At 45.9% G+C, this 67,047-nt stretch overlaps 2 protein-coding genes across 3 annotated transcripts; one reads left to right on the top strand and one right to left on the bottom strand.

The window, feature by feature from the left end:
• The first annotated feature begins 6,360 nt into the window (after positions 1–6,360).
• Positions 6,361–17,517, top strand: APH1A (aph-1 homolog A, gamma-secretase subunit). 2 transcript variants are annotated; one of them, XM_069950984.1, is made up of 7 exons: positions 6,361–6,514; positions 8,537–8,707; positions 11,341–11,414; positions 11,498–11,620; positions 11,757–11,884; positions 11,980–12,103; positions 14,829–17,517. In XM_069950984.1, exons 1-7 carry the CDS (start codon positions 6,402–6,404, stop codon positions 14,837–14,839), a joined length of 744 nt encoding a protein of 247 aa, XP_069807085.1. In that variant the 5' UTR covers positions 6,361–6,401; the 3' UTR covers positions 14,840–17,517. The 2 variants fall into 2 exon arrangements, with proteins under 2 accessions (XP_069807085.1, XP_069807084.1); XM_069950983.1 differs by having other exon boundaries at positions 14,782–17,517.
• A 1,976-nt stretch (positions 17,518–19,493) lies between these two features.
• CA14 (carbonic anhydrase 14) lies at positions 19,494–50,975 on the bottom strand. Its single transcript, XM_069949257.1, has 11 exons — positions 50,747–50,975; positions 40,888–40,908; positions 34,848–35,027; positions 30,131–30,273; positions 26,341–26,436; positions 24,867–24,933; positions 22,337–22,494; positions 22,133–22,256; positions 21,897–21,914; positions 21,718–21,802; positions 19,494–19,978 (listed from the first exon to the last, which is right to left on the bottom strand). Exons 1-11 carry the CDS (start codon positions 50,823–50,825, stop codon positions 19,918–19,920), a joined length of 1,032 nt encoding a protein of 343 aa, XP_069805358.1. The 5' UTR covers positions 50,826–50,975; the 3' UTR covers positions 19,494–19,917.
• Positions 50,976–67,047: the final 16,072 nt, after the last annotated feature.

Genomic DNA, 67,047 nt, shown 5'->3' with positions numbered 1-67,047 from the left:
TGAGATATTAGAGGTGATACAGTGTGTGCGATTCTGATGATCAAATGGGAAGCCCCAACCATATGTCCATATGTGATCTCCTGGCTCGGCACTCTCCGATTGTGTATAGTAAGGGGCACTATACTGGCAAAATATTTGGATGGAATAATCTCCCAGTTGTACAAATTCATTATCGCTGTAATGGTCCGAGCATGAGGAGGTGGATCCCCAGATCACCAAGGAGTGCTGGTGTTTCTTCCTGAGAAGCTGTGTGAGGAGCCGCCCGTTTTTACCAGCTCGCACTACAAGGCCGGTTGGACTTTGCAGCAGGAAAATCCCAGGCCGCTACCCTCAGAGACGGACCTCGGTGACCAAAGAACTGAAGGAGTGCTGGAGTCCGGGACTAGGTGCTCCTCCTCTGTGGTACAAGTGCAAGATGCAACGTTAGGACGACGTTCAGACTGAAGCTGAGCTGGAACTGGGAATGGAATGAAATCCAAATAGCCAGAAGATCACTAGGAAGTGGCAGATAGCCAGGGAGCACAGACGTGGCTGCTGACTGACAACAACAACCAAGCAAAGAGGAGAGGAGGTGGAGACAATGTATACCCTCAGGAGAACCAGCCAGAAGACCCCAGAACCTGTGGGCTGAGCTTATAAATACTGGTGGACAGGGCCATGCCTAACACTAGAGGGTAAAGAGGTCAAGCAGGCTGAGAGAGAGGGGTAGCACAGTGTGACCCAGAGCAGGTAGGGGGTAACGGACACGGCCGGTGCTGTTACAATCACTAGCCGTCGACATGACTCTAGACTCAAGTCTTACAAAAAATTTTTGTTAAATGGCTTCACCAACACATCATGGGGTAGGCTATAATTATGGGGACCCAGATCTTGGATTTCATGAGGCCGCGTATCCAGACATTGACTATTATTTAGCTAGCAACTTCCAGCTGTGGTCAGTGATCGGAAATGTTATCGGTTTTCTGGTTATTCTTCACAACGGTTAATCCAGTTTAGTAATCAACATATTTTCAAGCACATCAACGGACTGTGAGAAACCGGCCAGATAACAACCAGCGCAAATGTACATATAGACTGCTGCTTGTGATCTTTAAACTGACAGCACATATATATACATATCCTATATACATTTATACATATCCCATATACATATACGCACATCCCATATACATATATAAACATCCCATATACATATATACACATCCCATATACATATATAAACATCCCATATACACATCCCATATACATATATACACATCTCATATACATTTCTACATATCCCATATACTGTACATATCCTATATACATATATACATATCCTATATACTGTACATATCCCATATACATATATACATATCCTATATACATTTATACATATCCCATATACATTTATACATATCCTATATACATATATACATATCCCATATACTGTACATATCCTATATACATATATACATATCCTACATACTGTACATATCCCATATACATTTATACATATCCCATATACATTTATACATATCCCATATACATATATACATATCCCATATACATATATACATATCTTATATACATATATACACATCCTATATACATATATACACATCTTATATACATATATACATATCCTATATACATATATTAATATCCCATATACATTTATACATATCCTACATACATATATACATATCCCATATACTGTACATATCCCATATACATATATACATATCCTACATACATATATACATATCCCATATACTGTACATATCCCATATACATATACACATATCCTATATACATATCCGTGGTGACAAGTTTCTTTTATCGTTGCCGGCCGTACATAACCCAGTCTACACAGGAAGATGTGTGGCCGTCAGCGATAAATTTAAAAGCAGGCTGTGAAGACCCGATCAGCCGTGTAAGGGCCCTATTCCACAGTAACGATAATCGACCAGATCGGCCCCATTTGGCCCGGTTCGGCCGATTATCGTTTGGTGAAATAGAGAGAACGATCAGCCGATGATCGTGTCATCAGCTGATCGTTCATTTAGGGCCAGACCTAAAATCATCGTTCCCCCACCCTACGGTTGAATAGCGGTGCGTGGCGGGCGAGCAGCAGCAGCATCATACATTACCTGTCCAGGCTTCTTCTCCGCGCTGTCTTCATCCCCGGGTCCCGCACGCTCTATCTTCAGAATGGCCGGTCAGCTGACGGAGTGCTCAGGTAGAGCTGAAGATAGAGTGACCCGGGGATGAAGACAACGCGGAGAAGAAGCCTGGACAGGTAATGTATGGTGCAAGGGCTGCAAGGACATCGGTAACGATGTCCCTGCAGCCCTCGCTCAACGATCATCGGGCCGTGGAATAGGCCCAGTAAACGAGCGGCAATCTAGCAGATCGCCGCTCGTTTACATAGTTGATCGGGCCCTCCTCGCCCCGTGGAATAGGACCCTAAGTCTTACACAAGCCTATTATCGGCTGCAGGAACGTTTCTGGAAACAGCGTAAATACCACCCGATGTCTAATATACATGTATAACCTATATTGTTCCCTTTCCCTGTTATTTTTCTCATACTTACCTGCTCTGGACGTCTAAAATAATCTTTTCTGTGTCCTCTCTGACAACACGCTGCTCCCTCTTCCCCCTCCCTTTGTAGACACCGGACATGTGATCTCCTCTCTGGGGGCCGGGTTAGCTATCTATTGACTTGGTAACCTGGCCCCCAGGAGACATTATGTGCATCATCTCCATGCACCTGTACTGCTTCCATAGACTAACATGTGTCCCTGAGCCTAGGTTTCTATAATATGAAAACTTATAGTTCTAAGTTCTATCTCTGCTTGCTGTCAGTAAATGCAGCATATGTACTTGTCTTTGTGTCTAGGCTCTGTATATTGTAAGTGTTATGGATGTTCTTAGAGTCTGGATGGAACTATAATATTTTCAGAGATCTAAACCTACACTACACCCCCCTGGTATACACATATCGTTATGCAGCACATAGCTAAATCTTGCGCGCGTCAGCTCTGCTACATGATCAGCTAGTATGGAATATATATTGGGGTGATGTGATGCAAAAGCAGTGATAAAAACAGTCCTGTGGTTACTGTACAATAGTAATAACAGCAGTGGGCAGGAGAGAAAGCTAAAGGGGCGAGTACACAAATGAACCAATCAGGGAGATGCATGATGGGAAATGTAGTTTCCTATCTTGGATATAGATCAGCTTTTAGAAAAACTTGTAACTCAGGAACGGCAGCAGCTAGAAAGACAGGAGACGGCACAAAATACTCAGGGGGACTTGGTGGGTAAGAGCAGCTAGGATTTCATTTTTTAGCTTTTAGGTAGATGACCCCTTTAACTCCTACTGGAGTAGTTGAGTAAAGGATGTTACCAGGGTGAGGTCCTGCAACCAGATGTATGTACTGTAGAGGGTGTAATGACATCCCAGCATAGAATTGCAAAATTCCATAACTCCACAAGGTGGCAGCAGATAACTGTATAACTGGCCTCAGTATAAAGCTCCGTCCATAGAAAGTATGATGGGAATCCAAACAGTGAGCAACAAAGCGTTCTGCATTATAGTCTTATACATAGGAGGCAGCATTATAGTAGTTATATTCCTGTATATAGGAGCAGTATTATAGTAGTTATATTCTTGTATATAGGAGCAGTATTATAGTAGTTATATTCCTGTATATAGGAGCAGTATTATAGTAGTTATATTCCTGTATATAGGAGCAGTATTATAGTAGTATATTCTTGTATATAGGAGCAGTATTATACTATTATATTCTTGTATATAGGAGCAGTATTATAGTAGTTATATTCCTGTATATAGGAGCAGTATTATAGTAGTTATATTCTTGTATATAGGAGCAGTATTATAGTAGTTATATTCTTGTATATAGGAGCAGTATTATAGTATTATATTCTTGTATATAGGAGCAGTATTATAGTAGTTATATTCCTGTATATAGGAGCAGTATTATAGTAGTTATATTCTTGTATATAGGAGGCAGCATTATAGTAGTTATATTCTTGTATATATGAGCAGTATTATAGTAGTTATATTCTTGTATATAGGAGCAGTATTATAGTAGTTATATTCTTGTATATAGGAGCAGTATTATAGTAGTTATATTCTTGTATATAGGAGCAGTATTATAGTAGTTATATTCTTGTATATAGGAGGCAGCATTATAGTAGTTATATTCTTGTATATAGGAGCAGTATTATAGTAGTTATATTCTTGTATATAGGAGGCAGCATTATAGTAGTTATATTCTTGTATATAGGAGCAGTATTATAGTAGTTATATTCCTGTATATAGGAGCAGTATTATAGTAGTTATATTCTTGTATATAGGAGCAGTATTATAGTAGTTATATTCTTGTACATAGGAGCAGTATTATAGTAGTTATATCCCTGTATATAGGAGGCAGTATTATAGCAGTTATATTCTTGTATATAGGGGCAGTATTATAGTAGTTATATTCCTGTATATAGGAGCAGTATTATAGTAGTTATATTCCTGTATATAGGAGCAGTATTATAGTAGTTATATTCCTGTATATAGGGGGCAGTATTATAGTAGTTATATTCCTGTATATAGGAGCAGTATTATAGTAGTTATATTCTTGTATATAGGAGCAGTATTATAGTAGTTATATCCTTGTATATAGGAGCAGTATTATAGTAGTTATATTCTTGTATATAGGGGGCAGTATTATAGTAGTTATATTCTTGTATATAGGAGCAGTATTATAGTAGTTATATTCTTGTATATAGGAGCAGTATTATAGTAGTTATCTTCTTGTATATAGAAGCAGTATTATAGTAGTTATATTCTTGTATATAGGAGCAGTATTATATTAGTTATATCCCTGTATATAGGAGCAGTATTATAGCAGTTATATTCCTGTATATAGGGGCAGTATTATAGTAGTTATATTCCTGTATATAGGAGCAGTATTATAGTAGTTATATTCCTGTATATAGGGGCAGTATTATAGTAGTTATATTCTTGTATATAGGGGGCAGTATTATAGTAGTTATATTCCTGTATATGGGAGCAGTATTATAGTAGTTATATTCCTGTATATAGGAGCAGTATTATAGTAGTTATATTCCTGTATATAGGAGCAGTATTATAGTAGTTATATTCTTGTATATAGGAGCAGTATTATAGTAGTTATATTCTTGTATATAGGAGCAGTATTATAGTAGTTATATTCCTGTATATAGGAGCAGTATTATAGTAGTTATATTCTTGTATATAGGAGCAGTATTATAGTCGTTATATTCTTGTATATAGGAGCAGTATTATAGTAGTTATATTCCTGTATATAGGAGCAGTATTATAGTAGTTATATTCCTGTATATAGGGAGCAGTATTATAGTAGTTATATTCCTGTATATAGGAGCAGTATTATAGTAGTTATATTCCTGTATACGGGGGCAGTATTATAGTAGTTATATTCTTGTATATAGGAGCAGTATTATAGTAGTTATATTCCTGTATGTAGGGAGCAGTATTATAGTAGTTATATTCCTGTATATAGGAGCAGTATTATAGTAGTTATATTCCTGTATATAGGAGCAGTATTATAGTACATATGGGCTATAGTCACACAATAAAGTAAGGCAAAAATACAATATAATAATTTGCTTCATTAAAGTCGATGTGAAATAAATGGGCAGTGCACACACCATATAGAATAGCAGCCATTTAAAAAGTGAACCCGCTCATTATATATTATCTGCTTTAGCAAAAAAATGTTCATACATTATTTTAGTTTTACTCAGAATTACGGTCGTATTTAGCTTTTATTTTACCGTGTGTGACCCAGGCCACACATACATAGGTGACAGTCATTAGCTGTCTATACGTCGGCCCCTCATTTCCATGTTTCTGCCGTATCCTTAGCATAGAGGGCACATGTGACATGGATACACCGCCACGATACGACGATCCAGGGGGCGCATGGTCAACGTCTCACCTCAATGGCGTTTAGACAGTGGAAAGTGCAGATAGGATAACACATAATTCACACACAACTGCAATGTTTGAGGTTCCTCATGGCCCAGGACCCCATTATGAGGAGACCCCACAGACACAGGCAATGGGTGATGTGAGGAATTCATGAGATCCTTGCTATATACATAATTCTTCTCTAGATACATATGTTATATGGCAGACAGTGATGGGTGATGTATAGTGGTGCCCTCACCTGCCTGCAGCCAGCAGCACATCCCCTCTGTAGCCGCCCACAGTTCAGGACTACATCTCCCGGCATGCCTCAGAGGACGCTCGTTACGTCACCCCGCAGGGACGCGCTCTGTGGTAGGATGTCCTAGCCGGGCCACCGTACAGGGGAGGCGGAAGTGGCGCTCCGGGAAGATGGGGCTGGCCGTCTTTTTCGGGTGCACATTTGTGGCCTTCGGGCCGGCGCTGTCGCTGTTTATCCTGACGATCGCCGGGGACCCGCTGCGAGTCATCATCTTGGTGGCCGGGTAGGCAGTCCCGGCTGTGTGTAGTCCCGCTGGGGGCGCTGTTCCCGGCTCGGGGCCAAGACTTCCCGGATTCTTTGTGCTCGGGATAGGGTATAGCGGTGTCAGGGGTAAGACGTGAGGAGGGCAGGCAGTGGGCGGAGCTCTGCTCACAGCAGCACAGAGGACTTCAGCAAATGGTAAAGGTGTATGTGCACAGCAGCACAGAGCATGTCAGGATAAAAGGTTTACTGTGGTGGTGATAATGATGGTGTCATGTGACGAGTTCTCAGCAGCACAGAGGATGTCAGGATAGGCACATACACTAGTTAGAGTGACAGATCTAGTCATGTGATGATATATGGGGGAGACCCCCTGCCCTGTATAGTACCTCTGCTTGCTGTTAGTGATGGAGACACCCCCCCCCTGCCCTGTATAGTACCTCTGCTTGCTGTTAGTGATGGAGACACCCCCCCCCCCCCCTGCCCTGTATAATGCCTCTGCTTGCTGTTAGGGAGAACCCCGCTGACGTTGTTGGGGAGACCCTCTGCCCTGTATAGTACCTCTGCTTGCTGTCAGTAATGAAGATCCCCTGCCCTGTATAATACGTCTGCTTGGTGTTAGTGAGAACCCCGCTGATGTTGTGGGGGAGACCCCTGCCCTTTATGATATCTCTGCTTGCTGTTAGTGATGGAGAACCCTGCTTATGTTGTGGGGGAGAACCCCTGCTCTGTATAATACCTCTGCTTGCTGTTAGTGAGAACCCTGCTGACATTGTGGGGGAGACCCCCTGCCCTGTATGATATCTCCACTTGCTGTCAGTGATGGAGAATCCCACTGACTTTGTGGGGGAGACCCCTGCCCTGTATAATACCTCTGCTTGCTGTCATGGTGATGGTGACCTGCAGATCTCGGTCACTGACAGTAAGCGGAGGTATCACACAGGGGGTTCTCCATCACTGACAGTAAGTGGAGGTATCATACAGGGGTTCTCCATCACTGACAGTAAGCGGAGGTATCATACAGGGGGTTCTCCATTGCTGACAGTAAGCGGAGGTATCATACAGGGGGTTCTCCATCGCTGACAGTAAGCGGAGGTATCATACAGGGGGTTCTCCATCACTGACAGTAAGCGGAGGTATATAGGGGGTTCTCCATCACTGACAGTAAGCGGAGGTATCATATAGGGGGTTCTCCATCACTGACAGTAAGCGGAGGTATATAGGGGGTTCTCCATCACTGACAGTAAGCGGAGGTATATAGGGGGTTCTCCATCACTGACAGTAAGCGGAGGTATCATACAGGGGTTCTCCATCACTGACAGTAAGCGGAGGTATCATACAGGGGTTCTCCATCACTGACAGTAAGCGGAGGTATCATACAGGGGGTTCTCCATCACTGACAGTAAGCGGAGGTATATAGGGGGTTCTCCATCGCTGACAGTAAGCAGAGGTATCATACAGGGGTTCTCCATCGCTGACAGTAAGCGGAGGTATATAGGGGGTTCTCCATCGCTGACAGTAAGCGGAGGTATATAGGGGGTTCTCCATCACTGACAGTAAGCGGAGGTATCATACAGGGGTTCTCCATCACTGACAGTAAGCGGAGGTATCATACAGGGGGTTCTCCATCGCTGACAGTAAGCGGAGGTATATAGGGGGTTCTCCATCACTGACCGTAAGCGGAGGTATCATACAGGGGTTCTCCATCACTGACAGTAAGCGGAGGTATCATACAGGGGTTCTCCATCACTGACAGTAAGCGGAGGTATATAGGGGGTTCTCCATCGCTGACAGTAAGCGGAGGTATATAGGGGGTTCTCCATCACTGACAGTAAGCGGAGGTATATAGGGGGTTCTCCATCACTGACAGTAAGCGGAGGTATCATACAGGGGGTTCTCCATCACTGACAGTAAGCGGAGGTATCATACAGGGGTTCTCCATCACTGACAGTAAGCGGAGGTATCACACAGGGGGTTCTCCATCACTGACAGTAAGCGGAGGTGATGTCTGTGTCATGTGATATCACCTCTCTCTCCCCCGCAGCTCCTTCTTCTGGTTGGTGTCCGTCCTCTTCTCCTCGCTCATCTGGTTCATCTCGGTGCAGGTCAGTAATAAGGAGGACTCCAGCCTGCAGTATGGGCTGCTGATATTCGGGGCCGCCATCTCCGTGCTGCTGCAGGAAGCCTTCAGATACGGCTACTACAGGCTGCTCAAGTAAGTGACCACCGCTGTATACCAGACTGCTGCTGCCTGCCTCACCAGAGAGACCCCTGTACAGTGCCCCTATTACCCCCACACACCCACTCTACTCCTCCCCACCCACGGCACTATTACCCACCCCTCCCCACCCACGGCACTATTACCCACCCCTCCCCACCCACGGCACTATTACCCACCCCTCCCCACCCACGGCACTATTACCCACCCCTCCCCACCCACGGCACTATTACCCACCCCTCCCCACCCACGGCACTATTACCCACCCCTCCCCACTATAGTCCTCCGGAATATCATGCAAATTCTTTATTGTTGGCAGAATAACAAATAAATGTAACCCCATGTGCTGTACAGGTTACATGGCAGGCACAGGTGTATTCCTCTAAAGCGACAGCCGTTTCGCGGTCATCAGCATCAACAGACTTAGTGGATGCGGATGCAGTATTCCCCCCCATCCCTACCCACAGTACTATATTCCTCCCTTCACCCCCACATAAAATACTATTGCCCCCCCCCTTCCCAACAGCCAGCACTTTTATCCCCCTCCATCTCTTCTCCACCACCAGTACTATTGTCCCCCCTTCCCACTGATGGTATGGCAGCCCTGACTGCAGCTCTGACTGCAGCTTTCCCACCTCTCACTTTCTGGCAGCAGCATTATCCCCCCGCTCACTGTCAGTGACCTAGGGGAAAGTTTATCATTTCCACATTTGGTCTATGTCAACAGAAAGTCACTGATTTTTGTGCAAACCAGTGGTGTTTTCCGGAGGTATGGCCTGCTCTTCTGATGGACAGGCAGAGGGATGCAGCAAAGGCTTGATAAATTTCCCTTATTGTGAACCTTTCCACAGCTTACCTACTTTCAGCAGCTTTGTCCCTATTCCCTCCACCACTGGCAGCAGCTTTGTCCCTCTATCCACCCCTCCACCACTGGCAGCAGCTTTGTCCCTCTATCCACCCCCTCCACCACCGGCAGCGGCTTTGTCCCCCTATCCACCCCTCCACCACTGGCAGCAGCTTTGTCCCTCTATCCACCCCCTTCACCACCGGCAGCGGCTTTGTCCCTCTATCCACCCCCTTCACCACCGGCAGCGGCTTTGTCCCTCTATCCACCACCGGCAGCATCTTGTCCCTCTATCCACCCCTCCACCACCGGCAGCATCTTGTCCCTCTATCCACCCCTCCACCACCGGCAGCGGCTTTGTCCCTCCATCCACCCCCTCCACCACCGGCAGCATCTTGTCCCCTATCCACCCCCTCCACCACTGGCAGCAGCTTTGTCCCTCTATCCACCCCTCCACCACCAGCAGCATCTTGTCCCTCTATCCACCCCCTCCACCACTGGCAGCGGCTTTGTCCCTCTATCCACCCCTCCAATACTGGCAGCATCTTGTCCCTCTATCCACCCCTCCAATACTGGCAGCATCTTGTCCCTCTATCCACCCCTTCACCACCGGCAGCAGCTTTGTACCTACTCCCTCCTTTCCCCATACTGGAAGAAGCCTTGTCCCCTATCCACCCCTCCACCACCAGCAGCGTCTTTGTCCCTCTATCCACCCCTCCACTACCGGCAGCATCTTGTCCCCTATCCACCCCTCCACCACCTGCAGCATCTTGTCCCCTATCCACCCCTCCACTACCGGCAGCATCTTGTCCCCTATCCACCCCTCCACTACCGGCAGCATCTTGTCCCTCTATCCACCCCCTTCACCACCGGCAGCATCTTGTCCCTCTATCCACCCCTCCACTACCGGCAGCATCTTGTCCCTTATCCACCCCTCCACCACCTGCAGCATCTTGTCCCCTATCCACCCCTCCACTACCGGCAGCATCTTGTCCCTCTATCCACCCCTCCACCACCGGCAGCATCTTGTCCCCTATCCGCCCCTCCACCACCGGCAGCATCTTGTCCCCTATCCGCCCCTCCACTACCGGCAGCATCTTGTCCCTTATCCGCCTCTCCACCACCTGCAGCATCTTGTCCCTCTATCCGCCCCTCCACCACCGGCAGCATCTTGTCCCCTATCCACCCCTCCACCACCGGCAGCATCTTGTCCCCTATCCACCCCTCCACCACCGGCAGCATCTTGTCCCCTATCCACCCCTCCACCACCGGCAGCATCTTGTCCCTCTATCCACCCCCTTCACCACCGGCAGCATCTTGTCCCTCTATCCACCCCCTTCACCACCGGCAGCATCTTGTCCCTCTATCCACCCCCTTCACCACCGGCAGCATCTTGTCCCTCTATCCACCCCCTCCACCACCGGCAGCATCTTGTCCCTCTATCCACCCCCTCCACCACCGGCAGCATCTTGTCCCTCTATCCACCCCCTTCACCACCGGCAGCAGCTTGTCCCTCTATCCACCCCCTCCACCACCGGCAGCAGCTTTGTACCTACTCCCACCTTTCCCCATACTGGAAGAAGCCTTGTCCCCTATCCCCCCAGTACCGTCAGTATTCTCCCTCCCCCTTTAGTAGCTACATTCAGTCCTGTCCCATCCCACTGGCAGCCACACTTCCCCTATTCCCTACAGTCCCAGACTGGCAGGAGTGGGGACATTAGTTTTTACTTTTCATGTCTTCTAACCTGTACCTCCCCCTGTGAGTGACGCTTCTGTTCCCCGGCAGGAAGGCGGACGAGGGTCTGGCCACCATCAGTGAGGATGGACGGTCCCCAATCTCTATCCAGCAGATGGCCTATGGTGAGCAGCTACTCCGTGTGCTGTATGGTCGGGGTCACCTCACATCTGACTCCTGGGCTCACCTCATGTCTTGTTTCCCGTAGTTTCTGGCTTCTCCTTCGGGATCATCAGTGGAGTCTTCTCCGTTATCAATATCCTTGCAGACGCCGTCGGTCCCGGCATTGTGGGCGTCCACGGAGATTCCCAGTATTATTTTCTAACTTCAGGTAAATTGTTTGAACAGATAGAGGGTTACTGGTATGCAGCCCCCTCCTCTATGGGTTATTCGTAAGCCGTAGATTGGGTCCAGACCCTCATATAACGTGCGGCAGCATCTCACGATCCACCATTGCCTCCCCGCAGCATTCCTGACCATGGCGATTGTATTCCTGCACACCTTCTGGGGGATCATCTTCTTTGCAGCTTGTGAAAAGCGGAAACCGTTCCACATCGTGGGCGTGGTCTTTAGCCACCTGATTACCTCTGGGTTGGTGAGTCTGGCACGGCCAGGGCATGCTGGGAGTTGTAGTGGTGTGATAGTCAGCGAGCTCGGGAGATTGTTGCTCTTGTTTCATCTTTCTTTCAGACCTTCCTGAACCCGTGGTACGAGGCCAGCCTGATCCCCATCTACATCATCACACTAGGCATGGGGGTATGGGCCTTTGTGGCTGCCGGCGGCAGCCACCACAACATACGTAAATGCCTTGCTTGTAAGTATGGGGTTTTTCCAAGGTGTCGCTGTAATTTCTGTTTCCGTTCTTCACTATTTTCTTTTGAATCCGTTTGCTGTCAGTGAATGGGAACGTTCCTGTCAACTTTTGTAATTTCACAGCTGAGGTTTTGTTACAGAGTGTATCCAGGCTTGGCTATAGTCCCGTACCTTATACCTACGCTAGTACATTGTATCAGAAGACATATTGCTGCAGCTGCTGTACTTAGCTCATAGACGCAAATGTAACAAACCTTCAGCTGTGATCAACAATGTTCCCATTTATGAATAGTTAATGTAATTTAGTTTGCTAATTTATTTATTTATTATTATTTTTGCCTGCACAAACTTTATAGGGGCCCTTAATCAACCCTCGGGGCCCCTTTAAGTGCTCACCTCTGTATGTGGAGGGTCTCAGCACTGGTGATGAGGGGGATTTTTCAGCACTTAATTAAGAGTACGACACAGACAGGTGGCTGATAACAGGGAACAATAGCTTGCATGCAACAGCACAGAAACAAAAACCAGTTTACTGCCCCTTCCAAGGAGAACGACCAGAGAAAAATCTTAGTCTCTGTATCGCCGGTGTCCAGTCTAGGCACTTCTATGTATAGGGTGATCACATTTATCATAGGATATAATCATATGATGATGTCATAGGCCTTTACCAATCAGATGCTGAGGCTGCACTACTGCATGGATCCAAGTCACCGTCTACATCAATATACACTGAGCGGCCACATGATTAAAGCTGTTGCCCTTTCATCTGTGGATCTTCCCTGTACAGGGATCAGACCTGTGACACGGAGCAGCATAAAATCCAGTGATCAGGTGCAGCATGAATCCACATTAGATGGAAAATCTAGTGATCAAGGTGATTTGTAGGGAGGCCTGGTCATCGGGGCTGGGATGTCATATTGTTATATGGAGGATGGTGCAAAGAACATCCAGAGAATGGTCATCCTATGCACAGAAACAGGTCACTACAAAAAGAGGAATCTGATGAACAGGAGGAAACTGAACATGTCCGGTCAGATAGATCCAGATCTCTGTGGGGAAACATGGCCGGTCAGATGGATCCAGATCTCTGTACAGAAACATGACTGGTCAGATGATTCCAGATCTCTGTGGGGAAACATGTCCGGTCAGATAGATCCAGATCTCTGTGGGGAAACATGTCCGGTCAGATAGATCCAGATCTCTGTGGGGAAACATGTCCGGTCAGATAGATCCAGATCTCTGTGGGGAAACATGTCCGGTCAGATAGATCCAGATCTCTGTGGGGAAACATGGCCGGTCAGATGGATCCAGATCTCTGTGGAGAAACATGGCCGGTCAGATGGATCCAGATCTCTATGGAGAAACATGGCCGGTCAGATGGATCCAGATCTCTGTGGAGAAACATGGCTGATGAGATGGATCCAGATCTCTGTGGAGAAACATGACTGGTCAGATGGTTCCAGATCTTTGGGGAGAAACATGGCCGGTCAGATGGATCCAGATTTCTGGGGAGAAACATGGCCGGTCAGATGGATCCAGAACTGTGAGAAGGGATCATGGCCGGTCAGATGGATCCCGATCTCTGAGAAGGGATCATGGCCGGTCAGATGGATCCAGATCTGTGAGAAGGGATCATGGCCATGTGGGCCTGGGGAGCGATTTCACCACCTGATGGGATCTATGTCTGGATGAATCACTGCGGCTCTAAAGGCCAGAGGAGGTCCAACCTGCTAGTAGACAGCAGTCTCTAATAAGTTACACATTCAGACTATATACACTCGCCACTTTATTAGGTACACCATGCTAGTAACGGGTGGTCTTCTGCTGCTGTAGCCCATCTGCCTCAAAGTTGGACGTACTGTGCGTTCAGAGATGCTCTTCGGCCTACCTTGGTTGTAACGCTTGGCTATTTGAGTCACTGTTGCCTTTCTATCAGCTGGAACCAGTCTGCCCATTCTCCTCTGACCTCTGGCATCAACAAGGCATTTCCGCCCACAGAACTGCCGCTCACTGGATGTTTTTTCTTTTTCGGACCATTCTCTGTAAACCCTAGAGATGGTTGTGCGTGAAAATCCCAGTAGATCAGCAGTTTCTGAAATACTCAGACCAGCCCTTCTGGCACCAACAACCATGCCACGTTCAAAGGCCCTCAAATCACCTTTCTTCCCCATACTGATGCTCGGTTTGAACTGCAGGAGATTGTCTTGACCATGTCTACATGCCTAAATGCACTGAGATGCTGCCATGTGATTGGCTGATTAGAAATTAAGTGGTAACGTGCAGTTGGACAGGTGTACCTAATAAAGTGGCCGGTGAGTGTAAATGAACATTGATGTAGATGTGGATGAGAATCCAGATAATCCATTACACTTTACCAGATAAGACAAACATGTCCCTGGCTTCAGTAGTGCAGCCTCCGGCTTTGGGCCTGTAACAGTAAATCATCCTATCTCAGCATAGTAAGTTAATCAACCCTAAAGGGCCTTTCATATATCCATGCATCAGGTCGTTCTCCTGTAGCCTTAACCCCTCTGCTGCCTGCTAGACATGTAGTATAGCAGCGCAGGGGTCCCTGTAACCCCCCACCCCCTTTCCCCATCACCATTATATTGCAGGATCAGCCTGCGCCCCAGCCGCTTACGGCTAAGAAGGTAAAACAGAAACTGTTTTTTTCTACAGGCGATCGGCAAGAGAGTAACCAGGTTATGGTCTATTCTGCTCTTCAGGTGCCCAATGAGGACTGAGGCCCCGCTCAGCTGCCGTGCAGCCACGAACAGACATTAACTGAGTCACCATTCAAGTGCTCCTCTCTCCCAGAAGCCGGCCCCCCTTTTCTATGCGTCCCCCCTTCCCCCCTCGTCCCAGACGATAAGACGGACCTGTTGTTTCTCGTATTCGTTTCTTTGGTTGGCCTCCAGCTCCTTCCGTCCTGTGCGCCGGCTCTGGGCCTACTCAGGCTGTGGGGGCAATCTGGAATTGCTCATCATGTATTGGCATCCAGTACAAATGGTCGCCAGCCCTCGTGCTGCTCCGCTGGGATCCACAAGCGGTCTACGGCTTTTTCTTCTTTACTTTCATCCACGACAAGGGAGGAAGCGGAGAATGGTTTGATCCGAGGTGGTCTTGGTGAATAAGGATCATTTGGACCTTTAAACTCTAATTTTTTTTCCTTTGGCAGCAGTTTTTGTATGCGTTCTTCTATCGGGCGTTTAACTACTATAACACTTATTTTACTGCAGGATCAAATGTCCGCACTGACCTACTAACAGTACTTACCGAACCTCAGAGAATTGTCAGGATCTGTTATGGTGCCACATCCTTTTTTTAATTTAATTCAGTCTTTAGCTTCTTTAGTGTGTAACTTCTCTGTGTTTTGTTTTGTTTTTTGCTGTTTTTTTTCTTCTTTGTCGGCTGTAAATGTGTACATCTCAGAGAGCGCAATCTAAAGGCTCTTAGCTGCCTATGTAGCCCGGATTTTCTATACGGTTTTCATTGTGTGAGCCTAATTTTTCAATTCAAATCTACATAAAATTTTTGGGTCACTTTTGTGAATACTTTGCTTTACTCTTTTTGTGCCAATTTTGAACTATTTAGAGTTATTTTCTTTCATAATTCTGCTGGTTACCACTGGCAGGTTAGCTTCATCTTCGTCAGTCATATGAGTATTGTGTAGCCCACCTTAGCTCCCACAGTGCACTGGTCACTGGAAACAGTTAAGCTCCACCCCATCAGTCTGGTGAGCTAAGAACTAACAGCTTTTATTGCGTAGCTCACCTAAGCTCCCTCATTGCACTGCTCTTTGCTAGTAGTTTGGCGCCACCCCCTCAGTCTTGTCATGTTACAGCCAACAGCTTTTATTGTGTAACTTATCCAAGCTCCCTCAGTGCACTGGCCCCTTTAAACAGTTAAGCTCCACCCCATCAGTCTTGTGAATTAACATGTAACAACTTTTCTTTGGTAACTCACCTAAGCTCCCTCAATGCACTGCTTTAACCATCACATTAATCTCCTGATTTTTCTCTTGAGAAGTAATACTGCCACCAGGAGAAAGTAGCCAAGGCTTATTCTATTGGACACATGGCCTCTCTGCCGAGCCAGTAGTCTTGTATGGAGGGATCAGGAGGGAGCTGCCTTGTCTATGCTTACGTTTTGCTGTCACGTAAGCTCCTCCAATAGTAACAGATGACAGTTTAACTTCACCTGTATCGGTCATGTGACCTAACAGCTGAGCCTTTTCTATGTAACTCACCTGAGCTCCCACAATGCACTGCTCTTCAGTAACAGACAGCATTTTAGCCCCATCCTTATCAGTCATGTGACCTAAAAGCTGAGCCTTTTCTATGTAACTGTCACCTGAGCTCCCACAATACACTGCTCTTTGATAACAGTTTAGCCCCACCCTTACCAGTCATGTGACCTAACAGTTGAGCCTTTTCTATGTAACTGTCACCTGAGCTCCCACAGTACACTGCTCTTTGGTAACAGATAACAGTTTAGCCCCACCCTTACCAGTCATATGACCTTACAGGTGAGCCTTTTCCATGTAACTGTCACCTAAGCTCCCACAATGCACCAGCAGAATTTCAAATTTAATGGGAACGGCAAAAAAAAATTATTTTCCAGCTCAGAATCGGACTTAAAGCAAAGGATTTGTGAATAGGCTCGAGCATTTTAGGTAGATTTAAAATTGGAAATTGTTGTGAAACGGAGCTTTTCCGTAAAATATCTTTTTTTTTTTTTTTTTTTTTATTTAAGAGGGTATGAAGGATAACCTAAGAAAGTACCTGGTTTTGAGGGACTTTATGAGCATTTCCTCCCAAAAGTAACGGATTTGCCCCATTAGTCATTGGGAGAGCTTAGTAATTGGCTGACCCTCTGGGGGGAGGGGGGGGAAATGCTCCATTATGGAGACAGACTGGGATTTGTCCATGTTTTGGAGTACATTCCGTTTTTTCTCCAGAAAAAACAATAGAGAGGCAGCGCTCATTCAAAGATACAATAATTGAGTTTCAAATAACTCACCCGGTGGATGACCACATATGTTTTTTTTCTCCAGTAGATGGTTGGGTATAAGCGTCTAATATAAGGGGGTCCTCCTGAAGATGATGAGTCACCTCCCAGGCTTTGGGTGCGGCCGTTGTATGGGCTGGAGCTCTGTGTTGTGATGTCACATGTGTGAACAACATGGCCGCCCCCATATACGATTACATCACCCCAGTGAATGGGAACAGTGAGTAGAGAGAATCGGAGTATCCCTTTAAGATCCTACGTATAGGCAAGGGTATTGGGGGTTTTTGCCTTCCTTTTCTTGATTCATAGGGGGGTCACGTTTAAAGGGTGTGCCCACCCAGGACTGATTCCCTTATTGGTGGGAACTGACCTCACTGCCACTACATAAAGATTGAGGACCCCCCCCCCCCCCAACACACTTTAAGGTCAGGGTCACATGAGTGGGGTATAGCCTCTGTATTACGACCGTGAGTCCTGAACCGTCAGTATCCTAGTGACCTATACTGCTGTGGGGTTGGGTCAGGATTTACGGGTGTAATATCCATGTGTATAACCAGGCTGGGGATGGGTGGAGGGTCCCCTTTTAACCCCTCACTTGCCAGTGTACCTATGTACGCTCAGGCTGCCACGTAGGTGTTGTGGGTAAGTTGTTGTTTTTTTGTTTGTTTTTTTTGTACCTTTGAGAAAATCCAAAGACTTTTTGTTGTAGTTCTCCGCAGCCATTATCCGACTATGCATTGCAGGGTCTCCGGCCTCGTCCTGTCAGCAGCGAATGAACATGTACAAAGTGATCACTACTGTTTTTACAGTCCTGCAATACATTTCTCCAATAAAGACGAGTTTCTTGGTTATGTTGTTGTATCCATCTGTGAGGGGGTGACTGGGGGAGAATGATAGAACTCCCGATCAGTAATGTATGTACACAGTGACCCCACCGGCAGAATAGTGAGCACAGCTCTGGAGTATAATACAGGATGGAACTCCCGATCAGTAATGTATGTACACAGTGACCCCACCAGCAGAATAGTGAGTGCAGCTCCGGAGTATAATACAGGATGCAACTCAGGATCAGTAATGTATGTACACAGTGACCCCACCGGCAGAATAGTGAGCACAGCTCTGGAGTATAATACAGGATGGAACTCCCGATCAGTAATGTATGTACACAGTGACCCCACCAGCAGAATAGTGAGTGCAGCTCTGGAGTATAATACAGGATGGAACTCAGGATCAGTAATGTAATGTATGTACACAGTGACCCCACCGGCAGAATAGTGAGTGCAGCTCTGGAGTATAATACAGGATGTAACTCAGGATCAGTAATGTAATGTATGTACACAGTGACCCCACCAGCAGAATAGTGAGTGCAGCTCTGGGGTATAATACAGGATGTAACTCAGGATCAGTAATGTAATGTATGTACACAGTGACCCCACCAGCAGAATAGTGAGTGCAGCTCTGGGGTATAATACAGGATGTAATTCAGGATCAGTAATAAATGTACACAGTGACCCCACCAGCAGAATAGTGAGTGCAGCTCTGGAGTATAACCCATACATACTGTATAGTTCAGTAAAACCATCAGTGTATTTATTGTAGAATTTTACTGTAAATTACAAAATGATCACAGAAATGACATAGACAGACAGGCAGCTCACACTACACCGTCCTAACACATACCTGGGCCCGCGTGTATACTCTCTGCTGGCAGCCATATTATAAATACTGACCGCACAGTACACGAGCCATAGGGACACAGCACAATAATACTGTTCTCCAGCATTGGAAATCTACTTATTGCAGAGGCCACTGGCACGTGAAGAGGATCTGACATTGTAGAATATAACCTGTGGGGGGCAGGCATCCATCCGGCCACAGGGGGAGGGAGTCAGGATGGAAGGAGCTGAAGGCACTTTTAACCAGTAGGTAGTCAGGGACTGGGTCCTGTGCAAATGGCAAATACTATATTCTACCTTATTGGCACCTCTCACTTGTTGTCCACATGGGACCCAGACCTATGGAAATACTGTCAGAAATATTTCACCGTACAGTGATGCTTTATTTACATAGGTCTGGATACGGCCTTTAAGGGTAAATTCATATGCTGCTTATTTCTTACTGAAAACGTGCAGCAATTTATAAGAAAAAGTTAAAGGGGTAAAAAAAAAAAAAAATTACATCAGCTGGTGTCAGAACATTATATAGATTTGGAAGTTACTTCTATTAAGATAAATCTCCAGTCTTCCAGTACTTATCAGCTGCTGTATGTCCTGCAGGAAGTGGTGTATTCTTTCCAGTGTAACACAGTGATCTCTGCTGCCACCTCTGTCCATGTCAGGAACTGTCCAGAGCAGCAGGAAATCCCCATAGAAAACCTCTACTGCTCTGGACAGTTCCTGACATGGACAGAGGTGGCAGCAGAGAGCACTGTGTCAGACTGGAGATTTGTATTGCAATGTAGAGCTTCATTCTCCATACTACAAATCCCATCATGCCATGACAACCTTTGGCTAGATGGGACATGTAGCAGAACCAATAAGACGCTTGGGGGGGGGGATTGCAGATTACTGACATCTTGAGGAAGGCGTCACACACAGTACATGAGGGTCTAGTTCCAGGTAGTGACGGTGCCCTTGGTGTCCCACAAGTCTCTCTTCCTGCAGATCCCAATATACTCTGATACATTTACAGCTGTCCATGTAATAGTTCTGTACAGAAGGCCAAGAGTTTGCTTGGTAAATGCAGCATAAAAGCTTCACAGTCTTGAAGTCCAGAGCAGGTCCTTAAAGCCTCCATATTTCCGGTTTAAGCCTTGAGAGCTCCTGCTGTATGTGCCGAGGGCTCCGAGGCCTGCGCTCTGTGTTTTCTGTGAAAGGTTACAATGGAAAATAAGTTTATTGAATAAGTATATATGGCCGCAATACTGTAAATGGCCTCTAGATGGCGCAAGAGAATTAATTTGGCACAGTGACGTATGGCGGGTAACAGTGTGACATTGGCGTAACCGCAGAGCTGAGGTTAGTTAGAGAGAGATCCTGGCATTAGATATCTAATCGATGGCATGTAATGGTGTCAGAACGAAATACAATATACTACTTTATCATGTCCAGGGGGTTATTTTTAGTAGACACATTCTTCTTGTCTTTATATTAAATGCAGCAATATTCTGATGTAAATGCAAAATAATAATATAAGTATACTGTATATATATTTATATATAATATTATTATTATATTTTTTAGAAATCTGAGTTTTTATATCTTTTTCTCTTGTTTAAAGTAGTTATAAATAGTGTCTCTTTCTGGAGGACCCGTCATCTGCTACACTACACAGACAAACCAGTAATGAGTATGGACATTATGTAATAACATTAAACACTTAAAGGAAATTTGTCACCTACATTTTTTTTTAATTTTTTTTTTTTTTTTTTTTTTTTACTATTTAGTGTCAGATATTAAAACTTGTTCTTTTATTCTGATCTGTTTATATTTTCTGACTTTAATTTATATTTGTTCCACTTTTTTGTATATTGTTATGGTGGCTGCCCTATTGCCTGAGCTGTTTACTGCATTTAGTGACCTGCTTTACAGCTAGACTCATGGACATAGACAACAATAGACAGTCTGTCCCCTTGAGATCAATGCAAAACATCAGTGAGCGCGCTCTGTGACCTTTTAGGTGGTGATTCCACAAGGAGCTGCTATTGTCTCCTCTATCTATTGGTGTCACGTAATGCTGTACAGATCACTTTACAGCAGCCTCCTATCACCACCACAGGAAGTCTCAGCTTAGTCTTAGCTCTAGTGGTGAGAATGAAAACTGCAAGATCTCAGGATTATTGTATAATATAGATAGAAAAATGAGAAAAAAATGTCACCAAAAATCCCTAAAAAATATGTTTACCAATAAAACAAAGAAGTCATTTTCTGTTGATACATTCCCTTTAAGTTTATTACTGGAGGCTTCATCAGTAAGTCTGTAATCCTATTATAACAAGTAGGGGTTATACAGAGCAGAGGACCCCTTTAAGTAGCAGTTCCCATAGACAATGTAGCCTGTGTCTTCTCTTACACAGTGTTACTATTGGATTTGCTCACTATGGTCACCTATATATTACAGTAAAAGGATAAAGCCATAAAGTAATATCGCTTCTATAGCGTTCTAGAATTAGTTCACAAAAAAAAATTATTTCAAATCAACTGGTGCCAGAGATCTGTAATTTACTTCTATTAAAATCAGCTGCTGTATGGCCTGCAGGAAGTGGTGTATTCTCTCCAGTCTGACACAGTGCTCTCTGCTGCCCCCTCTGTCCATGTCAGGAACTGTCCAAAGCAGTAACAAATCCTCATAGAAAACATCTCCCTGCTCTCCAGACTGGAAAGAATACATCACTTCATGCAGGACATACAGCAGCTGATAAGTAGTGGAAGACTGGAGATTTTTTTTTTATTAGAAATAAATTACACATCTCTGGGACCAGTTGGTTGGAAAGAAACTTTTTGGGGTGAATAATAATAATAATCCCCGACCCTTGTAGGTTAGAGGAGATTATGGGGACCCCTTATTTATGCACTTTTGTTTTTTAAGAAAAAGAAGATTCCTTACCTAAATTGTTTAACGATAAAGTAGACGACCATGACGAGACCCAGCATCCCCAGGAAGGACCCAAAGACGATACCCAGAGTTTTACCTGAAGGCAGAAAGAATATGTAAGTAAAGAGACGAGTGACGTGAGGAGCCGAGGTAACCGGGACTGTAGTAGTAATAGACGGGGGTGGCATTACCTGTCGATAGGGCCGGTTCTGGAAAAGAAAAGAAGACAAATTACAAAAGTGATCAGCTGATCCATCCCAACTGGAAAACCAAGGGAATGGCGGCCATGTTGTATCTAGACTTGCAGATCTACGTAGATGTGCGGGGACGTTCATGTCTATTATGGTGGATGTATAAAGTGCGTGTTGGGTTTGGATAGATGGAGGACCCTATAACATATGATGGAAGCCAGTATAGTCTCACTCACGGATCCTGAAGGAGGAGTACACAGTCCTCTGGTTCAGCGGCTGAGGGTCCCGGACGTTGCTCTCCAGGACCTCTGAGGGCGAGCTGGCTTTGGTGGTGTAGAGCATGGTCTGAAGCTTCTCCATCTACATAGGTGATATAACAGATCACGTTGGTCACCCAGTTCTCATTGCAGAGAGCCATATTGTTGGCAGTGGGCACCTACCTGAGACCTGGAGATCTGGACTTTGTTGTAGAACACAGTCCACACCACGCTCTGGTAACACGGCGGAGTCGTCAGGGAACCCGCATAGCGGAAATACTGGTCCAACCCCTCGGGGAGCAGCTCCTCAACATTGAAAGATGGAATAGGCACGCTCTGGTCTGCGGGAGACATGACCGATGTTAGGGTCCTATTACACTGAGCTATTTTTAACGATAAACGATCGCAAACGAGATTGTTTATCGTTGACCTGAAATCGACGATTATTATCGTTCAGATGATCGTTAAATTGTTCGAATCTAAAGGATAATCGTTCGGTTGAAAAGCAGTTAACGACTAATGACCGAACGAGAAATCGTTGATCGTTTAATAAGACCTGGACCTATTTTTATCGTTGCTCGTTCGCAAATCGTTTGCATTGAATAAGAAGTCGTTCGGTCGTTCGCAGTAGTGACGGACGCAATAGCGACGACAAGACGACCGCAAGAACGATAAGTAACGATTATCTTACCATGTAAATGGGTGACCGATTTCAGGTCGTTTGGATCGTTTATCATTAACGATTATGCGAACGATAATCGTCAGTGGAATAGGGCCCTAAATCAACGACATACCAACGATTTTTCAATCGTTGCCTGCAATTACACCACGATTATCGTTTAAATTTGAATGTTTTAACGATTTTTCGCACCATAATCGTCCCCTGTAATAGGGCCCTTAGTGTGAGGACCCTGTTCAGGAACTATGGGGCCTCTACAGCCCCCTACTGGTGTGCAGAGTCATAACACCTGCACTAGCACCATAGAGAGACATCTCACCCCAGTCAAAAGATTTCCTTTAGCAAATAAAACTCTCAACCCAACGCCTAAGGGTCCTATTACATGGGCCGACTACGGCCTGATCATTTTAGTTTACTGGACCTATTACACGGCTCAATAATTGGGCAGCAAGGGCTGCATGGACATTAGCGATGTCCATGCAGCCATTGCTTAAACACCTGACACCTTACCTCTCCCCGCTCCCAGTCTTCTCTCCCGGTCCCAGCGGCAGCAGCAGCGTCAGCTGACAGGCCGTGGTGGTCCCGTGCTGCTCAGACGCTGATGCCGCTGGGATTGGGAAGCTGCGGAGCACAGGAGAGAAGACCAGGATCGGGGAGAGGTAAGGGGAATCGTCAGCTATTGGCCGTGCATCGCTATTACACGTAGCGCGGCCGAAAATTTTAGGTCCAAACCTAAACCAACGATCAGTCGATGATCGTTTCATTGGCTGATCGTTGTTTCTATTACACGGAGCGATAATCGGACGAGCTGGCTTAATGCACTCCATGTAATGGGGCCCTAAATGGACTTTTGCCTGGGACCGGTACCTCGTGGCCGTCATGTCATGTCTTAGTCCAGACCTGCATACTACCATAGGAAACCACAGCTCAGCCACATCACCTCTCCCAGACTGGGAGCCAAGCAGGGGAATCGTCCTTCTGAGCAGCATAGGCCCAGGGGGTAACCATAGACACACTGCATGGGTTAAAGGGGTTATCCAGCGCTACACAAACATGGCAACTTTATCCCCTTTCTTGTCTCCAGTTCAGGTGTGGTTTACAATTAAAGAGGACCTGTCACCCCCGGTGCCGGGGTGACAGGCTCCCGACCCCCCATTAGAGCCCCCTATACTCACCTAATCCCGATATGAGCGCCCGAAGCGCGCGCTCCTCAGATGAGTCCAACACTCGTAGAGAATGACAGGCGAGTCCGACGCTCAGTCATTCTCTATAAGCGTTGGACTCATCTGAGGAGCGCGCGCGCCGGGCTTCGGGCGCTCATATCTCCGTTAGCCGACCATCTCCAGAAGCGGGACCCGGCGGGATCAGGTGAGTATAGGGTGCTCTAACGGGGGTCGGGAGCCTGTCACCCTGGCACAGGGGGTTGACAGGTCCTCTTCAAGCTCCATTTACTTCAATGGAACTGAGTTTCAAAACCTGCGCCCAAACTGGAGACGAGAGGGGGAAAAGTAGCCATGTTTTTGTAGCGCTGGATAACCCCTTTAACCCCTCACTACCAGTTTTAAAGACTTTGGAACTGTATAAGGGTCAGGGTCGTCGGGGACGGTCATCCAGGAACCATATGTGACCCCATTCCTGTAAGGACAATCATATAGGAGCATGTTCAGTGCACAATGCTTCCCCTATTTACCTTCCTACACATAGTGGGGGCGGCTCCTAGTGACAGGTCCTCTGAAGGTGCTGGACCGCTTTATGCTACAAAGACTGTATTGTCCATTTGTTCTGCTCACGTTGGGCCTGATCTCTATGGAGCTTGTCCGGTATGTTAATAGGATTTCTGCGAAACCTCTTACTACATATGTATGATGCCTGAGGGCAATGACCACATAGCCGGGTACAGTCATTACACATCAGAAGCTGCGGAGGAGGATGAGGAGGGTCCAGTGGGGTTACCAACCTCATAGAACACACAGCAGCAGCTCAGTATATGTAACATACAAATGGTGGAGCATCCTCCCATATGTGGCCACTTACCTGCATAGGTGATCTTCTCCAGATTGTTAATGATATTCCCATAGGCTGGATTGTCCTCACTTCCTGTCTGTTATATGGATAAATATATATATCTATCAATATGTGTAATGAAACATGGCTGCTACAGTCCAGGAACAGCATCAGACCTGCCCATGGGTGGTGACTGGTCATGCCAAACAGCTCCATTAAGGTAAATGGTGCTGAGCTGCAATACCTGTAACAACCTGAGTGGCGCTGTGTTTGGAAGGAAATTGTTGTGTAGATTGGTTTTCAGTGGTCCTGTACACCGGAGGGGCAGGAAGGGAGGGTGTAGAAACCCCATTTAAAATGGTATTGCTGCCAACATAACAATTCATTCCATACTTGTTGTTATCTATTCAGTCTCCTTCCCCCAGTTCTGAGCTGCTGCTTTCTGCTAAAGACACAAAAATTTGTGTGAGCTTTTCTCTCTGTCTCCCCCTCCTTTCTTCTGAGACGGCTGATGTAAACAAGTCCCCGGCAGGGTTTATCTGCAACACTATAGCTTCTTTGTAATGCTGGGAGGATTATTCTGAGATTAAGTTGCTGATGAACTCACTGTTATTAACCCTCCCAGCATTCCGAGAAGCTACAATGTTGCAGATACAGCCTGCCAGGGACTTGTTTACATCAGCCGTCTCAAGGGAGGGGGGAGGAGGGGGAGACAGAGAGAATAGCTCACACAGATTTTTGTGTCTTCAGCAGAAAGCAGCAGCTCAGAACTGGGAAAAGGAGACTGAATAGATAATAAGTATGGAAGGAATTGTTAGTCTCACTATGGGCAGCAACATATCAAATGTTATGTTTAAGTGAAATACCCCTTTCAATATCAATCCATGGATCTTTAAAGATTGAATGTTTTAAGTTATTTTGCAGATTAAAAAAAAACTTGGCTGCTTTCTTCCATAAACAGCACCATACAGTGGTATTTCACCACCGCCACATTCACTTCAATGTAGCTGAGCGTCAATACAGGAAACTTCGCCCACCAGCTGCTGATTGGCAGTTATCTATCTATGCTGTCTATAGGCAGTCAGCTGTCACTCAGCAGCTGGAGGGCGGGGGGAGGGGTGTGGCAAGAATCCTATTCTCCTGCATATTAGGAGAATGGCTGAACAAAATGACGTAAGTAATACACCGATCTGTTCAGCATTTCTGTCACTAGTTTATGCTGCCTTCATTTAAGGTGGAATAAACCTAGACAGATTCCCTTTAAGCATGAAAAAAAAGTTAAAAAGAAAAATGTGGTCTCTTTTTATTCCACCTGTTTTATTCTAAGTTGCTGATTGGTATCCAGAACTGCTTTCACTATTCTGCTGGTTGCCCTTGGAAACAGACAGCAAATTAGCTTCAGCCTGTAGTCAGACATGTGACCCATTAGCTGAGCTGTAACTCCCACAATGCACCAAATCCTCAGATTTTTCTCATCTACACATACCCTGTCTCCACCTCTCACCTCGATCAGGATCCCGAGTACGGCCAGTCCGCCCGGTTTGCTTTTGGCTTCGTTGATATTTGGGAACTTGTCTGAGTTGAAATGGACGATATGTAGCTGGATTGTGAGGAAAACGGATTATAGGATGTTAAATCCACATGCACGTTCTACCACACTGAGCATGCATGTGTATGAGGGGGGGGGGGGTGTCAAACAATTAAAGGGGTACTCCACAAAAATCTTTTTCTTTGAAATCAACTGGTTTCAGAAAGTTATATAGATATGTCATTTACTTCTATTTAAAAATCTACAGCCTTCCAGTACTTATCATCTGCTGTATGTCCTGCAGGAAGTGGTGTATTCTTTCCAGTTTGACACAGTGCTCTCTGCTGCCACCTCTGTCCATGTCAGGGACTATCCAGAGCAGGAGAGATTTTATATGGGGATTTGCACCTGCTCTGGACAGAGGTGGCAGCAGAGAGCAATGTGTCAAACTGAAAAGAATACACCACTTCCTGCAGGACATACAGCAGCTGATAAGCACTGGAAGACTGGAGATAAATAGTAGCAAATTACAAATCTATGTAACTTTCTGACACTGGTAGATTTGAAAGAAAAAGATTTTCACCGGAGTACCCCTTTAACTACTTGGGACCTAAAGACAACCAACCTGATGAAAGAAAATGTGCACCGTCAAAAGTATAGAAGGGATGATCCCACCGGATACGATAGTGTAACCCTTTATTACTGGATGTGGAGGGAAGGTTTGCTGACTGGGCTGTCTGACTGGCCGAGTATTTTTTGTTCTTATAGGAGGGATGATCCCTATTGGAATGATAGTGCAATCCCTTATTACTGGATGTGGAGGGAAGGTTTGCTGACTGGGCTGTCTGACTGGTGGAGTATTCGCTGGGAGCAGTATGGGGCGGTGGGGCCGCCAGCTGTAAGCACATTCCTGCAGCTAGAGACCCTGCAGCTTTATAATCCTTATGGGGTCACTCAACCAGAAAACTGACCTACTGTGAAGCGGAGCAGGTTAACCTTTTCTACTGCCGGACCAGGAGTACAACGAGACAAGACGGAATCCTCTGCCTCATAGGAAAATATAGGGGACAGAAAGCCGGGGTACATGGCACTATGTATTATATGTAACTATACTGAGTTCCATCCTGTATTATACTCCAGAGCTGCACTCACTATTCTGCTGGTGGGGTCACTGTGTACATACATTACTGATCCTGAGTTACATCCTTTATTATACCCCAGAGCTGCACTCACTATTCTACTGGTGGGGTCACTGTGTACATACATTACTGATCCTGAGTTACATCCGATATTATACTCCATAGCTGCACTCACTATTCTGCTGGTGTGTACATACATTACATTACTGATCCTGTACTGACCCTATATTACGTTCTGTATTATTCTCCAGAGCGGTGAATAAAAAAGGACACCACCTTGGGAAGATGGCATCCCTTCAAGTCACTGTTTCACTCTAACTAGGAGTCTTAGAACAAGACTAGGGATTAAAACAAGCCAATAACTTCTCCAAAAGGAAAGACTGCCCATCTGCAGACAGCTGTTTCTGGGTAACTGCCCCTTATGAGTACAGTGCAGGTTGTGACTACAGTGCAGGGTGTGGGTACAGTGCAGGGTACTGACAGGCTGTTGAGAGGCCGATTATTGTATGACCAGAGGGATACTAATACTTAAGGAGAGCGCAATAAAGCTTAGACTTAGACTAAGACTTACAGGCCACTAGAAATTCTGGGAAAAATCATAGGCCTCTCAATAGCCAGCAGCACCCTACCATTCTCCATGTGTCTGTATGACGCTCTCCTCAAGGAGTATTACTTTGGTGGTTATATTGGGCACGACTGGTGTATTGACCCAAGAGAACTTTTCCCCCCATTTCCGTATCTTTCACTGCTATAGACTGTAGGCATCACTGCTGCTATTACCCTGTAGCCGCCATGTTAGCATAGTGTGAATCCTGGCTGACTGCAGCGCTTGGCAGGGAGGACGGGATAAACATTTCCTGCAAAGATTTAGTGGAGCTGAACTTAGTGCTGCAAACCGTGGGATAAGATTATTGGATTCAACACAACGCTGGTCGCCCTGACCTTCTGATATCTCTACCCAGAGTCCTAAGGGGGAAACATTCATCCTTCACCTTTCAGTTCTGCGGTCAGAGACTATAACCAGGAAAATACCAGCAGAGCCACTCTAATTATATACCGCTACTAATAATACATCCCCGTACATACAGGCAGTATTATAATAGATATATTCTTGTATATAGGGGGCAGTATTATAGTAGTTATATTCCTGTATATAGGAGCAGTATTATAGTAGTTATATTCTTGTATATAGGAGCAGTATTATAGTAGTTATATTCTTGTATATAGGAGCAGTATTATAGTTGTTATATTCTTGTATATAGGAGCAGTATTATAGTAGTTATATTCCTGTATATAGGAGGCAGTATTATAGTAGTTATATTCTTATATATAGGAGCAGTATTATAGTAGTTATATTCTTGTATATAGGGGGCAATACTATGTATATAGGAGCAGTATTATAGTAGTTATATTCCTGTATATAGGAGCAGTATTATAGTAGTTATATTCTTGTATATAGGAGCAGTATTATAGTAGTTATATTCCTGTATATAGGAGCAGTATTATAGTAGTTATATTCTTGTATATAGGAGCAGTATTATAGTAGTTATATTCTTGTATATAGGAGCAGTATTATAGTAGTTATATTCTTGTATATAGGAGCAGTATTATAGTAGTTATATTCTTGTATATAGGAGCAGTATTATAGTAGTTATATTCCTGTATATAGGAGCAGTATTATAGTAGTTATATTCTTGTATATAGGAGCAGTATTATAGTAGTTATATTCTTGTATATAGGAGTTATATTCCTGTATATAGGAGCAGTATTATAGTAGTTATATTTCTGTATATAGGAGCAGTATTATAGTAGTTATATTCCTGTATATAGGAGGCAGTATTATAGTAGTTATATTCTTGTATATAGGGGGCAGAATTATAGTAGTTATATTCCTGTATATAGGGGGCAGTATTATAGTAGTTATATTCCTGTATATAGGGGGCAGTATTATAGTAGTTATATTCTTGTATATAGGAGCAGTATTATAGTAGTTATATTCCTGTATATAGGAGCAGTATTATAGTAGTCATATTCCTGTATATAGGAGCAGTATTATAGTAGTTATATTCCTGTATATAGGGAGCAGTATTATAGTAGTTATATCCCTGTATATAGGAGGCAGTATTATAGTAGTTATATTCTTATATATAGGAGCTGGATTATAGTAGTTATATTCCTGTATATAGGGGGCAGTATTATAGTAGTTATATTCTTGTATATAGGAGCAGTATTATAGTAGTTATATTCTTGTATATAGGGGGCAGTATTATAGTAGTTATATTCTTATATATAGGAGCAGTATTATAGTAGTTATATTCTTGTATATAGGGGGCAATATTATGTATATAGGAGCAGTATTATAGTAGTTATATTCCTGTATATAGGAGCAGTATTAAATAGATATATTCTTGTATATAGGAGCAGTATTATAGTAGTTATATTCTTGTATATAGGAGCAGTATTATAGTAGTTATATTCTTTTATATAGGAGCAGTATTATAGTAGTTATATTCTTTAGAGACAATGTTATTGTAGTTCCATACTTGTACATATGGGGGCGGTATTACAATAATGGACAACATTATAGTAATTTTAGTTGTGCCCACAGGGGGCAGTATAAACCCTACCTCTCCAGGAGAGATGTTTCCATCCAGTTGGTGCTCAGACCCATCTGGGTTCAGTATGCTCCCCCAGTGTAGATGAAGCTGGACAGCTGTGTAGTTATTCGGGAGCCCGTGGAGACGCATAGATGGCGACAGAGAAAGCTTCACTGGAGTAAACAAAAACAGATGGGACAACTTATTAGGTTATATTCACCAGACCTCCTGACACTCTATTGTCCAACTATCTCTCCAAAATGTCCGGCTTGGTCATTGTTTGGCCTGTATTTCCCATGACGCCTCTCTCTCTCTCTCATTCTCCTCTCTCTACATCCCGCCAATAGAAGGTCTTGGCTAATGAGACTTTTTCTTCTGATATTCCCTGGGGATGAACGTGGGGACAGGTTATGGTTTGTTTTTCCCCACAATTCGCTTCTTTATGTTCGGCCTAATTTCCATTCCTGTCGGTTCCTTCTTTCTCCCACCTTTCCCTTACGTTGTCGTCGGCCTTTATCAGCGTCCCCTTCCCCCACTCCCCATACGCCGGCTTCTCCTCCTCATTCTAAGCTTTTACACCCTCATTCAATACTACTTTATATCGCTCGCACTTCCAGCTCCCCTGCCACACATTATTCTGTCTTTCACAAAGTGACGATTGTCCCCGTGGCCGCATCTCCTGACAGAGCCTCCCGGCTCCCTCCTCCAGGATCTAGGCCAGCAAAGCCTTTGTCCTCGTCCCCTGTGCCAAGATCAACCAGCGAGCGACATCTCACCAGCCCCGTCTCATCCTGACATATTTCTGATGACTTTACGACGACCTTCTCCCACCCTGTCCTGTCATCAGATCGGTAGACGGGGGAAACGTGAACATGGTCCACCTCGTGGACTCAGCCTGACCCCGACACCTGACACAGCCATCACTCAACACCTCCAAATGTTACATCTGTCCAAACAGCTTCTATTTATAAGAGGCATCCGAGCTGGAAACAATACGAGAGCTGTCCCTATACCTTCCACTAATAGACTGTCACCATTCTCCGTCGGGTGGTCACATGGTATATACATGGGCTTCCCACAGCTCCAGGCTCAGGAGCCTCTACAGTGTTTTGCCCATAAGCCTACACATATCCGGGCCTATGGAAACTCTTGCAATACATTGTCCTAAGGCTTCAATGGGCAGCAATGTTACATGATGGTGTCAGCTTCCTGATCGAACATCAGGAAATCTTAGGTTCGATGGAACTCGAACCTTCTTGAACATTCAGCATTTGATTCCTGATGCCTTCCCGTTTCGTGGGGAAGGTGGAGACTGCCCGAATACCGCTTAGAAAAGAGGGATACAGCCTATTACCTGGCAATACTCCGGCAGTCTCCACCTTCCCCACGGACCTGGAAGGCATCGGGAATCAAATGCTGAATGTTCGAGAAGGATCGCGTTCCATCGAACCTAAGATTTCCCGACGTTCGATCATCTCTACTTCTCTCATGTCTGATCGCAGAACAATAGACTTGGCTGAAGCAAATACAGATAGGATCGACCCCAGGGTAAGGGTGGCCATACACCTACTATGGCTGTCGGTGGGTAATATGGTTTCTCAGGAGCCATTGTTTGTTAGTCCAGGACAGAACTTCTAAAGTATATCAGTAGGTGGCCCAACTAAGAGCATCTCCCATCTCCGCTTCCTGGATGCCATAACTGTGAATAGAAAAAGGGAGGTAGCCCAACTCTTGGCATTACAGCCTCAAGTGCATAGTGCCGAGATGCAGTACCACCTATGGTACATAATCTTATATACCAGGGATGAGGAAACTTCGGCCCGCCAGCTGTTGCAAAACTACAATCCCCATCATGCCTGGACAGCCAAAGCTTCGCTGGTATATACCATGACTATAGTTGAGGTAGTAGATAGACAGTGTAAACCTTATGAGCCATAAATAAAGGGGCCGCTATATACGACAGGATGGACAATTAACCCCAGGCCAAATGTCTGATTCAAGAGCTATGACTGCAGTTTCCTGACTCCATTGTGTGTGGGAACGGCAATCACCAAACAATGAGGATGGTAGATGGTAAATGTGTATGGACAATGCCAAATAAAGCATAGCTTATCATGTGTCCCCCAATAAACCCAAGCTGCCCATTGTAACTACTCTGCAGCTAGTAGATATTGGACGTCTCCTTGGCCCATAAAGGCGGCCATATATCCAGATGGAGACAAGGATCAGGACGTATCATTCAATGCGAGGGAGGGAACCTTTATATTTCATGGTGTATACTTAGAGGGTTGGGGGGAGATTGGAGAGCGTATTTCAACTTGCCAGAAACATTAGGTAAGTGTCATCTGATCCTGGAATTGGCTGATCATGTGATATGTACGGTGGCCTCCAACATCGACCATCGGAAGAGAGTAGGATCAAATCCTCCACATCAATAGTCACATATCTGCCAGTTAATATGAAGACATTAATGTAGATAGTGTTTTATATTCACTTAATTGGAAGGGGGGGGGCAGAGAAGCCATGTTGTCTTTAGCTTTCGACCTGTGACAATAAAACATCTTTTAACATTTAGAGGGGCTGTCTCACCAAGACATCTTATTTCCATTCGCAATTTTAGAGCATTTGGAGGGGATAGGATTCTTTATTTTCCACCAGTGAAATCTCATGTCAGTACTATGGGACCATCAGAACGTCCAACAAACGACCCTCGCTCCTAAATTTTAATCTGTTTCGAGTGGTTCTCATCAGTAGACAATGTTTACTCTTGCCCAAAATAACCATGAGCAGATGTATGGGGTCAGCTTAAATGACTAGAGGCCAGGGGGCACCTCAGGGCATGACCTTTAATTGCGGTGCCACAACCAAAGTTGCAGTTGACCTTTTGTTTCCTTACAAACCATGGAGGTTGAGACATGGAAGAATGAGTTATTGTCGGTGAAGTATGAGCAGCATGGAGATGATGGCCAAGAAAAGCCTCCAGAGCTTCATTCAGAATATGTATGGTCACATATAATACCTCCAAATGTTATGTATTGATCACTATGGATTGTTGCAAAGTTAGATTTGCTAACAAGAAGTTGTAGTTTGCAAGGGACCCCCCCCCCCCTAACGTTTTAGACCACCAATAGAGGGAAAGGACAGTTACACACTTTAAAGGAGAAGTCCGTCAGACTATAAAATCCGGCAGGGGAAAAATTGATTACAAGTACGAACCTACCTCTCCCCGTGCCTGTGGTGAGCGGTGGGATCGGCTGAAAGTCGTCATGACGTCATGACTTGGGGGGGGGGGGGGGGCGGTTGGTAATGGCCTCTTCTGGCTGATGGACTGGCCACTCAGCCAATCAGTGACTGGAGCTTCTTCCCATCCCAGTCACTAGATGTAGAAAAGAGGGCACTTCTGTGGGTCGGTGGTGCTCGAGGTGGAGATAGCCAGACAGTTAGTAGAGAGGACCCGGCACTCACCAAATTAGTTCTGCTATTTTATTGTAGTTTGCCAAAACGCGTCCTGTATGTACCTGATCTTACCTGCACTACAATAAAATAGCAGAACTAATTTGGTGAGTGGCGGGTCTTCTTTACTACCCGTCCCAGTCACTGGATGGCTGAGCTGTCAGTCTATAAGCTGGGTCGTGATGTGTCAGCTCGAGGTAGAGATAGCCAGTGGTGCTTGAGGTGGAGATAGCCAGACAGTTAGTAGAGAGGACCCGGAACTCACCAAATTAGTTCTGCTATTATATTGTAGTGCAGGTAAGATCAGGTACATACAGGATACATTTCGGCCAAGCATGGCCTTCATCAGCTAAGTGGTACTACGGAAACGGTCGTACCACTACCGAAACGGTAGTGCTTGGTGGTAGTACCGCTGAGCTGATGCAGGACATGCTTGGCCAAAATGTGTCCTGTATGGTCCTGATCTTACCTGCACTACAATAAAATAGCAGAATTAATTTGGTGAGTGCCGGGTCTTCTCTACTACCCGTCCCAGTCACTGGATGGCTGAGCTGCCGGTCTATCAGCTGAGTCATGATGTGTCAGCTCCAGAGATCCCAGAGCCCACAGGAGTCCTGCGGCCAGTCCCTCCGCTCATCGCGGGCACAGGGTAAGGCCAGTTAAAAATTGTAATCAATTCCCCCCCCTGCCCCTGCCGGATGCTAGATTTTATAATCAGCCAGACTGATATATATAAAATATAGATTTCATACAAAAAGTGCACCACCCCTGTGCATGGGCTCTGTGTGGTATTGCAGTTTAGCCCATCACTTCAATTCAGCAAGGTTGCATCACTAGGGACAAACTGGGCAAAAAAACAAAGGGGGGGGGGGCTGTCTCTTGAAAAAAGCAGCCATGTTTTTCTAATTCTATGCAAACCCTTTAAAACAAATTGTATAAATTCCATTTTGTATCACGGCTCAGAAGAAAATCCATTAGAGATCTGGACGGGAGCCATGTGGTGGGTGTAACATATTCATTCAGTCTCCGCTGCCTCCTGGAGTCGATGACAAAGCATCTTTATCCCCGCCAAATGATATAGCTTTCGGGTTGGTATGGAAAATGAGATATCAATCAGAATTTGTGGGAAAACACCTCAAATCACAATGAGCGTCCGGTTATCTCACTGCAGCTATTCCTAAGTATTATGTAATATTATACAAAACACAAGAATACATGGAGTAATAGAGCCCATATAATACCGCCATAGATCTCCAGAATAATGGCGCCATATAGAGGACACATGAGGAGTTACCTGTGTGACCGTTGTTAGTGAGGATAAAGGGGGCACCGCCTGGGGTGCTGTACCCCTCTGGACGGATGGGAGGTAAGGAGCCGTTATAGGACACTGCTGTAGTCTTTATATTGATGGGTGACTGGGCCGCTCCTCCACAATCAGGATAAGACTGGGCCCAATGTTCCTGCCCATGGTCACCTGGGGAAGAAAAGCAGAAAATCACTCAGTACATAAAGACATAGGGTTAACACCCAATTGTCTATGCAGCCACCAAATGTGAGGGAAGAGAAGCGAGGAGAGGAAGCAAAAAGAGAAGATAGAAAAGAGGAAAGAGGCAAAGAGAAGGAAGAGAAATTGCTATGGGAAAGAGGGGAGAGGGGAAAGAGAAGAAGGTATGGGGAAGAGAGGAGAGGGGAAAGAGAAGAGGGTATGGGGAAGAGAGGAGAGAAAAGAGAGGAGAGGAAAAGATAAGATAGAAAAGAGGAGAGGCTAGAAAAGAGGAGAGGCTAGGAAAAAGAAGAGAAGAAGCTATGGGGGAAGAGAGGAGAAAGAGAAGAGGGTATGGGGAAGAGAGGAAAAGGGAAAGCGGAAGAGAAAAGAGGAGAGAGGCAAGGAAAAAGAAGAGAAGAAGCTATGGGGAATAGAGGAGAAAGATAAGAGGGTATAGAGAGGGCAAAGAAGAAAGAGAAGAGGCTATGGGGAAGAGAGGAGAGGGAAAGGATAAGAGGGTATAGAGAGTAGAGAATAAAGAGAGAAGGAAATGGGGAAGAGAAGAGAGGGGAAAAAGGGAAGAGAAGAGGCTATGAGGAAGAGAGGAAAGGAGGAGGAGAGAAGGATATGGGGAAGAGAGGAGAGGGGAAAGAGGGAAGAGAAGAGGCTATGGGCATGAGGGGGGAAGAAGGAAGAGAAGAGGCTATGACAAAGAGGAGAGAGAAAAAAGGAAAGAGGGCAGAGGAGAGAGAAGGGAAGAAAGGAGAGAGTAAAATGAAGATGGAAATAAGAGAGGGGAGAGGAGAAGAAGAGATGGGATAGGAGAGAGGGAAAAGGAGAGAAGAGGGAAGAGAGAAGAAGGCAAAGAGAAGGTAGGGGAAAGGACAGAGGGAAGAGAGAAGAAGGCAAAGAGAAGGTAGGGGAAAGGACAGAGGGAAGAGAGAAGAAGGCAAAGAGAAGGTAGGGGAAAGGACAGAGGGAAGAGAGAAGAAGGCAAAGAGAAGGTAGGGGAAAGGACAGAGGGAAGAGAAGAGAGGGAAAAGAAAGGGCTATGGGGAAGAGGAAACAGGAAAGGAGAGGAGACAGGGAAGAGGAGAGGCTATGGGGAACAGGAAACAGGAAAGGAGAGGAGACAGGGAAGAGGAGAGGCTATGGGGAAGAGAAGAGAGGAGAGGAGACGGAAGAGGAGAGGCTATGGGGAAGAGAGGAGCGGAGAGGAGACGGAAGAGGAGAGGCTATGGGGAAGAGAAGAGAGGAGCGGAGAGGAGACGGAAGAGGAGAGGCTATGGGGAAGAGAAGAGAGGAGCGGAGAGGAGACGGAAGAGGAGAGGCTATGGGGAAGAGAAGAGAGGAGACGGAAGAGGAGAGGCTATGGGGAAGAGAAGAGAGGAGAGGAGACGGAAGAGGAGAGGCTATAGGGAAGAGAAGAGAGTGAAGAAAAGTTGGGAAAGAATAGACATCTATCACCTAGAGCACAGCCCTCTCTCCTTCCCCTGAACCCTCTCTTGGACGTCAGCCCAGATGGCCACTATGATGTACATCCGTCCTGTACTATGTATAGATCTATTTATATCTCTTCCTTCCATGCCTGGCAGTAGAGGCGGTGCGGTCACAGGTAACACTCGCTGAGTCAGTACAGCACGGAGCATTCCTCTAACACTCATAAGGCATACATTAAGTGACACACTACAAATGGTAAGTATAATAGTATCCTTAAAGGGGAACTCCACCTGATATTGGAAGTCCATGTTTTAGGTAAGTGTGTATATTATAGATACTCGGGGTGTGGACTGGGCACTTTCCTCTATGATTTCATCCCCTTTTGGCAATGAGAAATGTCGCCACCAGAGGCGTTTTTTATCACAAAGTATTTCTCAGCCATCAGTTGTAATGTGTGAGGAAACATGGCAGCAGGTGTTCCATTTCCCTGCAGCACTACCACTGGAGAAATGAGGTATTACACATTGACTATGCAAATCTGTGTGTCAATCATGTAACACAGGACAGGACGGGTCCTCCAGAGCAAGAGACACTCTGTATAGCCAAGAGATGAGGATCCAGAACAGAGGAAGACAGGGTATAATAAAGTGGAGCTCCCCTTTAATATATTCTCTAAATCCAAGTGGGAAGTATCCCCCCCCCCCCCTCTGTTGAGCTTTCTATATTCCCCTGACATGTAACGAAGGGTGCGATTATGTGAATCAGGCGCCCGAAGAGACATCACAGAAACAAATGAAGCAACCTTACAATTTAGAAGAACAGGAACATGAAAATTATTGGCTTCCTTATAACGTGAAGGACAGTGTGTGACCCGGGCAGAGAGGAGGGGGCCCCTCCATTGTGTGTGTGTGTGGGGGGGGGGGGGGGACTATTATTTAGTCTATTTATTCTCCTAGTGATAGGACTCGATAGTTCAGTAAGGACAAGGTGTAGGATGGGAGGTCAGAAAACTATACAGCAAACAGCAGGTTATCCAGCAGCACAGAGTATTTCAGGAAACGGAGTGAGCTGTCCACTCATGTGATGATGTCAGGGAGGACAGGGTGTGATGGGGCAGTGTCATGGAGTACAAAGTAGCAGGGGCCCCTCAGCACAGAGTATTTCAGGAAAGGGTCATAGAGGGGTAGTGATCTGTCCACTCATGTGAGTGGTGACAAGTAACAAGATGGCAACTGTAGAAGAAGGAAGCTCCTCCAGGAGTGCAGAGTATTTCAGGAGAGGATATGGAGGGTGCGGTGACTGAGCTGCCCACTGATATGAGGTCACCAAGGGCAGCGTCATGAGGTGAGGAGGTGAATGGAGATGTATGGGAAATCAGATAACAGGAGCAAGATCCACCTGCAGCACAGAGTATTTCAGGAGAGGATCATGATGAGGTAGTAACCTGTCTATTCATATATTGTAAGTAAGAACAGAGGAGGAAAATGGAGGCAGATAGACAGTGTAAGGGTATGTTCATTTGGAGAAATCCACGCGGAGTAGTTTCCAAGGATTCAGTCATTCACCCCCCCACCCCCCACCCCCGCTCACGGCCGTGCGCATCTTTGCCCGTGCCAGGGTAATTCTTTGGATGGATGGCGGAATCTGCCCGACTATAGAATAGAGTCTATGGCACAGGCGGGGATGCGCGCAGCCTTGAGCGGGGGCGAGTGACGGAATCCATGGGAACTTCTCCCCGTGGATTCCTTAGTGTGAACATACCCTCAGGAGCAGGGTCCTACAGCAGCACAGAGTATTTCAGGAGAGGATCATGATGAGGTCGTAACCTGTCTATTCATATGTTGTTAGTAGGGACAGGGCTGCATGTAAGAGGAGGAAAATGGAGGCAGATAGACAGTGTAAGGAGCTAGGTCATACAGCAGCACAGAGTATTTCAGGAGAGGATGATATCTATTCAGATGATGTCACTGAGGAGAGCTGCACGATGTGAGGAGGGGGACACATTGTAAACCCTTGTACTGTGAAGCCCCTGTGATGTAATAGAATGCACCCGTAGCCATTATACAAGGGTCTCGTGATAACACTTCTACAATAGTCTTTTTACATCCCATTGTGCTATAGAGGTGCCAATCTAATCTGAATGGTGCCCCTCCCCCCCATGTACGCAGCCCACCTTATAACCTCTTCTTCCAATGTCTATTCAATAGGAATTTCTTGGGAAAATCCAACACCAAGCGTCATCCCCCCTCTCTCTCTGTGTCCCGTCCAAGTTTTTATGGTTGCCCTCCAATTCTTGCATTGTTTATGTTGGCACTGATTGAGTAGGGGGCATACAGTTTATGGCCGGTGGGCCATTTACATCTGAATGGAGCCCTTTCTCTCTGGGCTAATCTGAATTCATGAGATAATCCCTGACTTGTAAAGCAATAGAAACTTGGCCCCTTGTGAAGCCTCAGCCCCCCCTTCCCCCAGTATCTATGATATACTCAGGCCTAGAACGGCACTCCTACTGCGGCATGTCCATGGGACATCCTGACTCCCAATCACCTTCACAAGGGTGTCCTAAATATAGATGTCGGCCAAAAATAGCGCCAGGACGTGTCACACCGTAGGCCAGATACCAAGAGGTCTGGAGAGATAATAGAGGAAGTGCTTAGACAACGGACAACGGACAACGGAGTATTGTCATTCAACCATGTACAAGTGGATCGGCGTCTGTTACACGGATCCGTCACATGACTTATCGAAAAGTGAACGTCACATGACTGATCACTGCTCGTCAAAAACTAGAACAAAATGCAGAAGCTTACCGTACCTTGTAAATTAAGAGGGTAAGTAGCAGCCAGGTGCTGATATTGAAATGCCCCGGACTGACTGACCATGAGAAGAGATGATCGAACAGCGGAAAATCTTAGGTTCTATAGAACTCAAACCTTGTCAAACCTTCCACATTTGATTCCCTATGCCTTCCCGGTCCGTGGGGAAGGAGAAGACAGACCGAGTACCGCCTGGAATTCCAGGATTCAGCCTAGGTAATAGCCTGGCGGTACCAGGGCTGTCTCCTCTTTCCCAACGGACCAGGAAGGCATCGGGAATCAAATGCGGAAGGTTCGACAAGGTTCGAGTTCTATAGAACCTAAGATTTTCCACTGTTCGATCATCTCTAACCATGAGCAGGTGTGACCACTTCTATAAAAGCAGACGTTTTGGCCAGTCTGGACTGTTCACACAATGTCAAGGAGGAAAGACACCAACAATAATCATAGAAGAGCAATTGTTGCTGCCTATCAACCTAGGAAGGATTATAAGGTCATTTCCAAAGTTCATCGTTCCACATTCAGAAGTGAACGTCTCAGCAATTTCTCCGCAAGGTCAGATCGTGTAATGCTCAGCCACATCCCAGACTCCTCTGACCTCTGGCAGAAAAGTCAAGTGAAGATATGTAGCCATAATACTCCACCATGTTTGGCAAAAACCAAACGCAACTTGCTGGCGGAGGGTGAGGATGTTGTTGTGCAGCCACATGACTTGTGAGTCAACCATGAACCATGGAGATCTGTGTGTAATCCACAAACCTCAATGACCTGGAGTAATGTAGGCTGGTCAGAACTCCTCCAGAACCACGTGAGACAATGATAAAGTCATACAGAAACCATTACTCCAGGTTATTGCTTTTAGACTACGTCTAGTTTCTATAAACTAGACGTAGTCTCTCACACATGGTATTGCCGCTTTACCCCATTTTTGTGGGATTCTTCGTGTTGTAGTTGCCTAATGTCAGGACCTTCTGATGACCAGATGTTTATTTTTTTATGCCCCAATAAGTGAAACCATAGAATTGGAAGCAGGTGGACTGTAACCTTAGGCCATTATGTAGTCCAGAGAAACGGGGCCTTAAGGCGACCTTTACACAGGTCCGATCTGCTGCAAATTTTACACCTAGATTTGCGAGCAAAAACAATCGGCAATGTATTAGATTGCCACCTGCGTGGTAAATGAGCAAAAGCTGATGGACAGTATTAGGAACGTTCACCTTGTGTAGAACTATGAGGTCCAGCTAGTCTTGGAATAGACACAGCTCCGACCACCATCATCTCTCCAGACCTTTAGTCACCCTTGGACACTGCCCAAAGATCTAGAAGAATATTCCGTTCTGACTGGTGCCAAGGGGGTTGCTGCCCAGTCCTGTCATTCTGGAAGCTGGTGGTGATCCAAGCTCATGGTCTCCACCAGCATGACCTTCTAACACGTAGTAGTGACATGTGAGATCATATCTGGCTGTGTCTCTCTTTTACAAGGTTGGTCAACCCCATTGCTGGTCATCTCTGCTCTATTGTGGTCCATGGCATCTTCTTCTACCTCCACATAAGGTATATACAATTTGAGTAGATAAAACATCACATCTTACCTGTATATGTCCACGAGGAACCTGGGGGTAAAGAACAAAAAATTCTGGTTATATTCTTCGCAAATATCAAATTTCTAGGTTCTACCATAGATGACATCAGAAGAACGACCACAAACAAGGAGGTTTTTCTTCTTTAACACTTATGACGATGTAAATGACGGCTTTATAGCTACAGCCTGACGCTGAGTGACCAGTTACTACGTACAATGATATTGTCAGGTTACCACATTTGTTACCAATAGATGTTCATTGATTCATGTTACCTCAAATGTCGACCCTAAGGCTATGTTCACACTGCATATGAGTCCGGCCGTAGTTCGTATGCCGCCGTACATGTGCGGCTGAAACTACGGGCGTGGGAAAAATCGACATGCGGCCGGATGCTTACGCACCGCGAACATACGCCAGTAGTACAGTTATGCTTCCCTAGCTTGTTTCGAAGCGATCTGAAGCAGGTCATTTACCTGGAAATCCTCGCCCAGCCCAATAAAACTCACAGAACCTTTTGGATCGAAAAATCAAGTTCAATTTGGCTGAAATAAGTACTTCGTACGGGACCGCATGGTAATCCACGGCCGTGAGTTGGAACATTTCCGTCCTCAAACAATGGTCTTGTTCATTTTTCACGGCGCCGTATACGATCCGGCCGTAAGCTCATACGTAGTGTACATTGTGCGGCCGTATATCATATACTTTCAAGCGAACGCATCAACCTCAAAACTACGTGCGTATATTCGCGGTTTGCACTACGGACGGATTCATACGCAGTGTGAACATAGCCTGAGAGGTGTTTTTGCCCTCTGACCCTTGATATCTATAATGGCTTTATAGCACACAGGCTGACATTGAGAGTACAAATAGGCAACTTACTGTCACCATGTTTCTTACCAGTGGATGCCCATCGATTTCAATTACCTTGACCCTTTAAGGTGTTTCTTGATTTCTTTGAAACTTCTGATGATGTAAATGCTGGATTTACAGCACACAGCCTGACATTGAGAGACCACTTATTGCGGTGATTACATTTTTACTAAGTAAAGTGATTATGGACGACTCGCGGTGGGAAATTCTACCCTCCTCACTTTTAGTGAATCACAGTTGTACTTGGTGCATAGAGTCTATAGGGCTCCTGCATTCCTACACAAGATTCCTGTACGTGCTGACTCACTATGCTGGCTTGACCCATCGGGGGGGGGGGGGGGGGGGGGGGGGGGGGGAGTACCCAGAGCTACCCTCTTGGAAATTGGTAGAATTTCCATGTATAGTCTGATAATTTCTCCTGCCCCTATAATTGCCCTGTAAAATGCTGTGGGAAAGCAGATGCCCCGGGGATTTGGAGGAGCTAGATGTATGGAGACATGGCGGGACTGGTATATTTTGTTAGTATGATGATGATTTGCTGACTGGTATACTGTTCCTGTCAGTTCTGTCTATATTGGGACTTGTTGCTTATCTGTTACGGGAAAGGGAAGCGAGAAAGAAAAAACAACAACTATGAACGGCTCTGTGATGGTTTATAAAGGTTCTATTACACGGAATGGGCCGTTCTTGGCCGATTACCGACTGTTCAGGCTGATAATCGTTCAGTGTAATAGGCAATGATCAGCGGATATGCACTGATCGTGGTCCTTCAACAGATCAGGATTCTGTCAGCGATAGTCTGCAGTGTGTGGCCCTGCGCAATGGGCAGCCCGCATGATCTAAGGATTGTCCGGATGGCCCGTCTCACTGTCTATGCTTGTAACAGCACTGACAGCAAGCGGGGAACAAGGGGGAGGCAAGAGCTATACTGAGGCTTGCTTAAAGGGGTACTCCTGGTGGGAGACCTTTTTTCAGTATCATGTCAACTTACCTCCCCCGGCTCCAGCACTGGGGCCTGTATCATGCCGCTCTGGTTCCTGGTCTGAGACGGGGCTTGAGATGTGACGTTCCAAGCCTGCTCTGCCATTCAGCTGAATGGTAGAGCGCCCCTTCTCGGACCAGGAAGTGTGACGTGGGCCCCAGCGCTGGAGTCGGGGAGGTAGGTGGACGTCATTGTCTTCATTCACCCATCTACTTAAAAAAGGCCTCTGACCAGGAGTACCCCTTTAATAAGAATGATCTGATTTTAAGACTTCTCACGGCCATGTGTCTTACCAATGTATACCCACTGATTTATATTACCCCAAAGCCCTAGCAGGTCATAGGAAATAGCCCACCCCTCAAAAGTACGTACAAAGATGTAAATAGTGGCTTTACAGCCTGCAGCTGGACATTGAGAGATCAAAAAAATTTTTATAATTTCCCAAGTGGTCATGTTTTTTATTGGGAACTGTATACTGGGTTGATGCCCATCACCTCGGGATAGACAATAGCAATGGTGGACCCTCTATAATACAACAACACTGTGCTCTATGATAACATTTGCATGTTTGCTCCCCCCCATCATGGTGCCCCTTCAGCTTGGAGATCCCACATGGCCTAGCCTTGCCACTAGATGGTGTCAGTGAGAGCCGAGTACTAAATCCATGGATTTCCCTTCCTTCAGGAGCAGCGTCCCCACTGGTCTCCTGTCCGGGCCTAGTAAATGATCAGTCAGGTGACATATTACATACAATGGCTCAGCTATTCCAGTACGTGTTGCTTAGTTTGAGTATAATCCAGCGATGTTAATGACAGACTGACGGCTGGATCTAGGTGCTGGGATTTTTCTTGGTTATTGTCAGTTCTGGGCCTGTCTAGCTGCATATGCGGGAGGGGTGACCCAAAGCCGGGCGAGGAGGATAGAAGTTGTCCAGACCAGACACCACTACAAGTAATGATAAGTATTAATGATTTACACACTACGGGGATGGCTAAGAATACTTTACTCATTGGCATAAACAACGACTGATATTGTGCTTACCTCCTCCCCCACCTCTAACTACTGGACAAAGGATAACCAGGGCCGATCTATTGTAGAGGTGACAGGACGGCTATCCCCCTATATGCTGGGCTCAGCTGACCACTCATGTGCTCTAAGCGGTAACACCGGACGTACACATATGCTATCTGTAGGGTGAACGCTCCTCCCAGTCCCACCGTACACATACACGTTCCTCCCAGTCCCACCGTACACATACACGTTCCTCCCAGTCCCACCGTACACATACACGTTCCCCCCAGTCCCACCGTACACATACACGTTCCTCCCAGTCCCACCGTACACATACACGTTCCTCCCAGTCCCACCGTACACATACACGTTCCCCCCAGTCCCACCGTACACATACACGTTCCCCCCAGTCCCACCGTACACATACACGTTCCTCCCAGTCCCACTGTACACATACACGTTCCTCCCAGTCCCACCATACACATACACGTTCCTCCCAGTCCCACCGTACACATACACGTTCCTCCCAGTCCCACCGTACACATACACGTTCCTCCCAGTCCCACCGTACACATACACGTTCCTCCCAGTCCCACCGTACACATACACGTTCCTCCCAGTCCCACCGTACACATACACGTTCCTCCCAGTCCCACCGTACACATACACGTTCCTCCCAGTCCCACCGTATACATACACGTTCCTCCCAGTCCCACCGTACACATACACGTTCCTCCCAGTCCCACCGTACACATACACGTTCCTCCCAGTCCCACCATACACATACACGTTCCTCCCAGTCCCACCGTACACATACACGTTCCTCCCAGTCCCACCGTACACATACACGTTCTTCTCAGTCCCACCATACACGTTCCTCCCAGTCCCACCATACACGTTCCTCCCAGTCCCACCATACACATACACGTTCCTCCCAGTCCCACCGTACACATACACGTTCCTCCCAGTCCCACCAGACACATACACGTTCCTCCCAGTCCCACCATACACATACATGTTCCTCCCAGTCCCACCGTACACATACCTCCCAGTCCCACCATACACATACACGTTCCTCCCAGTCCCACCATACATATACACGTTTCTCCCAGTCCCACCATACACATACACGTTCCTCCCAGTCCCACCGTACACATACACGTTCCTCCCAGTCCCACCGTACAAATACACATTCCTCACAGTCCCACCGTACACATACACGTTCCTCCCAGTCCCACTGTACACATACACGTTCCTCCCAGTCCCACCAGACACATACACGTTCCTCCCAGTCCCACCATACACATACACGTTCCTCCCAGTCCCACCGTACACATACACGTTCCTCCCAGTCCCACCATACACATACACGTTCCTCCCAGTCCCACCGTACACATACACGTTCCTCCCAGTCCCACCAGACACATACACGTTCCTCCCAGTCCCACCAGACACATACACGTTCCTCTCAGTCCCACCGTACACATACACGTTCCTCCCAGTCCCACCATACACGTTCCTCCCAGTCCCATCATACACATACACGTTCCTCCCAGGCCCACCGTACACATACACGTTCCTCCCAGTCCCACCGTACACATACACGTTCCTCCCAGTCCCACCGTACACATACACGTTCCTCCCAGTCCCACCAGACACATACACGTTCCTCTCAGTCCCACCGTACACATACACGTTCCTCCCAGTCCCACCGTACACATACACGTTCCTCCCAGTCCCACCAGACACATACACGTTCCTCTCAGTCCCACCGTACACATACACGTTCCTCCCAGTCCCACATACACGTTCCTCCCAGTCCCACCATACACGTTCCTCCCAGTCCCACCATACACATACACGTTCCTCCCAGTCCCACCATACACGTTCCTCCCAGTCCCACCATACACATACACGTTCCTCTCAGTCCCACCGTACACATACACGTTCCTCCCAGTCCCACATACACGTTCCTCCCAGTCCCACCATACACGTTCCTCCCAGTCCCACCATACACATACACGTTCCTCCAGTCCCACCATACACATACACGTTCTGCTCTGCCGAGTGTGCAGGTGTTTTGAACCACTTTCTCTCCCTTAGAAGCGGATTGGTCACGTGAAGTCCAAAATGTCTGATCCTTCCCTATGGGGATGCCCCATACACATTAGATACTTGCCAGCTCTACCAAATTCTTGGGTTTTGACCATCGTTCTAGCTGCTCAGCAGACAGTATTACATATATTAGGCTTAGATACAGCTGCTCAGCAGACAGTATTACATATATTAGGCTTAGATACAGCAGTTCAGCAGACAGTATAATATATAAGGCTTAGATACAGCAGTTCAGCAGACTGTATGACATATATTAGGCTTAGATACAGCAGTTCAGCACAGTATCACATATATTAGGCTTAGATACAGCAGTTCAGTAGACATTATCACACAGAATAGGCTTAGATACAGCAGTTCAGCAGATTGTATGACACAGTATAGGCCTATACACCAGTTCAGCAGACATTATCGCCTAAAATAGGCTTAGATACACCAGTCATCATTACACACGATAGGCTTAGATACACAGGCTCAGCTGACAGTATCAGACATAATAGGCTTAGATACAGCAGTTCAGCAGACAGTATCACACAGAATAGGCTTAGGTACACCAGTTCAGCAGACAGTATCGCCCATAGTAGGCTTAGATACACCAGTCCAGCAAACATCATTACACACGATAGGCTTAGATACACAGGCTCAGCAGACACTATCACACATAATAGGCTTAGATACAGCAGTTCAGCAGACAGTATCACATATCATAGGCTCAGATACACCAGTTGGGCAGATAATATCGAGCATGATTTAGGTTTAGATGCACAAGCTCAGCTTAGATACATTGCTCCTTAAAAAGCAATATCATAGATCCTAGGCTTAGATACACCAACAATATCACACATGATGGGCTTAGATACATCGGAGTGACTTTTTGTATCCTTGGGTATAACTGGTGGTGGAGGTGAGATGAGCGGGGAGGACACTATGGAGAATAATGTGACTTATTGGGAGAAGCAGAGCGGCCCGTCCTCTCCCCCATGTGCCTCCCTGGCATACCAGCCACTTTCCCACACAACACAATGGGGTGGCATCATTATGAATGGACAGAGACCATCTGGCCGGGCCCCAGCGGCACTGACTGTACACGCTCATCTCCTCATAGCTCACGTGTCTCCTGCCGGGGGTGAAGGGGGGCACATTCTATCAACTATATTAAAGGGTTAAACATGAAAAGTTCTGCAGCAACTGGAAATGAAACTTCTTGTCGCCCATAGCAACCAATTTTAAAATTCAAATTCTGATTTTGAAAAATAAAAAGCTGCGATGTGATTGGTTCCTAAACGCGACAGCAGTTTTCAGGATAGTCCTTAAAGTAATCCTGCAGCCGGGTAGGCGGGGTCTCAGCCTCAGCCCTGGAGGACCCCTTTAAGGGAACGCTGAGAAGTTTCAAAGTTTAATCCGTCCCCTCCCTAAGATCGGAAAGTTTAATCTCCCTGACGACAGAACGTTAATTAAGACTCCTTGAAGATTAAAGTCTGGAAGAACACGAGGGGCCGCACGTTATATACAGTATATACCAGGAGGGGCCACACATTATAAACAGTATATACCAGGAGGGTCCGTACGTTATATACAGTATATACCAGGAGGGGCCGTACGTTATATACAGTATATACCACAAGGGTCTGTACATTATATACAGTATATACCACAAGGGGCCGTACGTTATATACAGTATATACCAGGAGAGGTCGTACGTTATATACAGTATATACCAGGAGGGGCCGTACTTTATATACAGTATATACCAGGGGAGGTCGTACGTTATATACAGTATATACCAGGAGGGGCTGCACATTATAAACAGTATATACCAGGAGGGTCCGTACGTTATATACAGTATATACCACAAGGGTCCGTACGTTATATACAGTATATACCAGGGGAAGTCGTACGTTATATACAGTATATACCAGGAGGGGCCGTACGTTATATACAGTATATACCAGGAGGGGCTGTACGTTATATACAGTATATACCAGGAGGGGCTGCACATTATAAACAGTATATACCAGGAGGGGCCGTACGTTATATACAGTATATACCAGGAGGGGCCGTACGTTATATACAGTATATACCAGGAGAGGCCGTACGTTATATACAGTATATACCAGGAGAGGCCGTACGTTATATACAGTATATACCACAAGGGTCCGTACGTTATATACAGTATATACCAGGAGAGGTCGTACGTTATATACAGTATATACCACAAGGGGCTGTACTTTATATACAGTATATACCAGGAGGGGCCGTACATTATATACAGTATATACCACAAGGGTCCGTACGTTATATACAGTATATACCACAAGGGTCCGTACGTTATATACAGTATATACCAGGAGAGGCCATACATTATATACAGTATATACCAGGAGGGGCCGTACGTTATATACAGTATATACCACAAGGGTCCGTACGTTACATACAGTATATACCACAAGGGTCCGTACGTTACATACAGTATATACCAGGAGAGGCCATACATTATATACAGTATATACCAGGAGAGGCTATACATTATATACAGTATATACCAGGAGGGGCCGTACGTTATATACAGTATATACCACAAGGGGCCGTACGTTATATACAGTATATACCAGGAGAGGCCATACGTTATATACAGTATATACCACAAGGGGCCATACATTATATACAGTATATACCAGGAGGGGCCGTACGTTATATACAGTATATACCAGGAGGGGCCGTACGTTATATACAGTATATACCAGGAGGGGCTGCACATTATAAACAGTATATACCAGGAGGGGCCGTACGTTATATACAGTATATACCAGGAGGGGCCGTACGTTATATACAGTATATACCAGGAGAGGCCGTACGTTATATACAATATATACCAGGAGAGGCCGTACGTTATATACAGTATATACCACAAGGGTCCGTACGTTATATACAGTATATACCAGGAGAGGTCGTACGTTATATACAGTATATACCACAAGGGGCTGTACTTTATATACAGTATATACCAGGAGGGGCCGTACATTATATACAGTATATACCACAAGGGTCCGTACGTTATATACAGTATATACCACAAGGGTCCGTACGTTATATACAGTATATACCAGGAGAGGCCATACATTATATACAGTATATACCAGGAGGGGCCGTACGTTATATACAGTATATACCACAAGGGTCCGTACGTTACATACAGTATATACCACAAGGGTCCGTACGTTACATACAGTATATACCAGGAGAGGCCATACATTATATACAGTATATACCAGGAGAGGCTATACATTATATACAGTATATACCAGGAGGGGCCGTACGTTATATACAGTATATACCACAAGGGGCCGTACGTTATATACAGTATATACCAGGAGAGGCCATACGTTATATACAGTATATACCACAAGGGGCCATACATTATATACAGTATATACCAGGAGGGGCCGTACGTTATATACAGTATATACCAGGAGGGGCCGTACGTTATATACAGTATATACCAGGAGGGGCTGCACATTATAAACAGTATATACCAGGAGGGGCCGTACGTTATATACAGTATATACCAGGAGGGGCCGTACGTTATATACAGTATATACCAGGAGAGGCCGTACGTTATATACAGTATATACCAGGAGGGGCCGTACGTTATATACAGTATATACCACAAGGGTCCGTACGTTATATACAGTATATACCAGGAGAGGTCGTACGTTATATACAGTATATACCAGGAGTGGCTGTACATTATAAACAGTATATACCAGGAGGGGCCGTACGTTATATACAGTATATACCACAAGGGTCCGTACGTTATATACAGTATATACCACAAGGGTCCGTACGTTATATACAGTATATACCAGGAGAGGCCATACATTATATACAGTATATACCAGGAGGGGCCGTACGTTATATACAGTATATACCACAAGGGTCCGTACGTTACATACAGTATATACCACAAGGGTCCGTACGTTACATACAGTATATACCAGGAGAGGCCATACATTATATACAGTATATACCAGGAGAGGCTATACATTATATACAGTATATACCAGGAGGGGCCGTACGTTATATACAGTATATACCACAAGGGGCCGTACGTTATATACAGTATATACCAGGAGAGGCCATACGTTATATACAGTATATACCACAAGGGGCCATACATTATATACAGTATATACCACAAGGGGCCACACAGTATATACCAGGAGAGGCCGTACATTATATACAGTATATACCACAAGGGGCCATACATTATACACAGTATATACCACAAGGGGCCGTACATTATACACAGTATATACCACAAGGGGCCGTACATTATACACAGTATGTACCACAAGGGGCCGTACATTATATACAGTATATACCAGGAGAGGGATGTAAATACGGGGACGTATATACGGTATAAGGGCAATGAGAAACACGTTGGTTCCATGTCTTACTTCCATTAGTATCCGGCAAAGCTGGGTGATGAGCGATACGCCATTCTGGAGCCTGGGAAAGCAGGGTAACTGTATATCTACCTTGTGGGGCTTCATAGAAATGTCTCAGCTGTGTGACAGGTGCATGGAGATGTCTCACCATGAGCTGTGTCACCCAGGAGACTTCCTCGGTCCCTTGTGCACTTGTGAATGTAGCCTAGTGTGTAATCCGTGTGCTGTGCGGCGAAAATGTGAGGATGAAGCCATGCGGATGTAGCAGAGCTGGATGTGTCACCGAGCTGAGGGCACTGGGGTCACCTGTAGTCTTACGGAGAAGTACAGGATTGGGATAGAAGTGTATAAGCTGGGACGCATCACACAGTCAGCTCTGCTACATCTGCACATGTGAAGGAGAAGTCGTCCTGAAGGACAGAGACAATGTGACATGCGTGCCTACCTGCTGACTGAGCGATCCTCAGGAGGAATATATAGGACGCCAGCAATCTATAGATCCCATAGGTGCTGCGGGCAGACATGACGGCGGTGCTGCTGGGGAGGGGGGGGTCCTGGCGTCCAGGGGATTGCTCCTCCGCTGATCACACTATGACAAGGAGTTTTCTGGTCCAGCAGCTTGTAAACTCCAACCTCATCGAAACTCCCAGCGTCTTCTCAGCACCACACGGCATTTATAAGGTGGTCCTGAGGGGCAGAGTCTGAGGGACGGGGCTGGGGGCCAATCAGCTAGAGGAGCCCCGGAGGAGCTGCCGCTGCTGCTGTGTAACTGCTGGCCACAGTGTCAGGGGGGCACCCTGCTGATCACACTACACTATATACACTATATACACCCTGCTGATCACACTACACTATATACACCCTGCTGATCACACTACACTATATACACCCTGCTGATCACACTACACTATATACACTATATACACCCTGCTGATCACACTACACTATATACACCCTGCTGATCACACTACACTATATACACCCTGCTGATCACACTACACTATATACACTATATACACCCTGCTGATCACACTACACTATATACACTATATACACCCTGCTGATCACACTACATTATATACACCCTGCTGATCACACTACACTATATACACTATATACACCCTGCTGATCACACTACACTATATACACCCTGCTGATCACACTACACTATATACACTATATACACCCTGCTGATCACACTACACTATATACACCCTGCTGATCACACTACACTATATACACTATATACACCCTGCTGATCACACTATACTATATACACTATATACTCCCTGCTGATCACACTATACATATACACTATATACACCCTGCTGATCACACTACACTATATACACCCTGCTGATCACACTATACATATACACCCTGCTGATCACACTACACTATATACACTATATACACCCTGCTGATCACACTATACATATACACTATATACACCCTGCTGATCACACTACACTATATACACCCTGCTGATCACACTACACTATATACACTATATACACCCTGCTGATCACACTATACATATACACCCTGCTGATCACACTACACTATATACACTATATACACTATATACACCCTGCTGATCACACTACACTATATACACTATATACACCCTGCTGATCACACTACACTATATACACTATATACACCCTGCTGATCACACTACACTATATACACTATATACACCCTGCTGATCACACTACACATACACTATACTGTATACATCGTGCTGATCACACTACACATATACCTGTATACACACCATGCTGATCACACTACACATATTTCTATATACACACCGTGCTGATCACACTACACATATTCCTATATACACACCATGCTGATCACACTACACATATTCCTATATACACACCGTGCTGATCACACTACACATATACCTATATACACACCATGCTGATCACACTACACATATTCCTATATACACACCCTGCTGATCACACTACACATATACCTATATACACACCATGCTGATCACACTACACATATTCCTATATACACACCCTGCTGATCACACTATACATATACTCTCTGCTGATCACACTATACATACACCCTGCTGATCACAATATACACACAATACTACTTATACACCACACTATACACACAATACCTTATATATACTATACCACATATACATACAATACTATCCACTATCCATATATACAATACTAATCCATTAATGACATGATACTATGTACACACTATACTACCACATGTATGCACACTACACAACTTATACAATACTAAATCTACACACCATACTGCATATATTACACATACAATACTATATATACTACACACTATACTATGTATGCACACTACACAACCCACACAATACTGCATATACACTACACCACACATACAATACTACATATACACACCATACTACATATACACTACACACAATACCACACATATAATACTGCATATACACTACACACTATACCACACATACTATACTGCATATACAAACTATACTACATATATTACACGAACAATACTTCATATACACACACACACACACACACCATACTACATATATTACACATACAATACTACATATACACTTCACACTATACCACACATACTATACTGCATATACACACACCATACTACATATATTACATATACTATACTGCATATACACACCATACTACATATACTATACTGCATATACACACCATACTACATATATTACATATACTATACTGCATATACACACCATACTACATATATTACATATACTATACTGCATATACACACCATACTACATATATTACATATACTATACTGCATGTACACACTATATTACATAAACATGACAGATACACCCCACACATCCATACTTTAATACATACTCACTGCATGTACACGCTACACTACACGTAAGTCAACACATCACCATTACAGATGACCTGTCCCCTGCTTTCCCAGACTCCTGAATGGGGCATCAGCCATGTTACTGAACAATAAGTAGAGGACTAGTAACAGCCACAATATCCATGGTCACATTACTTTCCTAGGATCCTGAATGCCATCATGTCCTCGAGTCATCATCCATTGTCACATCATTATGTATTCTATCTAGCATTGTCCTCCTCTATTACTGGGTTGCACCCAGATGGCCACCATTATAGACTCCACAGGGATTACGTTTGACACAGTTCCTCATGGACGTCTGATGGGTAAGTTAAAGTCTATCGGTTTGGAAAATTTAATGTGTAACTGGATTGAAAACTGGCTTAATAATCGTACCCAGAGAGTGGTGGTCAATGATTCCTACTCCGAATGGTCCCCGGTAATAAGTGGTGTACCCCAAGGGTCAGTACTGGGCCCTCTTCTGTTTAACTTGTTTATTAATGATATTGAGAATGGAATTAACAGCAATGTTTCTATCTTTGCAGATGACACCAAGCTTTGTAGTACAGTACAGTCTATGGAGGATGTGCAGATGTTACAGGATGACTTAGACACACTTAGGGAGGCATTTATTAAGTCCGGCGTTTTTTACACCGGACGTAAAAATGCCCCCGCAGCTCCGGCGCTACGGAGATTTATGTAGAGGCGGACTGCCTCTACATAAATCCCGTGCGCGCCGTTGCGCACCGCCGAAAACCTACGCCAGCTGAGGACTGGAGTAGGTTTTCGGCGTACATTTTGGCGGAACGGATGGTAAATCGCGCGGACTCTGAGTCCTCGCCCTCCGTTCCGCCCACTTTCGGCACCTTTTCCGCCCCCTGGCGTACTCGGCGGAAAGTGCCGATTTGCGAATATTTTATTCGCAAATCGTCCATTTGCGTATAAAAAAATACGCAAATCGCCACTTTCCGCCGAAAATCATCCGTTCGCCGGATGATACATGTGGCCCTTAGTGTTTGGGCGTCCACTTGGCAAATGAGGTTCAATGTGGATAAATGTAAAGTTATGTACCTGGGTACTAATAACCCACATGCATCATATGTCCTGGGGGGGGTTACTCTGGGTGTACTTGTAGATAATAGACTACAGAACAGCACACAATGTCAGTCAGCGGCTTCTAAGGCCAGCAGGATATTGTCATGCATTAAAACAGGCATGGACTCTCGGGACAGGGATATAATATTACCGCTTTATAAAGCTTTGGTGCGGCCCCATCTGGAGTATGCTGTCCAGTTTTGGAACCAGATTCATAAAAAGGACGTTCTAGAGCTGGAGAGGGTACAAAGACGGGCAACTAAACTAATAAGGGGAATGGAGCATCTTAGTTATGAGGAGAGATTAAAAGAATTACATTTGTTTAGTCTGGAGAAGAGACGTTTAAGGGGAGATATGATTAACTTATTTAAATATATAAATGGCCCCTACAAGAGATATGGGGAAAAGATGTTCCAGGTAAAACCCCCTCAAAGGACAAGAGGGCACTGCCTCCGCCTGGAGAGACATGGGGGCACTGCCTCCGCCTGGAGAAAAAAAGGTTCAACCCCCGGAGGCGACAAGCCTTCTTTACAATGAGAACTGTGAATCTGTGGAACAGTCTACCCCAGGATCTGGTCACAGCAACAACAGTAGAGAGCTTCAAAACAGGGCTAGACAAGTTCTTAGAGCAAAATAATATAGATGCATATGTATAGAACCTATCACCCCTCCCCCTTCCCTGTATCCATCCCCTCCTTGGTTGAACTTGATGGACATGTGTCTTTTTTCAACCGTATTAACTATGTAACTATGTAACTTTCCTACACTCCTGAATGGTAATTAAGGTAATTCATTTTGGTGTTTTAACAACCTGGAAACACATAGGTCTGCATAGGAGCTGTGGACATGGAAAAAGAAGATCTTACCTGCTGTGCCTTATTATAGGACAGGGTCCGAGCTGGGATCAGTTACTAGGGGCAAATCAAATGAATCTTTGTCATTGATGTGGATGGTGATTTCAAATCCCAAACATTCTCCATGAATTCAGGCAGAAGAGGACATGACAGGAGGATGGCGTCATCAGATTCTCAGTAATGCTGCCAATTCCTTCTAGCAATCACATTTCCCTTAAAGAGTTTCTTTACTTCTAAGAAGGGAAGAGAAAGAACAGGAAAGGATCAGTAATGTAATGTATGTACACAGTGACCCCACCAGCAGAACAGTGAGCGCAGCTCTGAAGTATTATAGAGGATGTAACAACGGATCAGAACAGGCGGTGCTGTATGCCGGGCTAGCTATGCGGTGTTGTGGCTTCTAGTTGGGTGCAGGGTCATTTGGGCATGGGATGAGCTTGTAGTAGAAGTGTATAGAAGAGAAGAATACCTTTACTCACATTTGGATAGTATGCTATCTGACCGCCTTCTGAACAGGTTACTTGCTTTGAAAAATTCTCTCTCAGGTTTTGAAGCCTTACATGGGTCCTGGCCTAAGCCAGGCCCGGCTTCACTGCAGCAGGGTGTCTTTCTCTGGTTCGGGCTGTCTCATACACACTACAGTCTCCCCCCCAACAGGAACTGACCTCCCTTTTATAGGGGCAACTAAGCTTCCCTGTGATTGGTGGGGTTGTAGGAGAGAGAAGAGAGAGAAAGTGTAACTGGCAGAAAAGTCAGGGAAAAGCACCTGCACTTATGATAGGAGAAAAGGCAACATGTGACATAAAACAGTTAACCCATGGCTTTCCCTCCGCTGTGCGGACAATACAGATAATAAATAAGACAGTGACACCTAGTGGGGAAAATACATATTACATCTCCTTCATCCCCTTTAGTGCGATACCTGACAGAGGCACTTTACTCAGGTGGTATAAAGATTAGTGGACCACCTGTACTGGGACAATACAGAGCAATAATGTAATGTATGTACACAGTGACCCCACCAGTAGAATAGTGAGTGCAGCTCTGAAGGGAAAAATCTCCTTTAAAGGGTTTCAACACCTTTGAAGTAGCTATGAATACTGTAAGTGCTCATGATATCATGCAATATAAATACTGTCAAAACTTGGCCGCTGAGGGTAGTTGTCATGACGGCTGCAAAGGAGCAGGCAGGGACAGTGTACATTGTAGGGACCAAGATGCTTACATTGCCTTCTATTTCAGATGGAAGTATATAAACAATCGCCGTCTCTCCACTGAGCTGCCATCATGACTACCACCCTCAGCGGCCAAATTCTGACAGCATTTAGATTACAAAATGACGACTCTGTAGCATTTAATCCCAACCGATCACAAGAACAGAGGAAACATTTAAAAGGAAACTGTCACCCCCCGTTCCGGGACAGAGCCCGGCTGACTCCCCGCTAGAGACCCTTATACTTACGCCGTGCACGAAGTCCCGCTCCTGGAGCCGCTCCCGCCGCCGAGATATCACTGTCTAAAGCCCGGGGCGTGCGCATCAGAGATGAGTCCGACGCTCATAGAGAATGACGGCTCCAGAGCCCAGCATGGGGGGGTGACAGGTCCTCTTTAAGGTAATGGATGGCACGGTGCATGCCTGTCAGTGTTCATTCATTGTCAAAAGGGCTTCCAAGTTCAGTATCCAATAGGGTTGCCATTGTCGTAAAACGGATTATGGAGGGCATGTGCCCTGGGTGCAGTGGAGGGGGGTCTGGCTTGAAAGAGGGGTATTCAGATATCAGAATATTGTATTTCAATTTAAACCACCACTAGCTACATAACCAGTTTTTGCTTAAAAATTCATGAACAGGAAGTTGTGTAGTCCTTTCATTTTCAGCGTGGTGTTGTCTCAGCAGCTATTCCCGTGGACGTCTCCATGGTTACCTGATCCGGCAGCAGGGGTGACTGCACACTGATCGGGAATAGCTCGTATCCAGGCAAGCACAGGTACTAGACGTCACTGGTATCCAGGCAACCACAGGAACTAAGCATCTCTAGTATCCAGGCAACCACAGGTACTAAGCATCACTAGTATCCAGGCAACCACAGGTACCAAGCATCACTGGTATCCAGGCAACCACAGGTACTAGGCATTACTAGTATCCAAGCAACCACAGGTACTACGATTCAATGGTATCCAGGTAACCACAGGTACTAGGCATCACTGGTATCCAGGCAACCACAGGTACTAGGCATTACTGGTATCCAGGCAACCACAGGTACTAGGCATCACTGGTATCCAGGCAACCACAGGTACTAGGCATCACTGGTATCCAGGCAACCACAGGTATTAGGCATCACTGGTATCCAGGCAACCACAGGTACTAGGCATCACTGGTATCCAGGCAACCACTGGTACTCAAGCATCACTGGTATCCAAGCAACCACAGGTACTAGACATTACTGGTATACAGGCAACCACAGGTACTAGACTTTATTGGTATCCAGGCAACCACAGGTACTAGGCTTTATTGGTATCCAGACAACTGCACATCCACATTACATCCTCCTCTTCCCTCCACAGCCTCTCCCAGTCTCCTCAGCTGTAAGACCCAGAACCTTTTTATTTTAGCATCTAGAGCACATGTGTCACACTCAGGCCCTCCAGCTGTACAAAACTACAATTCCCATTATGCCTGGACAGCCAAAGCTTTGTCTACCCACCCAGGCATGATGGGATTTGTAGTTTTGCAACAGCTGGAGGGCCTGAGTGTGACACCCCTGACCTAGAGAGCCCTGTGAGGAGACTTTGCGGTACTTTCCATTGTGTCCCTCATTTTACCATATAATATTTTGTGTCACTCCTTACCGTACGGTAATACTGTGTGTGTTCTCTGCTGTAGTTGTATCTGCACCATTTGGGATAGCTATTTCTTCAGACAATATGCTCAACCGCTACTCAACTGCTACCTTAACGTATATGTTTTGGTCACGTTGAATGGAAGATGAAAGAGCAGTATGAATGGGGCTTAATACGTAACTCCCCTCTACTAGGTGGATTCCCTCAGCTGGTAAAAAGTTTCCCTCATTAGATAGAAGCCCCAAGTTGGTAGGTAATTCCCACCCTCATCAGTAGTAGCCCCCAGTAGATAGTCTCCCTCATTAGGTAGAAGACCCACAGTATGGGGGCATTGGTCAGGTCTGGTGTGGCAGTGTTATCCAGTCAAAGTATGGTGGTACTGGTCAGGTCTGGTGTGGCGGTGTTATCCATTCACAGTATGGCGGTATTGGTCAGGTCTGGTGTGGCGGTGTTATCCAGTCACAGTATGGCGGTATTGGTCAGGTCTGGTATGGCGGTGTTATCCAGTCACAGTATGGTGGTATTGGTCAGGCCATGTATGGCAGTGTTACCCAGTCACAATATGGCGGTATTGGTCAGGTCTGGTGTGGCGGTGTTATCCATTCACAGTATGGCGGTATTGGTCAGGTCTGGTGTGGCGGTGTTATAAAGTCACAGTATGGTGGTATTGGTCAGGTCTGGTATGGCAGTGTTAGAAAGTAAAGTGAGTGGTGATACGTACAATGTCTGTAGTGGACATCTAACCAATGATATGCAAAAGAGGAGCCCGTGGAGCCTCAGTCTCGAAACACAGGACTAGCCAGATATCCCTCCGGGAAGGACCCAGCCAAGAGGTGGCTCCTGTAGGGAAACCACCAAAACCACCATATCACGTGGCCCTATAAGTCAACATAATGACAAGGGAAAAACCAAGGCCAGGTATCCATTTCCATACAGCTGTTTTGGGGGGGTTGCCCCTCATCAGCGTGGAGCAGGAGTCTGGCTAGGTGGGAGTGCAGTGTCCCAGAACATGCAGACTACTACTCCTATTATGGCAATTTCTCTTGCTGTGTCAATGCCTGTTCTGGTAAGTGTTTGCACTGCAACTGCTGCTGGTTTTCCCCTAGTATTCTCTGGTAATGTGCATTCTCATGTGTATTCTCATGTATTCCTATGTACTATTACATTGTACAGTGGTATGCAAGGCTGTTGATCACGTGACCTGTAACCATGGTTCCTCCAATGGCCGACTAGCTCTGGCCAGGAGCAACCATGTGACCTGCCACTTCCTCCTAACAAGTTAGTCTTCCCCCTGCTTCCAAGCAAGGAGGTTGTGTGGTTCTGTCCTCTCCCACAGAAGAGTGACTAAGGCTGCTGCTATATACCAGTCTTCGGCTGTATCTGCCTGCTCAAGTGACCGGATTCTTTTCTCTCATCTGGGTGTCATTCCGTTATTTCTCCTCATCGCTGCAAGGATTCACAGCAAGTATTATTCTCAAGCTAATCCACCCAGCACTGCTATTCCTCTCATACTCCTACTCCCATCATCCGGCACGTATTCTCACAGCCTATGCAGCACCACTCCTGCCTTATTTGTCAAAGCCTGCTATATACCCGGTTGCATCCGGACAGAACTGTTGCTACTAGTTACCTCATCTATAATAAAACCGCTGTTACTGAACCCTGGCATTGGTGTCCACTAACTGGTGCCCTGACTAAGTGCAGCGAAGAATCGCATGCCCATCATCACCCGCAGATTCCTCAGACCGGCCCTACAGCTGTGCTGCCCTCAGGCCTATACCGTGACAAGTATAACCCCTGCAGCTGCCCCGGTCGTTGCCCGCTCATAACACCAGCACTGCGGAAGTGGCCCCCAGGGGCCAGGGCATCGCATTTTTGGCGTCACGAACAGGATCTACCCGCCACGCGGTGTACCAGATCAACAGTTTAATATCGTCTCCAGAGACTGTGCTAAAATTGCCATGGGAGTTCTGATAACTGAGTCGCTGCACGGCTTAGACTGTACACAAAATGGCCGCTTCTTGCTGTTATTTCTACCTGTGCCATCCCCCGGTGACGAGGGGGTTAACTGCCATGCGGCCGAGAAGCGGGAATTGCTTGGCGCCATTGATAATGACTGTGTCTCTCCTGATTGGCCGGCCGCTTCCACTGACGTCATTGTTGCTGGGCAGACTTTGGAGCCTGATCCTCCAGCCTGGCGCTCCTCCCCTTCCTGCTACAAGTTCCGGCCAGTGGAACGCAAGATGGCGGCCTATGAAGAGCACCTGCCTGCAGCCCCAGCGCTTGTGATGCCTACACTGCCTGAGAGTCTGCCTCTGCTCAATCCTGCGTGCCTGCTAATGCCGCCACCCTCCGACAGCGATATCAGTTGGGGCTCTACACCAGTCTCCAACGGTCCGGAGGAAGAGCCTGTCTCCATCGCCAGCGTCTCACCGGGATCTCGTTGCTCCAGCACTCCCGAGGTTGCCTTCTCCACAGGAGGATCGACCTCGCCAGAAAACGATGGATCCGTGAGTACCGGGGTTCCGGGCGCCCCTCTTCCTGCCTCTAGCCAGGGGGATAACTTTAAGGCCACCTGCTACGCCAGTCCCTGGAGGCTCCCCGGGCCCGAGACACCATCCCTGCCTCAGTGGGTGTTTGGGGACGACCCGGTTATCAAGAAGTTGGCGGATGAGATCAAGCAGGCCCTAACCTTGCTACCTCCGGTGGCTAAAGCCCCCCTCACCATGGCTACTACGGTGACTCCCCCTACCACTGCCGTGGCTAAAGCTGCGACCACCACCACTACCTACCATGTGGCCCCTACTGTCTCTCCTGTGACCACCGTGACCCCTAGCCTCGTGGTCACCACCGCAGCAGATGAGGCTCCTGCTCCGGCTTCCTCCCGGTATTACCCCTGGGAGAAGAAGAGGGGTGCCACTTGGGGTCTTCCAGGACACCTCTATTAGGTGTTCTCTTCAAAGGCTGAGTTCTATGACTGTGTTTTTTTTTTTGTGTGCTGTTTCACCATTTAGTTCCTGCTATGCAACGTTCAAGGTTCGTGCCTGGTCCTCCTGACCAAGTTCCCTGTACTAACCAGCCATGAGCTGATGGACACTTACAATAACAAAAGGTTCTCTAGTGCCTGTCCCAGAGCCTTTTACATGGACGATGTCTAATTGCCTAAAAGAGACTCTACCTAACAGAGACACTTAACCCCTTCCTTCCTAATGCACTTTCCTGTGATTGCGTGTTCCACACAGGGTATTATTGCACTTATTTCGTTATTGCACTTATTGTACTATTGTATTCCAGTGTTATCGGAGTCTTTGTATTTCCTCCTCTGAGTAAGCACAAGGTTACATAGATTGCCTCAGAGTAGAGTGCCTCTTTTGTAAAACAGTATATTTTCCAGTGTCTAAGTCAGATAGCTCCTCCTCTGAGTAAGAGAAGTCAGTTTACATATACCTCAGAGAAAGCCCAGGTTATGTAGGAGTGTATTTTCTCATCCAGTCTCAGTATTGTGTATTATTATCTCTATAGCTGGAAAGATTTAGTTGAGCCAGTTCGTGTGCAGATTTCTCTCAGATTTTCATTCAGATTCATGTGAGCCAGTTCTCTTCAAGACCTCGCAGTATTTGTTGTCTGTTGTGTTTCCCTTCCTTTTGTTTCCAGTATTTGTTCGCCTCTGTCTTGTCCCAACACAGTAGTTATCACACATAGTCATACCTAACCTTCACACTTGTCCATACATATTGCACCTTGGATACCTTTTCGTGTGTTTGGCCTGTGGAGTGCTTGTGTGTGTGATTGAGTGGTATGAAAGGGAGCTCCCCATGTATGTTTGCTTTTATTATTTTGTTCTTTTCTCTTCCAGGTATCCAAGACACTACTCAGACACGCCAAGGTAGTACACAGGTCTTCACAGTTCTCTTTTCCAGTAGGGTAACACATTTAACAGAAAACCTACTGTCTAACTGGCTGGAATATGGAGGGTCCCCCGCCAGCAGTTAAGTTGTCCTGGCTTACACGTCAGATGGTTCACGCACTAGCTACCTGGTCACCAGAGTACGTTAGGCACCCCTAGGTGAAGTCCTGCCACTAGGGTTTCTCATTCTCTCTCTCTTCACACCTGTGCCTTGGGCGTGGGAAACACACACCTCATCACACTCACTCTCATCATTCATTCCTGTCGTTTGATTGTCCAGTCTATTCATGTTTGCTGCCTTCTAGATTCGCCGAGGTCGGCTCAAATTTGCTAGGGAGGTATGCAGTGTCCCAGAACATGCAGACTACTACTCCTATTATGGCAATTTCTCTTGCTGTGTCAATGCCTGTTCTGGTAAGTGTTTGCACTGCAACTGCTGCTGGTTTTCCCCTAGTATTCTCTGGTAATGTGCATTCTCATGTGTATTCTCATGTATTCCTATGTACTATTACATTGTACAGTGGTATGCAAGGCTGTTGATCACGTGACCTGTAACCATGGTTCCTCCAATGGCCGACTAGCTCTGGCCAGGAGCAACCATGTGACCTGCCACTTCCTCCTAACAAGTTAGTCTTCCCCCTGCTTCCAAGCAAGGAGGTTGTGTGGTTCTATCCTCTCCCACAGAAGAGTGACTAAGTCTGCTGCTATATACCAGTCTTCGGCTGTTTCTGCCTGCTCAAGTGACCGGATTATTTTCTCTCATCTGGGTGTCATTCCGTTATTTCTCCTCATCGCTGCAAGGATTCACAGCAAGTATTATTCTCAAGCTAATCCACCCAGCACTGCTATTTCTCTCATACTCCTACTCCCATCATCCGGCACGTATTCTCACAGCCTATGCAGCACCACTCCTGCTTTATTTGTCAAAGCCTGCTATATACCCGGTTGCATCCGGACAGAACTGTTGCTACTAGTTACTTCATCTATAATAAAACCGCTGTTACTGAACCCTGGCATTGGTGTCCACTAACTGGTGCCCTGACTAAGTGCAGCGAAGAATCGCATGCCCATCATCACCCGCAGATTCCTCAGACCGGCCCTACAGCTGTGCCGCCCTCAGGCCTATACCGTGACAAGTATAACCCCTGCAGCTGCCCCGGTCGTTGCCCGCTCATAACACCAGCACTGCGGAAGTGGCCCCCAGGGGCCAGGGCATCGCAGGAGCAATTCCTAGTAGAGAAACAGATCACAGATCTCAGGAAGACCAGCTAAACGATAACATTGCCGGCTGCCGGTTAAGTGCTAAGTGCAGTGAAATTCTAGGTGCATTGCTCCCTGGGAAACACGGATATGCAAAAGAAGAGCCCGTGGAGCCTCATTTAAGAGTCTCGAAACACAGGACTAGCCGGATATCCCTCCGGGAGACTAACTACCAACTGGGAGCTTCTACCTAAAGAGGGAGACTATCTACCTACTGCCTAATGAGGGAGAGTGTCTACCTCCTAGGGGCTTCTACCTTACGATGGAGTATCTACCTACTAAGGGCTTCTACCTTATGAGGGAGTATCTACCTACTGGGGGCTTCTACCTTATGATGAAGTATCTACCTACGGAGGGCTTCTACCTTATGATGGAGTATCTACCTACTTAGGGCTTCTACCTTATGAGGGAGTATCTACCTACGGAGGGCTTCTACCTTATGATAGAGTATCTACCTACTGAGGGCTTCTATCTTATGATAGAGTATCTACCTACTGAGGGCTTCTACCTAATAAGGGGGACAAATTACATACTTGGAACTTCTACCTAATGAGGGAGTATCTACCTACTGGGGGCTTCTACCTTATGAGGGGCCATCTACCTACTGAAGGGTCCTACCTAATGTGGAAGAGTATCTACTTCCTGGGGGCTTCTACGTTATGAGGGAGAATCTACTTACTGAGGGATTCTACCCAAATGAGGGAGTCTCTACCTACTGGGGGCTTCTACATAATAAGGGAGACTATTTACCTACTTGGGGCTTCTGCCAAATCAGGGAGTACCTACCTACCAATGGTTTCTAACTAATGAGGAAGTATCTGCCTACTGGGGGCTTCTACCTAATGAGGAAGATTGTCTACCTAATGGGGGCTTCTACCCAATGAGGGAGTATCTACCTACTGGGAGCTTCTACCCAATGAGGGAGCATCTACCTACTGGGGGCTTCTACCTAATGAGGGAGAGTGTCTACCTACTGGGGGCTTCTACGCAATGAGGGAGTATCTACCTAATGGGGGCTTCTACCCAATGAGGGAGTATCTACCTACTGGGGGCTTCTACCTAATGAGGGAGTATATACCTACTGGGGGCTTCTACCTAATGAGGGAGAGTGTCTACCTGCTGGGGGCTTCTAGCCAATGAGGGAGTATCTACCTACTGGGGGCTTCTACCCAATGAGGGAGTGTCTACCTACTGGGGGCTTCTACCTAATGAAGGAGTATATACCTACTGGGGGCTTCTACCTAATGAGGGAGTATATACCTACTGGGGGCTTCTACCCAATGAGGGAGTATATACCTACTGGGGGCTTCTACCTAATGAGGGAGTATACACCTACTGGGGGCTTCTACCTAATAAGGGAGTATATACCTACTGGGGGCTTCTACCCAATGAGGGAGTATCTACCTACTGGGGGCTTCTACCTTATGAGGGAGTATCTACCTACTGGGGGCTTCTACCTTATGAGGGAGTATACACCTACTGGGGGCTTCTACCTAATGAGGGAGTATCTACCTATTGGGGTCTTCTACCTTATGAGGGAGACTATCCAGTAGCGGCTTAATAATAGGTCCTTTTTGGGCGGTAGCCCAGGGCCCTGAGTTCCTGGGGGGCCCATGGCCACCCAAAAAGACTTATACTTTTAGGGGTGTATTGTCTCCTGGATAAAGTTCTGCCATAATTTACAAAAATCGCTGCTCTTTTACCACAATTTTGCACAAATCAGGACATCATGACATTATCCATCCTGTACTATGAACACTACGCTAGTGCTGCCATAGTTACAGTAAGATGGGGGGCCCAGGCTTGGTGAACAGCCCGGGGCCTATGGTAAAGTTAATGCGCACCTGAGACTATCTATCTACTGGGGGCTTCTACCCAATGAGGGAGTATCTACCCATTGGGGCTTCTACCTTATGAGGGAGACTATCAGTCTATCTACTAGGGGCTTCTGGCTAATTGTGATTCAGTTGAGATTATGTACCTACTGGAATCATTTACCTAACAGAGGAGGGATTCTCTACCTACCAGGGGCATCTACCTAATGGGGGTGGGAATTACCTACCAACTGGGGGCTTCTATCCAATGGGGGACCTACCTGGTAGAAGGGAATTATGTATTAGGCCCAATTTGTACTGCTTTTCTTTCCAATAAATGTGACCAAAACATATACGTTACCGTGACTGTTGATCAAGTGGGCCTTAAAAGGTGGTGCGGACTGGGATGGCTGGAATGGATGTCTATACTGGTGAGACCTGTGTCGGAGCAGGATCGGACCACTTGCCTACTAGTGCCTGAGACCAGACCCTGCTGGGGCAGAATACACAGACTCAATCAGTGTTATATTAACCTACAATACACGGCCTAGCGTCCTTCAGACAATCCAATGTGTCAAAGTCCATATAGATGACTCTTCTAAGTGCTGCACAATTGCCCATTAGGCAACCTTATACATTGGACACCCATTTTATTAGCCACTTAATCCACATTGTGACACTTACAGTACATCGCTGGTATCATCTTTTCCAACGTGTTTCCTGTATCATTACAGTCATCAGGGTCTTTACCATAAATCATATCTCAGGGATCCCAGGTAGGCCCATTTGGACGGCACTGGTGACGGCCCCTGATGATTTCTGCAATGCAGGAAACCTGTTGGGCAAGATGGTATGATACCACTGATGTACAGTACTGTAAGTCTCGTAATAGGGATTGATTGGTAAATAAAGTAGGTGTGCAATATATCAGTTAACCTAATTGCCAATGGTGTAATACTGAGAAGAGTTATTTATCCTTCTAGACTTTGACTCTAGCCAATGTACTGCACATTAAAGAGGTAATTAATTCACAGAAAAAAAAAAATTCTTTTAAATCAACTGGTGTAAGAAAGGGCCAGAGAGTTGTAATTTAATTCTATTTAAAAATCTCCAGTCTTTCAGTACCTATCAGCTGCTGTATGTCCTGCAGGAAGTGGTCTGACATGGTGCTCTCTGCTGCCACCTCTGTCCATGTCAGGAACTGTCCAGAGCAGCAGCAAATCCCCATAGAAAACTTCTCCTGCTCTGGACAGTTCCTGACATGGACAGAGGTGGCAGCAGAGAGCACTGGGTCAGATTGTAAAGAATACACCTCTTCCTGCAGGATATACAGCAGATGATAAGTACTGGAAGACTAGACATTTTTTAATAGAAGTAAATTACAAATCTCTTGCACCAGTTGAATTGAAAGAATTTTTTTTTATGTCAACTTCCCCCCACTAATTGAGTCTGTTCCTTCTGCTGACGACAGTAATTATGGACTCTATGGGGGGGATTTATCAAACATGGTGTAAAGTGGAAATGGCTCCGTTGCCCCTAGCAACCAATCAGAGTCCACCTTTCATTCCTCACAGACTCTTTGGAAAATGAGAGGTGGAATCTGATTGGCTGCTAGGGGCGACTCAGCACCATGTTTGATAATCTCCCCCTATGAATGACGATTTATCAGGTTATTACATACTAACTGGTTTGAGCAGCGTTTGCTTAGCCCTAATACCAGATATAGCGTAATAATCTTCATACAGGTCCGGACTGGTTCCACAGCCAAATAAGCACGGACATGAAGGAGTCCATATAACATCCTGTAATATAATGTGTATGACCGGCTTTATATGATAATAACATGAATGTCATTTTCCATGAATTGGAAACCGTCAACAAGCAGGTGTGGCGCTACGGACTGGTGTGAATTGGGTCATATATTTGGCCTAATTATGGTGGGTAGAAAGATCCAGAACAGCCGGGATTATTATTATTATATATTTATATATATATATATATATATATATATATATATATATATATATATATAGTAACAGCTTCCTGGTAGTCCATAATAACCCGCTCACACCCATATTAGGT

This window comes from Dendropsophus ebraccatus, chromosome 13 (genome assembly GCF_027789765.1).
Source record: "Dendropsophus ebraccatus isolate aDenEbr1 chromosome 13, aDenEbr1.pat, whole genome shotgun sequence".
NCBI classification, from domain to species: Eukaryota; Metazoa; Chordata; class Amphibia; order Anura; family Hylidae; genus Dendropsophus; species Dendropsophus ebraccatus.
The sequence above is the reverse complement of the archived record's forward strand: the minus strand, read 5'-3'. Positions and strand labels throughout refer to the sequence as shown.

Coding starts and splice junctions, on each gene's coding strand:
- APH1A (XM_069950983.1), top strand. CDS start 6,402: ATGGGGCTGGCCGTCTTTTTCGGGTGCACATTTGTGGCCTTCGGGCCG. Junction 11,621..11,756: donor GTATTATTTTCTAACTTCAG/GTAAATTGTTTG, acceptor GCCTCCCCGCAG/CATTCCTGACCATGGCGATT. Junction 12,104..14,781: donor CATACGTAAATGCCTTGCTT/GTAAGTATGGGG, acceptor TTTTTTCTACAG/GCGATCGGCAAGAGAGTAAC.
- CA14 (XM_069949257.1), bottom strand. CDS start 50,825: ATGTCTGCCCGCAGCACCTATGGGATCTATAGATTGCTGGCGTCCTAT. Junction 26,437..30,130: donor GAAACATCTCTCCTGGAGAG/GTAGGGTTTATA, acceptor CTCACAATCCAG/CTACATATCGTCCATTTCAA. Junction 22,257..22,336: donor TCCAGATCTCCAGGTCTCAG/GTAGGTGCCCAC, acceptor TCACCTATGTAG/ATGGAGAAGCTTCAGACCAT.